This window comes from Triticum urartu, chromosome 3A (assembly GCF_056163025.1).
Source record: "Triticum urartu cultivar PI428250 chromosome 3A, HENAU_Tu73, whole genome shotgun sequence".
NCBI lineage: Eukaryota > Viridiplantae > Streptophyta > Magnoliopsida > Poales > Poaceae > Triticum > Triticum urartu.
The window spans coordinates 559,329,782-559,401,870 of NC_141875.1; the positions used below are offsets into that span (position 1 = coordinate 559,329,782).

The 72,089-nt window shown below is 45.7% G+C and overlaps 2 protein-coding genes across 3 annotated transcripts; one reads left to right on the forward strand and one right to left on the reverse strand.

Moving 5' to 3' along the window:
• Window positions 1-33,525: 33,525 nt before the first annotated feature.
• On the forward strand, window positions 33,526-33,873 carry LOC147980517 (ethylene-responsive transcription factor ERF038-like). The gene has a single exon (XM_087515644.1). The coding sequence runs from the start codon at window positions 33,526-33,528 to the stop codon at window positions 33,871-33,873; it is 348 nt and encodes a 115-aa protein (XP_087371770.1).
• A 6,256-nt stretch (window positions 33,874-40,129) lies between these two features.
• NRPB5 (Eukaryotic rpb5 RNA polymerase subunit family protein) lies at window positions 40,130-42,221 on the reverse strand. 2 transcript variants are annotated; one of them, XM_048708945.1, is made up of 4 exons: window positions 41,874-42,221; window positions 41,108-41,287; window positions 40,906-41,019; window positions 40,130-40,576 (listed from the first exon to the last, which is right to left on the reverse strand). In XM_048708945.1, exons 1-4 carry the CDS (start codon window positions 42,084-42,086, stop codon window positions 40,451-40,453), a joined length of 633 nt encoding a protein of 210 aa, XP_048564902.1. In that variant the 5' UTR covers window positions 42,087-42,221; the 3' UTR covers window positions 40,130-40,450. The 2 variants fall into 2 exon arrangements, with proteins under 2 accessions (XP_048564902.1, XP_087403845.1); XM_087547719.1 differs by having other exon boundaries at window positions 40,130-40,648.
• Window positions 42,222-72,089: the final 29,868 nt, after the last annotated feature.

The window sequence follows — 72,089 nt, forward strand, 5'->3', positions numbered from 1 at the left end:
ACACGTTCAGCTCGATGACGATCCCCGGACTCCGATCCAGCAAAGTGTCGGGGAAGAGTTCCGTCAGCACGACGGCGTGGTAACGATCTTGATGTTTAAGTGTCGCAGGGCTTCGCCTAAGCACCACTACAATATTATCGAGAACTATGGTTGAAGGGGGCACCGCACATGGTTAAGATTGAAGTTTGAAGGTGAAGATTGAAGTCCATAGATGGATTGCTGGTGCTTGCACATTTTGTTAACACCTTTAGGATTGACAAAACCTTCTGGTTGCATCATATACAATAAATCCATTAAGGAATGCAGTTTTGTTTATCCATTTGCCAGATTTCATAAAATGCGGCAATTGCTAACATGATTCGGACAGACTTAAGCATAGATACGAGTGAGAAACTCTCATCGTAGTCAACACCTTGAACTTGTCGAAAACCTTTTGCGACAATTCTAGCTTTGTAGATAGTAACACTACTATCAGCGTCCGTCTTCCTCTTGAAGATCCATTTAATCTCAATGGCTTGCCGAACATCGGGCAAGTCAACTAAAGTCCATACTTTGTTCTCATACATGGATCCTATCTCAGATTTCATGGCCTCAAGCCATTTTGCGGAATCTGGGCTCATCATCGCTTCCTCATAGTTCTTAGGTTCGTCATGGTCAAGTAGAATGATCTCCAGAACAATATTACCGTACCACTCTGGTGCGGATCTCACTCTGGTTAACCTACGAGATTCGGTAGTAACTTGATCTGAAGTTACATGATCATCATCATTAGCTTCCTCACTAATTGGTGTAGTAGTCACAGGAACAGATTTCTGTGATGAACTACTTTCCAATAAGGGAGAATGTACAATTACCTTATCAAGTTCTACTCTCCTCCCACTCACTTCTTTCAAGAGAAACTCCTTCTCTAGAAAGGATCTATTATTAGCAACGAATGTCTTGCCTTCAGATCTGTGATAGAAGGTGTACCCAACAGTCTCCTTTAGGTATCCTATGAAGACATATTTCTCCGATTTGGGTTTGAGCTTATCAGGATGAAACTTTTTCATATAAGCATCACAATCCCAAACTTTAAGAAACGACAACTTTGGTTTCTTGCCAAACCACAGTTCAGATTGTGTCGTCTCAACGGACTTAGATGGTGCCCCTTTTTAACGTGAATGCAGCTGTCTCTAATGCATGATCCCAAAACGATATTGGTAAATCGGTAAGAAACATCATAGATTGTTGTAAGGGCATATTTATCCCTACGGTGTTTTGGTGATTGATGACAATGCATTTGCGGACTAATCGGGTGCTTTGAGTTCTTTCAGATATTCATCTTTCGGCACGAAACGATTATTTCCCTTCGGCGCTCTACTCAAGACGGTGTAGCTTCTTTCGTGACTTTGTTGGTGGACTAAGTTTCGTAGTAGTCACCGTACTATCAAGAGGGGATCTGCTTCGGTATGGTTTGGGTGGAATCAACACGTACACGTTCTTCTCACACCCACCGTTTCTTTCCGTCTCTCTGGAGCTTCTCTTTTCTTCCCTTTTTGTGTCTTTTCCTGGACCCAGCGGTAGTACCGCGGGCCACAGCGGTAGTACCGCTGAGGCTCACTAAGCGGCAGTACCGCTCCTCGGAGCGGTAGTACCGCTTTATGGCCTCAGCTGTAGTACCGCTGCGGCTCCGTGCTCCTACCGCCTCGACTCGAGTGCGCATTTTTCTCGTGTCGGGTTTTACGGCACTAGCTGCAGTATAGCGGTAGTACGGCTGAAGCTCAGTAAGCGGTAGTACCGCTCCTCGGAGCGGTAGTACCGCTGGTTGGCCTCAGCCGCAGTACCGTTGTGGCTCCATGCTCCTACCGCCTCGACTCGAGTGCGCATTTTCTCGTGTCGGGTTTTACGGTACTAGCTGCGGTAGTAGTGGCGGTAGTGCTGCTTGTGAGCGGTAGTACCGCCCTGCCTCCGCGGTAGTACCGCTCTGGGTCCCAGCCCCAGCCCCTTCTCTTCCAGCGCGGCAGTACCGCTGAGGGGAGCGGTAGTACCGCTTATGAGCGGTAGTACCGCCCTGCCCCAGCGGTAGTACCGCTCTCTGCGGGGCTGAATGGGGGGTAACGGTTGGATTGTTCCCCCCCACTATAAAAGGGTGTCTTCTTCCCCCCTTTGACCTACCTCTTCCACCATTAAAGCTCCATTATTGCTCCAAGCTCCATTTTCGCCCGATCTCACTCCCTAGCCAACCAAACTTGTTGATTTGCTCAGGAGTGGTTGAGAAGGCCCCGATCTACACTTCCACCGAGAGATTTTTGATTCCCCCACTCATCCTTAGTGGATCTTGTTACTCTTGGGTGTTTGAGCACCCTAGACGGTTGAGGTCACCTCGGAGCCATATTCCATTGTGGTGAAGCTTCGTGGTCTTGTTGGGAGCCTCCGATTAAGTTGTGGAGTTTGCCCCAACCTTGTTTGTAAAGGTTCGGTCGCCGCCTTCAAGGGCACCAATAGTGGAATCACGGCATCTCGCATTGTGTGAGGGCGTGAGGAGAATACGGTGGCCCTAGTGGCTTCTTGGGGAGCATTGTGCCTCCACACCGCTCCAACAGAGACGTACTTCCCTTCAAAAGGAAGGAACTTCGGTAACACATCCTCGTCTTCACCGGATCCACTCTTGGTTATCTCTTACCTTCACTTGTGCAAGCTCTTTAGTGTTTGTTCCTTTGCTTGCTTGTGTGCTTGTTGTTGTTGCATCATATAGGTTGTTCACCTAGCTGCACATCTAGACAACCTACTTTGATGCAAAGTTTAATTTGGTAAAGAAAAGCTAAAAATTGGTAGTTGCCTATTCACCCCCCCCCTCTAGTCAACCATATTGATCCTTTCAATTGGTATCAGAGCCTCGTCTCTTTATTAAGGACTTTACCGTCCAAAGAGTATGGTTGATACCGTAGACGGAGCGGAGGAACACCCCGGTGTGAATTCTATCTTGTCTACGGGCGATGGGGGAACTTTGGTCTCCCGTGAGGAGTTCAATGTAGCCTTGGAGACATTGAAAACCTCCATGACGACCGAAGTTGAAAACATGTTTACTAAATTTCTTGAGGGGCTTAAACTATCCACCGCACCGTTGAAAGTGGGGGATCCCACCAACAAGGTGTCGGATGCTATCCCCGACAAGGGGGAAGCTAGTAGTGAAAATGCTCCTTCTTCTAGTGGCAAGAATGGCACCGGCATCTTTGCCCATGTGGAACCACCACTTGTGTATGGTGGACCGGTTCCTTCTACTCATTTGAATCATGCCGGTCCTCCTCCTAAGATTGTGAAAAATGAGGATTTTGATTCTTGGGTTTACCGCTTTAAACGTCATTTAAATCATGTGAACACTAACCTTTGGAGAATCATTGAAGAAGGTTTCTACCCACATGATCCAAGCAACTTCACTTCTCGAGAAGCCGCGGACAATCAATTCAATGAGAATGCTCTCTTCATCATTCAAGATGCAATTCCACCCGAAGACCTACCTCATCTTCGTCCCTTCGCCTTGGCCAAAGATGCATGGCATTGTGTCGTGTCTCTCTACCGGGGAAGCGCAAGCATTCAACGCTCCAACTATGAAGTGGTACAAGATGAGGCCGATGAGTTTGCAATGAAGGAAGATGAAGAACCTCGTGAGCTTTATCGGAGAGTCACCAAACTCGCGGTCTCACTACGAGATCACGGGAGCAAGGACACGGATGACAATTGGATCAAGCGCAAATTCCTCAAGGCAATGATGCCCTACCACAAGGCCATGTCCTCCGTCATCCGCCAAAGACCGGACTTCCACACTTTGACCTCAAGCGAGGTGTTGGATGAGTTTGTGGCCATGAACATTTTGGACAAGACCGCCGACAATGCGGTGCTCCATTCTCAACGGGGAAAGAAGCCTAACCTTGCTTTGAAGGCCAAGCTCACCGTGGAAGAAGACGAAGAGGAAGAGGAGGAGAGCAACCCCGAAGATACAAAGTATGCATATCATGAACACATGGCACTTACTTCAAGGCAAATTTGGAGCAAGGAAAACTCGAGGAACAACTTTAGCAAAAACACCTCGAGTGGCACGAGGGGCAAGCAACATGTAAGGACTTGCTACAATTGCGGCAACGTGAGTCATTTCGTTGCGGAATGCCCGTATGAGAAGAGGGAAGACAATGGTGGCAAACTCATTCGAAAGGACAAGGCCAAGTCGTTCCCCAACAAGAACAACTTCACCAAGAAGACTCCTCCCAAGGCCTTGGTTGTGCAAGAAGAGTACAATGAGGATGATGACGATGATGAAGATGATGAGTCGGTTGCCATGGCCTCCGTCGCCATTGCCACAACGTCACGAGTGTCCCTCTTCGACTCACCCAACGAGAGCATCAACGCCAAGTGCCTCATGGCGAAAGCCACCAACAAGGTAACCTCCAACATCAAAACTACCATCATTAATCATCCTTCCCCATCGGAGAGCATTAATGAAGTTGAGGGAGTTAATGTGGAGGCTAACGAGTTTGAGGCCTTTATGGGCAAACTCAGGGGAAAATCCAAGAAGCACTTTGTTGCTCTCTTGGAACAACTTGGCGAGGCCAATGACATGATCGAGGCTCACGAAGACACCATCTCAAAGATGGAAGGGCATAGTCATGACTATGCCGATGAGATTTCGGACCTTTCCAATGCTCTTGAGGAAGAGCGTGGTCTTCGTTTGGCTCTTGAGGAGTCATACAACGTTGATCATGCTAAGTTAGAGAAAGATTATGATCATGCCCTCGTTGTTTCTCGTGTGCTAAATTCCGAGAAGGCCAAACTCGGAGTTGATCTTGCTAGACTCAAAGAGGAGTTTGATATACTTGACAAGGCCCACAAGGCCTTGAAGGGTATTCACGCTAGTCTCAAGGAGTCTCATGATCAACTCCAAGTGAAGCTAACTAAGGAGAAAGCAACTTTTCCTCATATGGTTTTAATTGATAATGCAAATGCTACTAACCCGTGTTGTGAGCATATACATCTTGTTGAGGAAAATGCTAAGTTGAAGGAGCAATTTGAGAGAGGCCTTGCGACTTGCATACAAGGCAAGAAGAACCTCAATGATCTCTTGATCAACCAAAAGGGAGGTGTGGTGAAGGAAGGGGTTGGGTACGTCTCCGACCCCAAAAACAAGAAGAAGAATGACAAGACCAAACGACCTCCTCCCCTCATGCAAACCTTTGTGAGGGCGGGAGAAAGTGTCCCCGAGGAGAAGAAGAAGAACAAAGTCAAGAAGGGCAATGTCACCTCACCCAACAAAGCCGGCGATTTTAATCCTTCTTCTGTGTTGTGCCGTGCTAGTGATGGGCATGTTTATGCCAAATTTGTTGGTTCTCTTCATGAGCACGTTGAATGGTCTATTTGGGTTCCTAAGACCCTTGTTACTAACATCAAAGGACCCATTACAAAATGGGTACCTAAAACCAAGCATTGATCTCTTGCAGGTGTTTGCTTCCGGTGGTGGATCATGGTTGCTCGATAGCAGAGCTACAAATCATATGACCGGAAGCAAGGACTTGGTGGTGGACGTGCACAAGGTTCCATCTATGCCCACCAATGTCGAGTGGGGTGACGCCTCATCTTCTAAGGTATTGGGACTTGGCAAGGTGGTCATCATCTCACAATCGAGAAGGTCATGCTTGTTGAGTCCCTTGCATACAATTTACTTTCCGTTCGTCAGCTTGCAATCATGGGCTTTGCCACTTTCTTTGATATCGATACCGTGGCCCTCTTGTGGAGCAAGACTCTTAAAGTAGCCTTTGTTGGGCATGTCGAGAACGGTCTATATGTGATTAACTTTTCGGAGCGACCCACTAAGACCGCGACATGCCTAATGGCTAAAGTTGATGTGGGATGGCTTTGGCATCACCGTTTAGCCCATGTCAATATGAGATCTTTGCAAAGTCTCCTAAAGGGGGACCATGTCCGTGGACTAACGAATGTTAGTTTTGCTAAAGATCGTGCTTGCAGTGCCTGTATCGAAGGAAAGCTACATGAGAAGGCTCACCCTCCCACGACTATCATTTATTCAAAGAGGCCTTTGGAGCTCCTTCACATGGATCTCTTTGGGCCTCCATCCTTCGATAGTCTTGGAGGTAGAAAGTATTGCTTGGTGATTGTGGATGACTACTCAAGGTACACGTGGGTGTATTTCTTCAAGAGGAAGAGCGAGACCCAACAAACCGTCATTGACTTTGCCAATGAAGCACAACGTCAACACAATGCAAAGATCTTGACAATAAGAAGTGACAACGGCACCGAGTTCAAGAACTACACCTTGGATGAGTTTCTTAGTGATGAGGGAATCAAGCATCAATATTCCGCACCATACACCCCTCAACAAAACGGTGTTGCGGAGAGGAAGAACCGGACGTTGATGGATGCGGCAAGGACCATGATGGCGGAGTTCAAGTCTCCGTACAACTTTTGGGCCGAAGCCATCAACACCGCATGTCATGCATCAAATCGGCTCTACCTCCGCAAGGGTTTGAACAAGACTCCTTATGAGGTACTCACCGGTAACAAGCCCAACCTCAAGTACTTCCGGGTATTCGGGTGTAAGTGTTTCATTCTCAAGAAAGGTGTTCGGTTGTCTAAATTTGAGGCTAGAGCTTATGAGGGCATATTTGTTGGTTATGCTACAAACTCTCATGCTTACCGTGTCCTCAATAAATCCACGGGACTTATTGAGGAGACGTGTAACGTGGAGTTTGATGAGAATAACGGCTCCCAAGTGGAGCAAAGTGGCACTTGTGATGTAGGTGATGAAATTCCTCCTCAAGCCATAAGAAGAATGGGTGTTGGTTTCATCCTACCCATTGAGGAACCCCTTGTGGCCGAAGGAGAAGGACAATGCTCCACTCAAGTGGAGCCATCACCAACCCAAGGCCCACACACTTCCGAAGAACAAAGTGAAGGCCCTCAACCTCATGAACAAGACCTAGGGCAAGATCATACTCAAGACGGTGTTGACACACCAAGTGATGCCCAAGGTCAAGTTCTCTCCCTCGAGCAAGTTCAAGACCAAGAACAAGTTCATGACGACGCTCAAGATGATCAAGTAACCGCTCCTCAACTCACCAACGAGGAGGAATTAGAGCGTCGTGCCGCCAAAGTTGCTTCCAAGCTCTCCACCAAGGATCATCTCATGACGAACGTGCTTGGAAGCTTAAGAAAGGGGGTAAGCACTCGTAGACAATTAGCAAATTATTGTGAGCATCACGCGTTTGTCTCTTGTGTGGAACCTCACAAGGTCTATGAGGCGCTCGAAGATCCGGATTGGCTCAATGCCATGCATGAAGAACTCAACAACTTCGAGCGCAACAAAGTGTGGAGATTGGTGCCAAGGCCAACGGGGAACCACAATGTCATTGGAACCAAGTGGATATTCAAGAACAAGCAAGATGCCCATGGGATTATCATTCACAACAAGGCTCGTTTGGTAGCACAAGGCTACTCCCAAGTCAAGGGTATCGACTACGGTGAAACCTTTGCTCCCGTTGCTCGTCTTGAATCCATTCGCATGTTGATTGCATATGCTTCTCATCATAACTTTAAGTTACATCAAATGGATGTGAAGAGTGCTTTTCTTAATGGTCCCATTAATGAATTGGTGTACGTCAAGCAACCCCCCGGGTTCGAGGATCCCTACTTTCCCGATCATGTGTATCAACTCGATAAGGCACTCTATGGCCTTAAACAAGCCCCACGTGCGTGGTATGACCACCTTACCGAGTTGTTACAAGACCGTGGGTTTGAAGTTGGGATAATCGACCCCACTCTTTTTACTAAGAAGGTCAAAGGGGAGTTGTTTGTGTGCCAATTATATGTTGATGATATTATCTTTGGTTCTCCTAACAAAGCTTTCAATGAAGAATTTGCCGCTCTCATGACCTCAAAGTTCGAGATATCCTCCATGGGGGAGTTGAAGTTCTTTCTAGGGTTTGAAGTGAAGCAAAGAAGAGAAGGAACCTTCATCAATCAATCCAAATACACTCAAGACATGCTCAAGAGATTCAAGCTAAGTGACGTCAAGCCGGCTCCCACCCCAATGCCCACCAAGTGCCAACTTGATCTAGATCCCAATGGTAAAGTGGTGGATCAAAAGGTATACCGCTCCATGATTGGATCCTTGCTTTACCTTTGTGCATCTAGACCGGACATCATGTTGAGTGTAGGAATTTGTGCACGGTTTCAAGCCGCACCTAAGGAAAGTCACTATGTGGCCGTCAAACGAATCTTTCGATATTTGGCTCATACCCCAAACTTTGGCTTATGGTACCCAAGAGGATCAAACTTCAAGCTTGTAGGGTACTCGGATTCCGATTGGGCGGGAGACAAAGTGGATAGGAAGTCCACTTCCGGAGGATGTCAATTCCTTGGTTGCTCGTTGGTAAGTTGGTCTTCCAAAAAGCAAAGTTGTGTGTCTCTCTCGTCCACCGAAGCGGAGTATGTTGCGGCCGGTAGTTGTTGTGCACAACTCTTATGGATGAGGCAAACTTTAAAGGATTACGGTGTCACTTGTGACAAAGTGCCTCTTTGGTGTGACAATGAAAGTGCCATCAAGATTTCTCTCAACCCGGTGCAACACTTCAAGACGAAGCATATTGAGATTCGGTATCACTTCATCCGGGATCACATTAGGCGAGGAGAGATCGAGCTCAACTATGTCAACACTCATGACAATCTTGCATATATTTTCACGAAGCCCTTGGATGAAGCAAGATTTCGCGAGTTAAGGCATGAGCTAAATATCATTGATTCGAGCAATGTTGCTTGAACCCGTGCACACCCTACCACGCTCAATTTGTTGTCTAGTTTAGGTGTAGGCATGGACATAGGGGGAGTGTTGTTCTCTCGATGAACTCTCCCTCCCCCCATTATGCATAAATTGATCAAGTCTTTCACTTTAGCCATTGCTGATGGCACGTGTGCTCAAAAGACGAGTTTTGGTCATGGGCCCAAGGTTAAAATCTTCGCGGCGCCATACCTCTTGACTCAAACATAGGTGGCTTCGGCCACCGCCCTCTCTTGAAGAGAGGTTTCTTGGCCTCTTGCTGATGTGTTCTTTTGCTTTTTGTTGCGGGTTTTCTGTTTTTTAGAGCTAAGCCATGTAGTCTAGTTGCCGCGGTGTGCTGGGCGGTACTGCCGCTGCTGGTGAGCGGTACTACCGCTGATAAGCGGTACTACTGCTGGTGATGGACGGTACTACCGTGTAAGCGGTACTACCGCCACACCAGTGCGGAACTACCGCCTATGAGCGGTACTACCGCTCCCCAGCGCGGTACTACCGCTGCGGGGCGGGGCCAAGGGTTTTTTATCGGGGCAGGGGGAGGTTTATTCTCCCCCATACCCATTCGCTCGCCCCCTCGTGCCTCTCTCTCTCTCCAGCACCGTTCCGCCGCGGAAGGGCTCCGGTGGATCTCCTCCTCCGGGGCGTTCCTCTCCATTTCCTTCGGTGGAGTCAATCCCCACCTCGTCCTCTTGCAATGGATGCCGGTATTGCCCACGTTCCTTCTCTCTTTTGGTCTTGCTTTTAGATCCTGTGCTTAGGAGAAATGGTGGTTGCATCTCTAGATTTTTGGCTAAATCTAGGCTTGAGTTGGTTGGAGAAGGCAACTAGATCATCTAGATTGATGTTTGGTAGGAATATTTTTGAATTTGGTAGGCCGGTAGTGCCGGATCTGTCCACGGTAGTAGGAAACCACTGTTTCACCGCCTCGCGCTTTGAAACTGCTGTGTATCCGCCTCAAGCCGTACTACCGCTCCCTTTGGAGCGGTACTACCGCTTGACCTAGGGCGGTACTACCGCTCCCTTTGGGGCGGTACTACCATTTAGGGCGGTACTACCGCGGGCTGATCACGGTACTACCGCTGCATGCCAATTTCCATGATTTTCCTACCTTCCCTTGATCTTTTTGTTGTGTTTGTTGGCTTATGCTCGTTTCTTCTGGTTGTTTTGCCTCCTTTTGTGTTTGGCTCCAGGTGATGACATTTCCGGGCAACAAGGTCGCCGCATCAACCCCGGGCGTGCCACCTCCAAGCGCTACCGGACCTCGGAGCCTACCGGTGGTTCCTCGAGCACCCAACCGCCTCCAGCAAGTGCTTCTGCAACTGTTCCTCCACCTCCTCAGCAATCGAAGCGAGCCGCCAACAAGCCAAAAGGGAAGGTTGTGACTGAGATGACCAGCAAGGAGTTTTGGGAGAAGCGTCGCCGCAACCCCTATACGGTGGACCAAGAACCCACTTTGGTCAACCGTCCGTTCTGGAACCGTTTTCAGTTTGCCATCTACTTTGATGTGATCAAGGCCAAGAAGAATCTCTATGTTGATGTTCGCTCCATTGACACCGATGCTATGGAGAAGGATCCAGAGTACTTTGGAGAAGCCTTTCAGATGTGCACTCAGCTGAACATTCTCAGGATCATGCAGTTCAACAAGGATTTCGATGCGGATTTGTTGGCTCAATTCTTTGCCACCGTCCATCTTGGAACAGATAGCGACAGGACTCTGACTTGGATGACCAATGGCAAGCGGCTTTTCTGTCAAGTGGGGGGCGTTCATGGAGTTACTTGATGTGGTGGATAACGGGCTTGAGACTCCTGTCGGTTTCCGTCCTCACCGCCATGTTACTTCCACCCACAAGCAAGCTCTTTGGCCCTACTGCACTGTGAAGGTTCACCCTGTCACTGAGAAGAAGACCTACGAGCTGTGTCCGTATCTGGACATTCTTCATCGCATATTCCGTGAGGCTCTCTTCCCTCGCATTGGGAATCTGGATCAGGTTCACTCCTACCTCGTGGACATGCTCCTTTTTTGTCAGCATGAGAAGGAAGCAAACACTGGAGAAAGCCTGGATATCTCTCATGTCATGTGGTCTGAACTTGTATCTGCCGTGTCTGAGCGCAAGTGTCCTATCTATGGTCCCTTCATCATGAGGCTCATTGAGAGGGCCTGGGCACAGACTTATCCCAGAGTGCTGCTAGAAACTGGAGAGTTGGTGTCACATGAGATCAAGCGCCTGAGGAATAAGGACAACTGGTCAGCGCCTCACACAGGGGGTCCTTCTGCTACTGCTGCCACGGGGGGCCCGTCTGCTGCTGCTGCCATGGGAACTGAGGGTGAGGCTGCTCCTGATGCCCATGATGAGGACGTTAGCCACTCCAGTGCAGAACCATCTTGGGCCCAGAAGCTCAAGCGCAAGATGAAGAAGCTCTTCTGCATGGAGTCCCATGGTCAGTACATGACTCATGTGGCAGAGAAGAATGCCAGGACGCGCCACAAGGAGATCATGCGTCAGTTGGGAGCCACAGTTGTCAGTGGGTCTGAGGGACAGATCACTGAAGAGGAGGACTGGATTCATCAGAACTGTCACTGGACCGACTCCGATGCCGATCACTTTTCAACCCACGATGAAGATGCAGAGATGTGATGTTCAGGACCTTCCTCGCCCATCACCTGGAGTCGTAGTGTCCCTCTCTGCCCTTTTTGGTGTCTCGATGCCAAAGGGGGAGAGAGTTTAGGGATTTGTGTTTGCGAGTGTGTCTTTGTGTCGTTCGTTTGCTTTCTCGTTGTTGGTTTTGTTTGGTTTTGTGCTTGTGAGACCTAAGTTCCAGACATATGGTGTAAGACATATGCTACCTTTGTTATCTTATCTATGTGTTATGCACCTCGGTATCTTATAGCTTGCATGCTTATCCTATCATATATGTTGTTTTCATATATCTTGCTTAGGTTGTTGGTCTCTAAAATATAGGGGGAGCCGTGATCCTAGTATGTGTGCCGTGCAGTCCAAAGCACTTATCGAGTGTGCACAACATCTAGGGGGAGCCTGTCTATTTTTTAGAGGCATGGGTTCTCTTGCATTCTATGTCATTACTCTTTTCTATGCAAATCCCGTATTGTCATCAATCCACCAAAAAGGGGGAGATTGTAAGGGCATATTTATCCCTACAGTGTTTTGGTGATTGATGACAATGCATTTGCGGACTAATCGGGTGCTTTGAGTTCTTTCAGATATTCATCTTTCGGCACGAAATGATTATTTCCCTTCGGCGCTCTACTCAAGACGGTGTAGCTTCTTTCGTGACTTTGTTGGTGGACTAAGTTTCGTAGTAGTCACCGTACTATCAAGAGGGGATCTGCTTCGGTATGGTTTGGGTGGAATCAACATGTACACGTTCTTCTCACACCCACCGTTTCTTTCCGTCTCTCTGGAGCTTCTCTTTTCTTCCCTTTTTGTGTCTTTTCCTGGACCCAGCGGTAGTACCACGGGCCACAGCGGTAGTACCGCTGAGGCTCACTAAGCGGCAGTACTGCTCCTCGGAGCGATAGTACCGCTTTATGGCCTCAGCTGTAGTACCGCTGCGGCTCCGTGCTCCTACCGCCTCGACTCGAGTGCGCATTTTTCTCGTGTCGGGTTTTACGGCACTAGCTGCAGTATAGCGGTAGTACGGCTGAAGCTCAGTAAGCGGTAGTACCGCTCCTCAGAGCGGTAGTACCGCTGGTTGGCCTCAGTCGCAGTACCGTTGTGGCTCCATGCTCCTACCGCCTCGACTCGAGTGCGCATTTTCTCGTGTCGGGTTTTACGGTACTAGCTACGGTAGTAGTGGCGGTAGTGCTGCTTGTGAGCGTTAGTACCGCCCTGCCTCCGCGGTAGTACCGCTCTGGGTCCCAGCCCCAGCCCCTTCTCTTCCAGCGCGGCAGTACCGCTAAGGGGAGCGGTAGTACCGCTTATGAGCGGTAGTACCGCCCTGCCCCCGCGGTAGTACCGCTCTCTGCGGGGCTGAATGGGGGGTAACGGTTGGATTGTTCCCCCCCACTATAAAAGGGTGTCTTCTTCCCCCCTTTGACCTACCTCTTCCACCATTAAAGCTCCATTATTGCTCCAAGCTCCATTTTCGCCCGATCTCACTCCCTAGCCAACCAAACTTGTTGATTTGCTCAGCAGTGGTTGAGAAGGCCCCGATCTACACTTCCATCGAGAGATTTTTGATTCCCCCACTCATCCTTAGTGGATCTTGTTACTCTTGGGTGTTTGAGCACCCTAGACGGTTGAGGTCACCTTGGAGCCATATTCCATTGTGGTGAAGCTTCGTGGTCTTGTTGGGAGCCTCCGATTAAGTTGTGGAGTTTGCCCCAACCTTGTTTGTAAAGGTTCGGTCGCCGCCTTCAAGGGCACCAATAGTGGAATCACGGCATCTCGCATTGTGTGAGGGCGTGAGGAGAATACGGTGGCCCTAGTGGCTTCTGGGGGAGCATTGTGCCTCCACACCGCTCCAACGGAGACGTACTTCCCTTCAAAAGGAAGGAACTTCGGTAACACATCCTCGTCTTCACCGGATCCACTCTTGGTTATCTCTTACCTTCACTTGTGCAAGCTCTTTAGTGTTTGTTCCTTTGCTTGCTTGTGTGCTTGTTGTTGTTGCATCATATAGGTTGTTCACCTAGCTGCACATCTAGACAACCTACTTTGATGCAAAGTTTAATTTGGTAAAGAAAAGCTAAAAATTGGTAGTTGCCTATTCACCCCCCCCTCTAGTCAACCATATCGATCCTTTCAATTGTACTATATCCAATAAAGTACGGTTATGACGTTCGGACACACCATTATGTTGTGGTGTTCCAGGTGGCATGAGTTTGTGAAACTATTCCACATTGTTTTAATTGAAGACCAAACTCGTAACTCAAATATTCATCTCAGTGATCAGATCGTAGAAACTTTATTTTCTTGTCACGATGATTTTCCACTTCACTCTGAAATACTTTGACCTTTTCAGACTTATGTTTCATCAAGTAGATATACTCATATCTGCTTAAATCATCTGTGAAGGTCAGAAAATAATGATACTTGTCGCGAGCTTTAATATTCATCGGACCACATACATCAGTATGTATGATTTCCAACAAATCTGTTGCTCGCTCCATTGTTCCAGAGAACGGAGTCTTTGCCCATAAGGCATGGTTTGCAAGCACCAAGTGATTCATAATCAAATGATTCCAAAATCCCATCAGCATGGAGTTTCTTCATCCGCATTACACCAATATGACTTAAATGGCAGTGCCACAAATAAGTTGCACTATCATTATTAACTTTGCATCTTTTGGTTTCTATATTATGAATATGTGTATCACCATGATCGAGATCCAATGAACCATTTTCATTGGTCGTGTAACCATATAAGGTTTTATTCATGTAAACAGAACAACAATTTATTCTCTTACTTAAATGAATAACCGTATTACAATAAACATGATCAAATCATATTCATGCTCAACGCAAACACCAAATAACACTTATTTAGGTTCAACACTAATCCCGAAAGTATAGGGAGTGTGCGATGATGATCATATCAATCTTGGAACCACTTCCAACACACATCGTCACTTCACCCTTAACTAGTCTCTGTTTATTCTGCAACTCCCGTTTCGAGTTACTAATCTTAGCAACTGAACTAGTATCTAATACTGAGGGGTTGCTATAAACACTAGTAAAGTACACATCAATAACATGTATATCAAATATACTTATGTTCACTTTGCCATCCTTCTTATCCGCCAATCACTTGGGGTAGTTCCGCTTCCAGTGTCCAGTCCCTTTGCAGTAGAAGCACTTAGTCTCGGGCTTACGACCAGACTTGGGCTTCTTCACTTGAGCAGCAACTTGCTTGTTGTTTTTCTTGAAGTTCCCCTTTTTTTCCTTTGCCCTTTTCTTGAAACTAGTGATCTTGTCAACCATCAACACTTGATGCTCTTTCTTGATTTCTACCTTCATCGACTTCATCATCATGAAAAGCTCGGGAGTCATTTTCGTCATCCCTTGCATACTATAGTTCATCACGAAGTTCTACTAACTTGGTGATGGTGACTAGAGAATTCTGTCAATCACTATCTTATCTGGAAGATTAACTCCCACTTGATTCAAGCGATTGTAGTACCTAGACAATCTGAGCATATGCTCACTAGTTGAGCGATTGTCCTCCATCTTTTAGCTATAGAACTTGTTGGAGACTTCATATCTCTCAACTCGGGTATTTGCTTGAAATATTAACTTCAACTCCTGGAACATCTCATATGGTCCATGACGTTCAAAACATCTTTGAAGTCCCGATTCTAAGTCGTTATGCATGGTGCACTAAACTATCAAGCAGTCATCATATTTAGCTAACCAAACGTTCATAACGTCTGCATCTGCTCCTGCAATAGGTCTATCACCTAGCAGTGCATCAAGGACATAATTCTTCTGTGCAGCAATGAGGATAAACCTCAGATCATGGATCCAATCCGCATCATTGCTACTAACATCTTTCAACACAATTTTCTCTAGGAACATATCAAAATAAACACAGGGAAACAACAACACAAGCTATTGATCTACAACATGATTTGCAAAATACTACCAGGACTAAGTTCATGATAAATTGAAGTTCAATTAATCATATTACTTAAGAACTCCCACTTATACAGACATCTCTCTAGTCATCTAAGTGATCACGTGATCCAAATCAACTAAACCATGTCCGATCATCACGTGAGATGGAGTAGTTTTCAATGGTGAACATCACTATGTTGATCATATCTACTATATGATTCACGTTCGACCTTTCGGTCTCCGTGTTCCGAGGCCATATCTGTATATGCTAGGCTCGTCAAGTTTAACCTGAGTATTCCGCGTGTGCAACTGTTTTGCACCCGTTGTATTTGAACGTAGAGCCTATCACACCCGATCATCACGTGGTGTCTCAGCACGAAGACCTTTTGCAACGGTGCATACTCAGGGAGAACACTTCTTGATAATCAGTGAGAGATCATCTTAAAATGCTACCGTCAAACTAAGCAAAATAAGATGTATAAAAGATAAACATCATATGCAATCAAAATATGTGACATGATATGGCCCTCATCATCTTGCGCCTTTGATTTCCATCTCCAAAGTACTGTCATGATCTCTATTGTCACCGGCATGACACCATGATCTCCATCATCTTGATCTATATCAATGTGTCGTCACGTGGTCGTCTCGCCAACAATTTCTCTTGCAACTATTGCTATCGCATAGCGATAAAGTAAAGCAATTATTGGGCGCTTGCATCTTATGCAATAGAGAGACAACCATAAGGATTTTGTCAGTTGCCGATAACTTCAACAAAACATGATCATCTCATACAACAACTTATATCTCATCACGTCTTGACCATATCACATCACAACATGCCCTGCAAAAACAAGTTAGACGTCCTCTACTTTGTTGTTGCAAGTTTTACGTGGCTGCTACGGGCTTAGCAAGAACCGTTCTTACCTACGCATCAAAAACCACAACGATAGTTTGTCAAGTTGGTGCTGTTTTAACCTTCGCAAGGACCGGGCGTAGCCACACTCGGTTCAACTAAAGTTGGAGAAACTGACACCCGCCAGCCACCTGTGTGCAAAGCACGTCGGTAGAACCAGTCTCGCGTAAGCGTACGCGTAATGTCGGTCCGGGCCGCTTCATCCAACAATACCGCCGAACCAAAGTATGACATGCTGGTAAGCAGTATGACTTATATCGCCCACAACTCACTTGTGTTCTACTCGTGCATATAACATCAACACATAAAACCTAGGCTCGGATGCCACTGTTGGGGAACGTAGTAATTTCAACTGTTGGGGAACGTAGTAATTTCAAAAAAATTCCTACGCACACGCAAGATCATGGTGATGCACAGCAACGAGAGGGGAGAGTGTGATCTACGTACCCTTGTAGACCGACATCGGAAGCGTTATGACAACGCGGTTGATGTAGTCGTACGTCTTCACGGCCCGACCGATCAAGCACCGAAACTACGACACCTCCGAGTTCTAGCACACGTTCAGCTCGATGACGATCCCCGGACTCCAATCCAGCAAAGTGTCGGGGAAGAGTTCCGTCAGCACGATGGCGTGGTGACGATCTTGATGTTTAACTGTCGCAGGGCTTCGCCTAAGCACCACTACAATATTATCAAGGACTATGGTGGAAGGGGCACCGCACACGGTTAAGAGAACGATCTTAGAGATCAACTTGTGTGTCTAGGGGTGCCCCCTGCCCCCGTATATAAAGGAGCCAAGGGGGGGGGTGCGGCCGGCCCTAGGAGGAGGCGCGCAGGAGGAGTCCTACTCCTACCGGGAGTAGGACTCCCCTCCCTTTTCCCTAGTTGGATTAGGACTTGGGGGGGAAGGAGGAGAGGGAAGAAAGGAAAGGGGGGGCGCCGCCCCCGTCCTTGTCCAATTCGGACTTGGGGGGGGGAGGGGTGCGCGGCAGCCCCTAGGCCTCCTCTGCTCTTCCTCCACTAGGCCCATTAAGGCCCATTAGGTTACCGGGGGGTTTCGATAACCTCCCGGTACTCCGGTAAAATGCCGATTTCACCCGGAACACTTCCGACGTCCAAACATAGGCTTCCAATATATCAATCTTTATGTCTCGACCATTTCGAGACTTCTCGTCATGTCCGTGATATCATCCGGGACCCCGAACTAACTTTGGTACATCAAAACTCATAAACTCATAATATAACTGTCATCGAAACCTTAAGCGTGCGGACCCTACGGGTTCGAGAACAATGTAGACATGACCGAGACACGTCTCCGGTCAATAACCAATAGTGGAACCTGGATGCTCATATTGGCTCCCACATATTCTACGAAGATCTTTATCGGTCAGACCGCATAACAACATACGTCGTTCCCTTTGTCGGTATGTTACTTGCCTGAGATTCGATCGTCGGTATCTTAATACCTGTTCAATCTCATTACCGGCAAGTCTCTTTACTCATTTCGTAATACATCATCTCGCAACTAACTCATTAGTTGCAAGGCTTGCAAGGCTTATGTGATGTGCATTACCGAGAGGGCCCAGAGATACCTCTCCGACAATCGGAGTGACAAATCCTAATCTCGAAATACGCCAACCCAACATTTACCTTTGGAGACACCTGTAGAGCTCCTTTATAATCACCCAGTTACGTTGTGACGTTTGGTAGCACACAAAGTGTTCCTCCGGTAAACGGGAGTTGCATAATCTCATAGTCATAGGAACATGTATAAGTCATGAAGAAAGCAATAACAACATACTAAACGATCAAGTGTTGGGGAACGTAGTAATTTCAAAAAAATTCCTACGCACACGCAAGATCATGGTGATGTATAGCAACTAGAGGGGAGAGTGTGATCTACGTACCCTTGTAGACCGACAGCGGAAGCGTTAGCACAACGCGGTTGATGTAGTCGTACGTCTTCATGACTCGACCGATCAAGCACCGAAACTACGGCACCTCCGAGTTTTAGCACACGTTCAGCTCGATGACGATCCCCGGACTCCGATCCAGCAAAGTGTCGGGGAAGAGTTCCGTCAGCACGACGGTGTGGTGACGATCTTGATGTACCACCGTCGCAGGGCTTTGCCTAAGCACCGCTACAATATTATCGAGGATTATGGTGGAAGGGGGCACCGCACACGGCTAAGAATATGATCACGTGGATCAACTTGTGTGTCTATGGGGTGCCCCCTGCCCCCGTATATAAAGGAGTGGAGGAGGGGAGGGCCGGCCCTCTCTATGGCGCGCCCTAGGGGAGTCCTACTCCACCGGGAGTAGGATTCCCCCTTTCCTAGTCCAACTAGGAGTCCTTCCATGTAGTAGGAGTAGGAGACAAGGAAGGGGAAGAGGGAAGAGAAGGAAGGAGGGGGCGCAGCCCCTCCCCCTAGTCCAATTCGGACTAGGCCTTGGGGGGCGCGCGGTCTGCCTCTCCCTCTCCCCTAAAGCCCAATAAGGCCCATATACTTCTTCTCCCGTATTCCCGTAACTTCTCGGTACTCCGAAAAATACCCGAACCACTCGGAACCTTTCCGATGTCCGAATATAGTCGTCCAATATATCGATCTTTACGTCTCGACCATTTCGAGACTCGTCGTCATGTCCCCGATCTCATCCGGGACTCCGAACTCCTTCGGTACATCAAAACTCAAAAACTCATAATATAACTGTCATCGAAACCTTAAGCATGTGGACCCTACGGGTTTGAGAACAATGTAGACATGACCGAGACACGTCTCCAGTCAATAACCAATAGCGGAACCTGGATGCTCATATTGGCTCCTACATATTCTACGAAGATCTTTATCGGTCAGACCGCATAACAACATACGGTGTTCCCTTTGTCATCGGTATGTTACTTGCCCGAGATTCGATCGTCGGTATCTTAATACCTAGTTCAATCTCGTTACCGACAAGTCTCTTTACTCGTTCCGTAATATATCATCTCACAACGAACTCATTAGTTGCAATGCTTGCAAGGCTTATGTGATGTGCATTACCGAGAGGGCCCAGAGATACCTCTCCGACAATCGGAGTGACAAATCCTAATCTCGAAATACGCCAACCCAACATTCACCTTTGGAGACACCTGTAGAGCTCCTTTATAATCACCCAGTTACGTTGTGACGTTTGGTAGCACACAAAGTGTTCCTCCGGTAAACGGGAATTGCATAATCTCATAGTCATAGGAACATGTATAAGTCATGAAGAAAGCAATAGCAACATACTAAACGATCGGGTGCTAAGAAAATGGAATGGGTCATGTCAATCACATCATTATCCTAATAATGTGATCCCGTTAATCAAATAACAACTCTTTGTATATGGTTAGGAAACATAACCATCTTTGATTAACGAGCTAGTCAAGTAGAGGCATACTAGTGACACTCTGTTTGTCTATGTATTCACACATGTATTATGTTTCCGGTTAATACAATTCTAGCATGAATAATAAACATTTATCATGAAATAAGGAAATAAATAATAACTTTATTATTGCCTCTAGGGCATATTTCCTTCAGTCTCCCACTTGCACTAGAGTCAATAATCTCGTCCACATTGCCATGTGATTTAACACCAATAGTTCACATCATTATGTGACCGACACTTAAAGGGTTTACTAGAGTCAATAATCTAGTTCACGTCGCTATGTGATTAACACCCAAAGAGTACTAAGGTGTGATCATGTTTTGCCTGTGAGAGAAGTTTAGTCAACGGGTCTGCCATATTCAGATCCGTATGTATTTTGCAAATTTCTATGTCAACAATGCTCTGCACGGAGCTACTCTAGCTAATTGCTCCCACTTTAAATATGCATCCAGATTGAGACTAAGAGTCATCCGGATCAGTGCCAAAACTTGTATCGACATAACCCTTTTACGACGAACCTTTTGTCACCTCCATAATCGAGAAACATATCCTTATTCCACTAAGGATAATTTTGACCACTGTCCAGTGATCTACTCCTAGATCACTATTGTACTCCCTTGCTTAACACAGTGTAGGGTATACAATAGATCTGGTACACAGCATGTCATACTTTATAGAACCTATGGCTGAGGCATAGGTAATGACTTTCATTCTCTTTCTATCTTCTGCCGTGGTCGGGCTTTGAGTCTTACTCAATTTCACACCTTGTAACACAGCCAAGAACTCTTTTCTTTGACTGTTCCATTTTGAACTACTTCAAAATATTGTCAAGGTATGTACTCATTGAAAAAACTTATCAAGCGTCTTGATCTATCTCTATAGATCTTGATGCTTAATATGTAAGCAGCTTCGCCGAGGTCTTTCTTTGAAAAACTTCTTTCAAACACTCCTTTATGCTTTGCAGAATAATTCTACATTATTTCCAATCAATAATATGTCATTCACATATACTTGTCAGAAATGCTGTAGTGCTCCCACTCACTTTCTTATAAATACAGGCTTCACCACAAGTCTGTATAAAACTATATACTTTGATCATCTCATCAAAGCGCATATTCCAACTCCGAGATGCTTGCACCAGTCCACAGATGGATCGCTGGAGATTGCATATTTTGTTAACATTTTTAGGATTGACAAAACCTTCTGGTTGCATCATATACAACTCTTCTTTAAGAAATCCATTAAGGAACGCAGCTTTGTTTATCCATTTGCCAGATTTCATAAAATGCGGCAATTGCTAACATGATTCGGACAAACTTAAGCATAGATACGAGTGAGAAACTCTCATCGTAGTCAACATCTTGAACTTGTCGAAAACCTTTTTGCGACAATTCTAGCTTTGTAGATAGTAACACTACTACCAGCGTCCGTCTTCCTCTTGAAGATCCATTTATTTTCAATTGCTTGCCGATCATCCAGCAAGTCAACCAAAATCCATACTTTGTTTTCATACATGGATCCCATCTCAGTTTTCATGGCTTCAAGCCATTTTGCGGAATCTGGGCTCACCATCGCTTCTTCATAGTTCGTAGGTTCATCATGATCTAGTAGCATGATTTCCAGAACAGGATTACCGTACCACTCTGGTGCGGATCTTACTCTGGTTGATCTACGAGGTTCAGTAATAACTTGATCTGAAGTTTCATGATCATCATCATTAACTTCCTCACTAATTGGTGTAGGTGTCACAGAAACCGTTTTCTGTGATGAACTACTTTCCAATGAGGGAGCAAGTACAGTTACCTCATCAAGTTCTACTTTCCTCCCACTCACTTCTTTCGAGAGAAACTCCTTCTCTAGAAAGGATCCATTCTTAGCAACGAATTTCTTGCCTTCTGATCTGTGATAGAAGGTGTACCCAACTATCTTCCTTGGGTATCCTATGAAGACACATTTCTCTGATTTGGGTTTGAGCTTATCAGGATGAAACTTTTTCTTATAAGCATTACAGCCCCAAACTTTAAGAAACTACAACTTTGGTTTCTTGCTAAACCACAGTTCATACAGTGTCGTCTCAAAGGATTTAGATGGTGCCCCTTTTTTCGTGAATGCAGCTGTCTCTAATGCATGATCCCAAAACGATATTAGTAAATCGGTAAGAAACATCATAGATTGTACTATATCCAATAAAGTATGGTTATGACGTTCGGACACACCATTATGTTGCGGTGTTCCAGGTGGCATGAGTTTGTGAAACTATTCCACATTGTTTTAATTGAAGACCAAACTCGTAACTCAAATATTCGTCTGTGCGATCAGATCGTAGAAACTTTATTTTCTTGTCACGATGATTTTCCACTTCACTCTGAAATACTTTGAACTTTTCATACTTATGTTTCATCAAGTAGATATACTCATATCTGCTTAAATCATCTGTGAAGGTCAAAAAATAATGATACATGTTGCGAGCCTCAATATTCATCGGACCACATACATCAGTATGTATGATTTCCAACAAATCTGTTGCTCGCTCTATTGTTCCGAAAAACGGAGTCTTAGTCATCTTGCCCATGAGGCATGGTTCGCAAGCATCAACTGATTCATAATCAAGTGATTCCAAAAGCCCATCAGTGTGGAGTTTCTTCATGCGCTTTACACCGATATGACCTAAACGGCAGTGCCACAAATAAGTTGCACTATCATTATTAACTTTGCATTTTTTGGCTTCAATATTATGAATATGTGTAACACTACGATCAAGATCCAACGAACTATTTTCATTGGGTGTATGACCATCGAAGGTTTTATTCATGTAAACAGAACAACAATTATTCTCTGACTTTAATGAATAACCGTATTGCAATAAACATGATCAAATCATATTCATGCTCAACGCAAACACCAAATAACACTTATTTAGTTTCAACACTAATACCGAAAGTATAGGGAGTGTGCGATGATCATATCAATCTTGGAACTACTTCCAACACACATCGTCACCTCACCCTTTACTAGTTTCTGTTTATTCTGTAACTCCCGTTTTGAGTTACTACTCTTAGCAACTGAACCAGTATCAAATGCCGAGGGGTTGCTATAAACACTAGTAAAGTACATATCAATAACACGTATATCCACTATACCTTTGTTTACCTTGCCATCCTTCTTATCCGCCAAATACTTGGGACAGTTCCACTTCCAGTGACTAGTCCCTTTGCAGTAGAAGCACTTAGTCTCAGGCTTAGGATCAGACTTGGGCTTCTTTACTTGAGCAGCAACTTGCTTGCCGTTCTTCTTGAAGTTCCCCTTCTTCCCTTTGCCCTTTTCTTGAAACTAGTGGTCTTGTCAACCATCAACACTTGATGTTTTTCTTGATTTCTACCTTCGTTGATTTCAGCATCACGAAGAGCTTGGGAGTTGTTTCCGTTATCCTTTGCATATTATAGTTCATCACGAAGTTCTACTAACTTGGTGATGGTGACTAGAGAATTCTGTCAATCACTATCTTATCTGGAAGATTAACTCCCACTTGATTCAAGCGATTGTAGTACCCAGACAATCTGAGCACATGCTCACTAGTTGAGCGATTCTCCTCCATCTTTTAGCTATAGAACTTGTTGGATACTTCATATCTCTCAATTCGGGTATTTGCTTGAAATATTAACTTCAACTCCTGGAACATCTCATATGGTCCATGACGTGCAAAACGTCTTTGAAGTCCCGATTCTAAGCCATTAAGCATGGTGCACTAAACTATCAAGTAGTCATCATATTGAGCTAGCCAAACATTCATAATGTCTGCATCTGCTCCTGCAATAGGTCTGTCACCTAGCGGTGCATCAAGGACATAATTCTTCTGTGCAGCAATGAGGATAAACCTCAGATAACGGATCCAATCCGCATCATTGCTACTAATATCTTTCAAGACAATTTTCTCTAGGAACATATCAAAATAAACATTTGAAAGCAACAACGCGAGCTATTGATCTACAACATAATTTGCAAAATACTACCAGGACTAAGTTCATAATAAATTTAAGTTCAATTAATCATATTACTTAAGAACTCCCACTTAGATAGACATCCCTCTAATCCTCTAAGTGATCACGTGATCCAAATCAACTAAACCATGTCTGATCATCACGTGAGATGGAGCAGTTTCATTGGTGAACATCACTATGTTGATCATATCTACTATATGATTCACACTCGACCTTTCGGTCTCCGTGTTCCGAGGCCATATCTGTATATGCTTGGCTCGTCAAGTATAACCTGAGTATTCCGCGTGTGCAATTGTTTTGCACCCGTTGTATTTGAATGTAGAGCCTATCACACCCAATCATCACGTGGTGTCTCAGCACGAAGAACTTTCGCAACGGTGCATACTCAAGGAGAACACTTCTTGATAATTAGTGAGCGATCATCTTAAAATGCTACCATCAAACAAAGCAAGATAAGATGCATAAAAGATAAACATCACATGCAATCAATATAAATGATATGATATGGCCATCCTCATCTTGTGCTTGTGATCTCCATCTTCGAAGCATCGTCATGATCACCATCGTCACTGGCGCGACACCTTGATCACCATCGTAGCATCGTTGTTGTCTCGCCAATCTTATGCTTCCACGACTATCGCTACCGCTTAGTGATAAAGTAAAGCATTACAGCGCGATTGCATTGCATACAATAAAACGAGAACCATATGGCTCCTGCCAGTTGCCGATAACTTGGTTACAAAATATGATCATCTCATACAATAAAATTTAGCATCATGTCTTGACCATATCACATCACAACATGCCCTGCAAAAACAAGTTAGACGTCCTCTACTTTGTTGTTGAAAGTTTTACGTGGCTGCTACGGGCTTAAGTAAGAACCAATCTTACCTACGTCAAAATCACAACGATAGTTTGTGTGCTGTTTTAACCTTCGCAAGGACCGGGCGTAGCCACACTCGGTTCAACAAAAATTGGAGAAACTGACACCCGCTAGCCACCTTTGTGCAAAGCACGTCGGGAGAACCGTTCTCACGTAAGCGTACGCGTAATGTCGGTACGGGCCGCTTCGTCCAAGAATACCGCCGAACCAAAGTATGACATGCTGGTAAGCAGTATGACTTATATCGCCCACAACTCACTTGTGTTCTACTCGTGCATATAACATCAACACATAAAACCTAGGCTCTGATGCCACTGTTGGGGAACGTAGTAATTTCAAAAAAAATTCTACGCACACGCAAGATCATGGTGATGTATAGCAACTAGAGGGGAGAGTGTGATCTACGTACCCTTGTAGACCGACAGCGGAAGCGTTAGCACAACGCGGTTGATGTAGTCGTACGTCTTCACGGCCCGACCGATCAAGCACCGAAACTACGGCACCTCCGAGTTTTAGCACACGTTCAGCTCGATGACGATCCCCGGACTCCGATCCAGCAAAGTGTCGCGAAAGAATTCCGTCAGCACGACGTGTGGTGACGATCTTGATGTACCACCGTCGCAGGGCTTCGCCTAAGCACCGCTACAATATTATCGAGGATTATGGTGGAAGGGGGCACCGCACACGGCTAAGAATATGATCACGTGGATCAACTTGTGTGTCTATGGGGTGCCTCCTGCCCCCGTATATAAAGGAGTGGAGGAGGGGAGGGCCGACCCTCTCTATGGCGCGCCCTAGGGGAGTCCTACTCCCACCGGGAGTAGGATTCCCCCTTTCCTAGTCCAACTAGGAGTCCTTCCATGTAGTAGGAGTAGGAGACAAGGAAGGGGAAGAGGGAAGAGAAGGAAGGAGGGGGCGCAGCCCCTCCCCCTAGTCCAATTCGACTAGGCCTTGGGGGGGCGCGGCCTGCCTCTCCCTCTCCCCTAAAGCCCAATAAGGCCCATATACTTCTTCTCCCGTATTCCCGTAACTCCCCGGTACTCCGAAAAATACCCGAACCACTCGGAACCTTTCCGATGTCCGAATATAGTCGTCCAATATATCGATCTTTACGTCTCGACCATTTCGAGACTCCTCGTCATGTACCCGATCTCATCCGGGACTCCGAACTCCTTCGGTACATCAAAACTCATAAACTCATAATATAACTGTCATCGAAACCTTAAGCGTGCGGACCCTACGGGTTCTAGAACAATGTAGACATGACCGAGACACGTCTCCGGTCAATAACCAATAGAGGAACCTGGATGCTCATATTGGCTCCTACATATTCTACGAAGATCTTTATCGGTTAGACCGCATAACAACATACGGTGTTCCCTTTGTCATCGGTATGTTACTTGCCCGAGATTCGATCGTCGGTATCTTAATACCTAGTTCAATCTCGTTACCGGCAAGTCTCTTTACTCGTTCCGTAATACATCATCTCACAACTAACTCATTAGTTGTAATGCTTGCAAGGCTTATGTGATGTGCATTACCGAGAGGGCCTAGAGATACCTCTCCGACAATCGGAGTGACAAATCCTAATCTCGAAATACGCCAACCCAACATTCACCTTTGGAGACACCTGTAGAGCTCCTTTATAATCACCCAGTTACGTTGTGACGTTTGGTAGCACACAAAGTGTTCCTCCGGTAAACGGGAGTTGCATAATCTCATAGTCATAGGAACATGTATAAGTCATGAAGAAAGCAATAGCAACATACTAAACGATCGGGTGCTAAGCTAATGGAATGGGTCATGTCAATCACATCATTCTCCTAATAATGTGATCCCGGTAATCAAATAACAACTCTTTGTCTATGGTTAGGAAACATAACCATCTTTGATTAACGAGCTAGTCAAGTAGAGGCATACTAGTGACACTCTGTTTGTCTATGTATTCACACATGTATTATGTTTCTGGTTAATACAATTCTAGCATGAATAATAAACATTTATCATGAAATAAGGAAATAAATAATAACTTTATTATTGCCTCTAGGGCATATTTCCTTCATCAAGTGCTATGCTAACGGAATGGGTCAAGTCAATCACATCATTCTCCTAATGATGTGATCCCGTTAATCAAATAACAACTCTTTGTCTATGGTTAGGAAATATAACCATCTTTGATTAACGAGCTAGTCAAGTAGAGGCATACTAGTTACCCTGTGTTTGTCTATGTATTCACACATGTATTATGTTTCCGGTTAATACAATTCTAGCTTGAATAATAAACATTTATCATGAAATAAGGAAATAAATAATAGCTTTATTATTGCCTCTAGGGCATATTTCCTTCAAGGGTAAATTCAAGAATCTTCACACGCACTTAATAGACCATGTAATAGCATGTTGAAAACTACGCAGGAAAAGCATGGTTCCGAGATACTTAAGTCTTGAGGTCAGTCCAGTCTTACCACGAAAATGAAAAGACCATATGATGTCTGGTGCAGCTCCCTATTCATCAGTAGAGAATCCTTTGATTTATTTACATGAAGATTCTTATTGGGCATGGCTGCATCAATCCGAGTATATATATCTGGATGATTGATTCCACACATGTGGAGCAGATATTGGAGATTAGTAAGATTCTAGCTTATTCCAAACTTTATTTAGTTTTATCCCAGTTCTAGACTTCTAATGTTTGTGAAAGAAGAAAATCTTGACCGGAACACAAAATGGCAACAATAAGAAAAAGTTATCACCGGAGCAATGCAGTTAAGAGTTCCGGATACCTTTCAGAAAGAAGTGACATATATTAGCATATTTTATCAGAACAATTCAATCTGCAAATTAGCAAACATGGACATTCCAGTGCATAGTAGTACGAAAAAGGTGAAAAACAAGTGAACTGTGACACAATGTAACAACTGAATCAACAAGGACATGTTAGAATGCGAACATATTGGAGATGAGAATTCCATTGACCTCTTGTTGGATTCTTCAAATCAGATCACTGATGGCGCTTCCAGCAGCGAGGCTTCCCCACGACAAGGCATCTTTCTGGCTATTGTAGCTCTGGAGGATTATGCCATCAGTGGATAATCTACCAGGACCTAAGGCTTCTCCATCCGGCCACGGCTGCAGCCGCGTCCACATCGCCGTGGATGCTCCGCCATATCCGCCTGGACGAGCGCAGGCTCTTCATCACCAACCTCTTGTTTAGCCACGATGCCACGGTGGCCACCAGGCGGCTTGAAGCCACAAAAGACATGCTTGAGCACACATCGCAATGTTGGGGGCCACACCCGACAGCGACACCATGCAACGCGTCATGGCGGCGTTCATGGAGGCGTTGGCGTGATGCTAGCTCCCGGCATGGGCTGGCCTGTTCAGGGCACTGCTCCTACCCCATGCGGCGCCCACGCCACCATCGCACCCTATACCATGCAATCAAATTGGCAGATAGAGTGCAAAATAATGGAACAAAATTGATAGAAAGATGAACAGTGTGCAAGTAGCAACCTCAAAATACGAGGACTACTCGTTTTGAAGTTTCAAAAGAGTTGATCTCAGAAAAATTCAATTGAACGCAAGGCCGAGTAGCAATGTACCCGGATCAGCAGCCTGATTTTTAGATGGTGTAGCTGGCAAATCTTCAAATCTAGTCCCCAAGAAGGAAATCAAGAGCAGATCATGAAGTTAATATACAGAGCTTCCAGAAATCACACTTTCACCGACATCCAAAATGAAGCCTCCACCTACCAAATGTCCCAAAGGTAGTATGTAAGGCAGCGGAATGGATGATCAAATCATAAAACACAATCTAGTATTTACCAGCGATTCAGTATCCTGCACGTCGGACTGGATCTCAGAGAGCCTCTGCTTCATCTTGTCTGCTTAGATCTCACCATGTAAGACGAAACCAACAACAACGAATAGAAATAGGCACGAGAAGAGAGGGTGGCGATCTTGGCGAAGACCTCGCAGACGTAGAGTCGCAGTACTGGCGCTCGTAGCCCTGGAACACCTCGCTGCTTATGATTGCTCCTCTTGATCGCCTTTCATGGCATGTATTAAAGATAAATGGTAGCTAACCAGACCTGGCCACTGCCACCGCCGAGAGGAGGTTGAGTAGTCAGCCATTTGCGTAGGTGAAAGCTGCTATGTACGTCCTTGATCCATCACCGGCCATCCAGGATCGACCCATGCACATGAGACAATACTGGGCGCGCATCGAAGCAGACTTCATGGCTATGTCCCGGATCCACCGCCCTCTGTCCTGCTTGACCCATCCACAGGAATCAACACCGGACGCACCGGCTCGTCGTCGATGCCGACGAGCTGTTTCATTGCGAGGTCAAGGGGGACCTCGGAAGGGCCGCATTGGTGCCTGTGCTACGCGCTACTCGCTACTCGCTAGCGGCGTCAACTGGGAATGGGCGACTAGGGTTTGAACAGGGAGGAGGAGACACGACTTGTGTGGATTTTTCGTTGCTTGCGTGCGTGGGTATGACGGTTTTGCTGGTTCTTTCGCCGGATCGCATGGGGGTGGGACCACATAATTAAGAAGAACGAATCACATTTGGGGTGGAACATACACAGGGAAAACCAACAGCGCACGGGAGGGAGGCTCGACGAAGGGTTCGACGACATAAGACGGGAAATGGAACGCTGCGTTTCTTTTAGGTATTATTAATTAATAATAATAATAATAATAATAATAATAATTAGAGAATTAGAGATTAGAGATAGAGATTAGAGATTAGAGATTATTTGTTTCCTGAAAATCTATTATTTGTTTGCTAAAGAAAATTGCATTAATGAGAGAGATCCGTTGATTTGGCTAAGATAGGAAAGAATCTATTATTTGTTTGCTAAAAAAAATTGCATTAATGGGAGAGATCCGTTGATTTGGCTAAGGTAGGAAAGAATCTATTATTTGTTTCCTAAAGCAAATTGCATTAATGAGAGAGATTCGTTGATTTGCTAAGGTAGGAAAGAATCTATTATTTGTTTGCTAAAACAAATTGCATTAATGGGAGAGATCTGTTGATTTGGCTAAAGTAGGAAAAAAATCTATTATTTGTTTCCTAAAGCAAATTGCATTAATAAGAGAGATTCGTTGATTTGGCTAAGGTAGGAAAGTTAGATCCGTGATCTTTTGTCATTAGGAAAGTGTTGAAAATAAACCGTACCGGACTACCAACTCCTCCAATAGGTTTTTTCGCTGGTTAATTTTCGTAGGTTTTTTCGCTGGATTCTCTTGGGTGCGATCGAAGGTTAGGCCTTGGAATGCGTGAGGGCGGGTGGGGGCTTCGGTACGCGGTTTTTTCGGTTCGTGACGGCTCAGTGTGAGGTGGGACGAGGTACCAAAAATAACCATGGGAGATGGGACGAAAAAAAACCTGGAAACGAGACTACCAACTGCTCCATTAGGAGTAGATGTTTTTTAATGAGGTCCATTAGTGGTAGCTTGCATTGGGAAGAAAAAATAAATGTAGATGCCTCAAATTACTTTTTGTCATGGGGCATCTGTATCCATATGCCACCATTGTACATGCCTGATGAGTACTCCAGGACCAGAGCAGGGCGGGGGCAGGTGGTGTGATACCTGTACCCGTACAACACGCTATTGTACATACATATTCTCTCCTGTCATCCTGTGTGTACTCTACAACACGGCCTACTTGTAGAATACGTAACATACTTACTTGCGGGCCAGTGCATTAGTAAAGTCAACTCCAACACGACGGGCGACCTAAATGAATGGGTGCCTTTTTTTTCCGTCACTAACCCATTTCTGGGCCAAATTTGTGTCAAGTTTGTGCTGGCGCGGACGCCCTCCCTTGTCCTCCTCCTGGCCTGCTGCGGTGAATGGCGTGCTGGCGCCCAAAGAAGAAGCCAAAGTAAGGCGCTTCTTTGGCGCGCACGTCAGAGGAGACGACAAAGAGAGGTGGCCGGAGGAAGGTCTTGGCAGATAAAAAGAGGCCGCCGCCGCCCTAGCTGAAGGCACACAATGTCAGGCCTCCGATGCGAAGAACAATGCCGTCGTCGCCGAGGCCACGCAGCAGGCACTCCTCGAGACCGAGGAGAGTTACAAAAGCAAACGAATTGAAGTTTGCTCGAATCATGGAGGAAGTGAGGACCATGACGGTCGACTTGAGTAAGGTGTCACAAGGAAAAAGGCTTGGTTCGAAAAAGAAGCAAAAGGAGATGCTTGAGATGGATGAATGAACTATGGTCGAGATGCGATTGTTTTATGTTGGCGTGCGTGCTAGCATGAACTACGATCGAGATAGATGATTTCTTTATGTGATGACATGTATATCGGCCATTGGCATGCATGTCGACTTGAACTATGCCTAGAGATATGATTTCAGCACTGCTATACACCCGACGCTAATAGCCGATTTGTGGACGACGGTGAAGATCACACCATACCTTGCACGGCAGCAGCACCGGTGCACCATTGGATATGTCGTTCGGCTGTATGTCATTTGTGCAGTTTCGGATCCTTTTGTGTGTGTTGTCAAGTATGTCGGCTGCTGGCACGTGTATCAACGTGAAATTATGATGGCTGGTCATGAGTTCTAGATTTATTTGTAAAAAGTATATTTATTATAGAAATTCGGTTAGGCGAATTAAATTGATCAGCCAGTTGGGCGCATCACCCTGATTCGAACGGATGAGGCTGGACACCGTGTCTCTCGCCGATCCATGTGAACAAAAAGACGAATCGAATCGGTGTCTGTTTGCATCGACCAGTTGAAGTTGGACTAAGGCTGTGTTTGATTGAGCTGCAGATTCTGAAAAAGTTGTTGTGGAAAACTTGCTGTGAAAAAGCTGTTGTGGAAAAGCTCGAAGCTGAAAAGTTGGGATACCCCCAGCTTTAAAATTTACACTAGAGAAAAGCTACAGATTCTCAAAAGCTGCTTTGAACATTTACCCCTTTGGTTAGTTTTTGGCTTTACAAAGCACAAGTTAGTAAAAAAACTGAACCAAACGCAGCCTAAGCCCAACTTCACCATGCGACCCCATCCTGTCTGTGCCCGTCTGTTTGGAGTAAAATGGACGAATCAGACGGCCCAACGTGCGGGCACAAACGGACTTTTGTCCGTTTTGTGTCCGCTTTCGACCCATCCCCGGTCCAAGTTTGCGCCGATTTTGGGGTGAAACGGACAGCACACGGACGCGCGGGCCGTCTGCACGTGTCCTCCCCTAGCCCGCCCGTCGGTGGCACAGGGACGCCTTTTTTCTATCCGCCCCTCCCTCCGGCCGCACGCTCTTCATTCTTCTCCACTCTTCCCCACTCTTCTCTTGCCGCCGCCGCTGCCATTGTAGCTATGCAGCTCGGACGCGCGCTCGCGCAACCCCTTCCCCTCGGCGCCCCCGAGCTACCCAACCACGGCCACCTGTTTTGCGCACCCGCCGGTCGGATTTGGGGCGGATCTGGTCGGTCTTGAGCTCGCCTGGTCGTGGGAGGTCGCGCCACGCCATGGACTGGCCGGGCACCGGGCCGGAAGGCCATGGCAGGGCTGGAAGGCCACATGCAGGCAGTGGCTCCTTCTCTAGCCGCTCGGATCTACACCGTCGGTGGTCCGCCGGTAGAAACACGAATGGCGGTCGGCTGAGCTCGGTGCTAGCCCAAAATCTCGTCGACGCACCGTTGCCGCTCATTAAGTGCGACCACTGCCTAAAGATGGTCGTGCACCGCGTGTCTACAACGCCGGAGCATCCCGCATGGGTGTTCATCAAGTGCTTAAACGATGGGGTATGTGCTCTTTTTAGTTTCGGTTTGTGCTCTAGATTTGACTAGTTGTGCTTAACTTCATATTTTGTTGTGTAGAATGAATGCAAGTTTTGGTATTGGGAAGAAGAGTACATCGATATATTGATAGAGCGCAATTTAATAGATGTTCGTGCACTTTTAACTAGCATAGAGGTTATAGATGAGACAAGTGCACTTGTTGCTAGATTAGAGACTAGATGCGAGGAAGCAACCTCTACTTCTTTAGACTCGAAGAAGAAAGAAACACGCAAGATGGAGGCGGCTCCTCCGCAAATCAACAATGAATGCATCGAGAAGGTACTAATCCAACTTACAGGAGCAATTATGAAAGTTGGATATCTTCTAAAATGTATTCTTGTGGTTTTTGTTTTCTTTGGTCTTACTTTTCTAGTCAAAATTTGGTGATGTATTCTTATGTACCAAGAATGAATGATGAAAAAAAAGTTTAAGGGCTTGCATAGAAAAAGTACACGGACAGGATGTGGCCGGGATGCGTCCGCGCGTTGGGCGCACGGCCACCGCATCTCAGGACACGCCCGGACACGACCCCATCTTCCTACCCAAACGAACAAAATTCGGTCAAAATGGACGCCCGTTTAAGGTCGTGCGGTGGAGTTGGCCTAATGCAGGCCCGACGGCGATGCGGATTGGAGTTCCTCTCCCTTTTGACGACGTCCGCGTTGCATGGCCGGTGGCCAGTGCATGCCGGTGAGCCGTTTCTGAACCCTATTTCTTTTCTTCCGAATCGTTAGCTTAGAGCAACTCCAACAGGCCGACCCAAATGGATGGTGTTTTTGTCCGCTTTTTATCCGTTTGGGTCGGCCGGCCGCCCGCCATACGTCCTTTTTTAGATTTGGGTTGACAGTGCGCCCAAGATGCCGATCCATTTCATGACCGCATGCGCTTTTAGACCATGCCAGTGGTCATGCCGTCGCCCTGGTTTTAGCGCTCCAGCGCACGAGAAAGGTTCGCGCGCGCGGGGGAAAGCGGCCTAGCGCGCGCTGATTTTGGCGCTCCAGCGCGCGGGAATGGTTCGCGCGCGCGCCGTGGCCGGCGCTCGTTATAAGAAGGCGCTCCCTCCACACTTTGTCCGCCGCCCACTCGTCTCGCCCCCTCTCACTAGCCACGCCGCCTCTGCGCCACCATGTCGATGCACCGCCTGGGCGCTTCGAATTTTCGCGAAGTCCGCGAGCGCCGCTCCGGCGTCTTCTCCTCCGAAATCTGGTTTGGCGAGAAACGCCTCATCCTCGGCACCTTCGGCACCGCAGAGGAGGCGGTCCGCGCGCATGACGCGACGGCGTGGCGCCTCCTGAGGCCTTGTCGGGATATGAATTTTCCCGACCTGTCAAGCCAACGAGCGCAGGATCTCGCGCCTCTCCCGCGGTTGTTCACCAACGAGGATCGTCGTGTCCACCGGAGGCGGCAGCGTCGCCTTGCCATCGCCGAGATGGACGTGGAAGCCATGATGGTGTGGCGCGAACGCTTCCTGTAGGACATCATCGACTAACGCCAGTTCTACAAGCAAAGGAGGACGGAGCGAGCTGCCTACCGGGAGGACAAGCGTTCGCGGAAGCAGGCCGCTCAATTGAAACTAAAGCTACGAGAAACGTCGGGTTGGGACGTCGAAGACGAGCAGCATGCTGACACCTACATTCAGACGTCGGAGGACGACATTACCGAGTCGAAGTCGAAAAGCGACGAGTAGTTGGTCTCTTTTTTTATCTGTGTACGCTAGAACTATCTATGTATCCATTTTTATGAGAAAAAATGGCTGCCGGCGTCGGCGACGAAGCAGGCGGGCATGGGTGTGCTGTTTGATGTGGGGAAGTCAATGTGCCACCGACCAGCGGGCTCGATGAGAAAACAGGGCGAGCGCGCTCGTCCGTCTTGTGTCTGCGCCGACGCAAATCCGACTCAAAAATGGGCCGAGAATAGATTGGCAGACGGACGAAAGCGGACGCGCGTCCGCTTGGGTCGGCGCGTTGGGTCGATTTTTCTATCCGCGCCGACCCAAACAAATGACGCGGACCAAATGAGTCGCCCCATTAGAGTTGCTCTTATAGCAGCAGCTGGTAATTGTTTACGTGTAATGTAGTAATATGCGCGCGTGTGACGGTGTGATTACACGAACCTGCCCTTTCTCTGCTCCCGCGGCGTTATCTGCAAGAGTGACCCAAGGAAAAAGATACGGCGGAATCGATCCGTGACGGAGATCGCTGGCTTCATGATGGCCTGTCGAATTTCATCATGACGTCCGTCTGGACCAGGAGAAATAAATGAATGCAGGCCGCCTAAGCCTGCTACTGCCAACGAACGATGAACCTAGGAGTACTGGTAGCTTGGAATGAGAAGCAAACAAGAGGATTGAACGGCATAAACGCCTCACCTAACTCGTCCATTATCTACGCGGGGGACGCGCTGTCACGACAGTGACGGACGGATTAGAGAGCAAATTGCGCTCAAATGCTGAATCCAAGATTGAACAAGGTGGCTTTGGTCTGGTAGCCCTCAGCAACCCGTAAAATTTTCTCATGCATCAGTTCACGGATAGGGGGGTCAGTCCACGGATATGAATACAGGATGACACCATCCAATGCTAGCCGCATATATCTGGCCAACAATTCAAACCAATATCATGAAATTCTATCAATCCAGACGGATTTTATTCAAATTCGGATATAATTTACATAAAAAGGTTGATATTTCGTCCGGTTAACTAAAAAGCTAGAAAAAAAAATGTAAAGCCTATACCGGACGACCACCTCGTATGCATGGCTGCCCTGCCATGCCGCACCGCCGCCTCCTTCGATGCTGCAGCCGTCGTCATCATCGTCGTCGAAGGGCCGCGACAGCCTTGTCTGGCGGCTGCCTGCCGCTCGCGGAGAAGCCACTCTACCTCCTGCTGCGCCGTGCGGAGTGCTGCCGCGGCCACTGTCGACATGGCCTTCGGAGCCCTGGCGGCGGCCTTGCCGCGGCCGGCGTTGGCGGAGCCGTCGCTAACCGACCACTCCTCCCCGATCTTGGCGAGCTCGTCGTCAAGGAGGCGGCGAAGCCTGGCGGCCGTCTCCGCAGGGATCACGGAGGGGTCGAGCGCCCATGCGTCGGCAAGGTCTGGGTCGTTGTGGACCCAATCAGACGCTATGTTACTCTTGGCGAATGTGGAGCGGCGACTGGCATTGCGCCGGTCGTACCGCTCCTATCGCCGAGCCGCGTGCTTCGCCTCAGATACAACGGCCCTCGAGCCCGAGGGATCGCCGAAGTAGTGGAGGAGGCGGCCCCGCGCCTTCTTGATCGTGGGCGACAGCTCCTCCTCGACGGCGAGGAGGTGGCGACGCGACGACGACAACGACGCGTTGATGCGGCCGTACCGGCTGCGTGGGGGGGACGCGGGCTCCTCGAATGTCGTGGTGGTGCGGGGGCGAGGCCGACTCTTCCTTCACGCGGCGTCCGATCTGGACGACACAGTTGTGCCGGGGCGAGGACAGCTCCTCCTTCACCGGTAGGAGTGTGGATGCCGGCTCGATCTTGACGCGGTGGACCGGCGGGAAGCCCGACTCCTTCATGTGCACCGGCGATGGCGGCGACGGCCCCATGTCACGGAGCTGACCACCGTGGACGCTGATGGGCCCAGAGAGTGTCTGCGGTGGCACCAAGAACCGCCGGACGATGAGCTTCTGCCTACCAGCGCGGAGCACCATGACTTCGGCATCATCAGAGCTTGGGTAAAAGAGGGGGAGGTAAGGGCTCGGACACGAAGATGGGGGAGGGAAGGGGCCGGTGCTCGGGGAGGGGAGTGGTGCATCTCTGTGCAACTTCGGCTCATGGGTTAAATAGCCGCGGCCAGGCCCAAGCGAAGGGCCGGTTAGCAGATTCAATGCGATGCAGTGGCCGGAGTTGGTTCCTCGGGAACCTGCGTCCGCATTGAAGCAGCGGCTATCGAAAGGTCGCATCGGTCAGCGCCGCCCTCCCTCCCTCCATCCGATCACGTCATGACATCAATGCTGGCCTCCGCGTGCTCTGGGCCGGCATGAATGCGGCGCGGTAAATGGCCTGTGCATCAGAAGGAAAGCGCGGGAGGGGCGGGTGCCGAGTTTTTGGTGGGCCAGGGCAGTTAGAAGAAGGCTTGGGATCGGCCTGGACTCCCGCAAACCTCCCCCACATTGGTCTCCGGTTTGCGGGAGAAATCGCATTCGGACCGCCCGCGGACCGATACAGATCGGCATTGGATGGCTTCCGTAGTCCGGACACCGCGGCCCAAACGGTTACATGAGGTTTATGGGTCCGCCTTAGAGATGCCCTAAGGTCTAAAGCTCTGGAGGAAAACTCTAGGCCATAGGTTCAACGGTCGTACCTCATAATAGTACTGTTTCTACATCATTCTCCTTATCGAGTCCTCTTAACCCCTCTTTTCACATGAGAGGTAAGAGTATATAATAGATCTGAGCCGTTGATCTCATTAATTAGTGGTAGATTAGCTCTTACGTTATTACCTCACATGAAAAATGAGGGGGTAAGAGGGAGCATGTTAAAATTTGCCTTGTTTGAGGGCAATGTTTGGAGATTGCTCGTAATTTCACTTTTATGGTGAAATCCATAATCTAGCTTATGTGGATGGATCCGAGGACAGGCATCACTAGCACGTCCTTCCTTTACTGGAGACGTCTTCGTCTTCGCTGGAGAACCTTTCTTATAGTATGGATACCGCCATTGTTGGTGATGGATGTTGATGGTTGTTCTTGTGTGCTACTGATTTGATTGTATACTTTTTTACATTGGATTGTTGTATTGACCGGGTATTAATATTAACTTGATATTAATAGCCATTTATAAAAAAACACAAAGAATATAAAAGGATATAGCATTTGCAAATAGAGATTACATAGAAGCACTTATGCATCACTCTCCTACCGATAAACCGTCACCCCAAACCGGCTGAACAAAACCCGTACAGCCATTTCCAAGTGGTTGCATCCAAAAGGTCTGAACTTCAACACACCAAGGTAAGGTGATCCAGTGAGTAACCATGTGGATAACATGCAAAACATTATACTCTAACATCAAATATCATTCTGGTAGTTCCATATTGTCCAATGAAAGATTGACACGTGGATTTGAGTATTGAGTTTCCCATTCGCCCCAAACATACTAAAAGTACTAGTCGACGTGGAAAGTTTAAAAAGCTTTTTTTCCGGATAAAGGGCGCTTTTATTAACTCAAAATATAGCATCAAGCGGATACAAAACATGATGAGCAACACCGGCCTCTGCACAACTAAGATGCGCACAACCAAAGGCTAACAGTCTGACCAAAGAAAAATAGAAAACGACATACCGACAGCAGTAAAGTCATATAGGACCGACACTATGCCTATGTCTAAGGAGGCGGTGGACCGATCCAGAGGTTATGCTGCCTCCCATGTTAGGTAAAAACCTCCATGGCCACCAGCTCCAACCGCATACACACCGCCTTAAACAATGTTGGTACTCCGTTCGATGTAGAATAGCTAAATGGACCATTCTCTACAACAAGCATTCAGAAGGACATTGTTTGTATTTTGTTGACAACCAACACCTTTCTCTACCATTTTCAATCGGGCACTAGATACATGCTTACACCAAATGTCTTTTACTAGAGGAAGAAAATCATCATGCTTCAATCAAGCCACATCAAACATAAAGCCTCTAGGTCTTTTATCCTTAGGTTGCACCACACCACATTTCAACGCCGGAGGATTATGACCAGATAACTCCTTAACCAGCTTAACCACACTGACCAAAGGAAAAAGATCCTCCCATGAAAGGGACATAAGAATTCTATCAAGCTTTTCCAAAGTAAGGTGTTGTTGTTTATTGGACCATATGCACATACCTCCAACCATATAAATTTCTATCAAATTATAAGAATGAACAATAGAATTAAACATATAAGAAGCATGGGACATGCTAGTATGTTTATTCTTCTCATCATAAGTTATCAAAATGTTAAAATCTCCCCCAACAACATAATGACAATTGACCTTACTACAGACGGAAGCTAATTCAGTAAGAAAAATCCATCTTCGGCTCCTCATGAGCTGGGCCATACACAACCACAAGGGATAGATTGCAATCTAACAACTTATGCAACACATTGACCTGAATAAAACTTTTGTCATACCCAACAGAAATAATATCCAAAGTAGAAAAATCTAGTGCCACATAAAATACCCCTACATTTGCCCGCAGAAGGAATCCAATCCAATTGAAGAAGATTCCCATGATCCAACTTCCTGAAGAAAGCGTGAGAATATTTCCTCTTCATGGTTTTCTGGATCCCCACAAAGTCTAAATCATGGTTATGGAAAATATCTGACAAACAGGATGCAATACCTTTCTTCCCCACCGCTCTACAATTCCAAAATAAACCAATCGTATTAATTTATTTGGTTTTTGTCTCAACCTACCAATTCCGTCGGGGGCAAAATACACGAGGATATAGCATTTGCAAATAGAGATTACATGGAGGCACTTATGCATCACCCTCCTATTGATAAACCATCACCACAAGCCGGTTGAACAAAACCCGCATGACCGTTTTCAAGTGGTTGCCCTCAGGGCCCAAAAGTTTTGAACTTCAGCACACCAAGGTAAAAATCACGTGGTGATCTAGTAAGTAACCATGTGGATAACTTGCAAAACATTGGAAACTCCAACATCAAATATCATTCTGGTAGTTCCAAATTGTCCAACAGAAGATTGACACGCGGATTTGAGTCAATTTCCCATCCACCCCGAAAACATATTAAAAGCACTAGTCGGCGAAAAAAGTTTAAAAGCTACATGGACCATTCCCTACAAACAAGCGTGCCAAAGGACATTGTTTTTATCTTTGTCAACAAACAACACCTTTCTCTGCCATTTCAATTGGGCTTTCGCCAAATTATTTTAGTCAGAACCACTTCTCTACGTCTCCGCCCATCCCTCAGTCCACATCACCACCGAACAACACAACAGCATATTGTCTTCTCCCTTTTTGTTCATTTTCGTTGGTGGGCTTGGCGGCCGATCGATGACGCCTACTGCTACTATGACCTGGTACAGCGTCGCGTCACAATTAAAGATTCGTAGTACAGGCCATGCTGTTAGCTTAATCCGTGGGCTTAAGGGCAAATAATAACAGCAAGAAGAGGGGTGCATAAAAACGCAGCGATGACCTGGTCCCAGTGCGAGCGTACGTGTGGTCGCTGTTTGCATTCACTTGTTTGTCCAGCTCCGACGAACTGTAGATGCGGCCGGACAGCTCCATAGTACAGTCCGGCCGATCATGTTAGGTTAGCTTTGCAATTCCTGTCATAACTCCGCATCTCCGCTGCTATGCCTATCCATGCCTACACAAAGATGGAAGCTAGTGATCAGCGTAGCGTTCCGGAAACAAACAGTGCCGGCAAGATATCCAGCACTACCCTTTCTTTCATGAAAAGAGTAAACCCTAGAACAACCATCGATCGGTAGCACTTGCAGTAGCATTTCAGTCTAAACTGTGGTATGCTGCTAGTTGCTACAGTGCATCCTACTCCCTCCATTCGGAATTAACTGTCGATGGAATGAGCCTCGAGAGTTAATTCCAAACGGAGGTAATACTAAACAGAGAAATTTTCCCATTACCTTGTGTAAATGCTTACAATGCCACTCCAGGATCCACCATGTATTGTAAAGAAGAAGTTCATCACGCATACCACCACCACACACACACACACTCACACAACGTCAGGACCAGAATCATGGAGTTTCAAGAATGGTTCGTTCAAACGATGTAGCAGCCAGAACTGCAGAGCCTTTCATTGCTCTCAGCACACTAGTTTCTGTTCTGTATGTTCTATAAAGTTCTTGAAACAATGGTACAACATGAGGATTTTGCTTATGCTCCATACACTCAACTTATTAAGAGTCCTTTTACGTAACAGGCATGCGATCCTTAAGAATGGCTGCTTGAAGCAATACCAGTTTTCTCCAAGCAAGCGAATGGGTATGTGTGTCCTGTGTGTAACTGCAAAAATCACCATGTTCTTGGTTCCTTCAGTTTGTGTACTGTCATACAACATAGCGATATGTGACGTATCTGCCGGCTGTCTCGCTGGGCCTGATGATCTTCACAACTTGCCCTCGTTTGAGGCCGTAGTACCTCGCAATGGGATCCGTAATTTGTATTCTTGGTAGCTGTTTTGTTCATTGCATTCAGAAGAGAAATGGTTACATGCCTGTGAGCGGGTGCATATTTGTAGCGAAGTACTGAAAAATGGAGAGGGTGTCATGCAACAACAAGTGATAGAAGCATGGTTGTGTTGGCAAACAAGCAAGATTCAGTAGCTATTGTAATACATCTCCCATAGACAAACAACATCGATTTTCTTAGAGCAAATTGTGGAAACATGTTCCTCTAATGTTGGCCTTATTGCTATATCAGGGAACTAGATACAAGGTTGGCTGGCTCTATTGATGCCCAAAATTAGCGCAACTTTCAAGTGCTAATCAAGATTTAGTAATACCTGAGTTTCCTTTAAAGTGTACCGCGCCAATAACGTCTTCTTTTCCTCATTAGCAAGCACTTGATGCTCCGGAACAAGAACATGTTCCTTGATATTTATAAGCATTTCGGCGTCCTGTGGTTCGTTGCTTCAGTTATGAGAAAGCCAGAGTAACATAACAGATCACAGAAATGTGTCGGTTGAATCAGAGTGCATAACCAACCTGGAAAACCTCCAAGTGGATCTTTGGCTCCAGTTCTTGGAGAAACGATTTTGCAAATGGGGTGAGGTTCTGTTGCACAACCAATATAGCCCTGGAGACTTTCTCGGCGTTCATCATTTCAACATACTTCTTGATGTGCTTCATCCCCACCTTCTCGTCGTTAGGGAAGAACACGTATATCTGATTCGAAAGAGAGAAACAAGTAATAAGTGTTAGGAGACTGCCATTTCAAGGCAGAACTTCACCAACATAATAGCTGAATTTGGCACAGAATGCAGCATTGAGTTGCTCTGAACGAAAATGAGGTTCCTGGCAGCCATCATTCATCGTCAGGCAGCATGGTCGAGCTACTTGGTCGGCTAAATTCTTCCAACAGTACGTAGTCGTATGTCTGTAGAATTGTAGAGGCTGGTCAGGCAGTAGCAGACGGCAAGCAGCGCAGTCGCACAGAGCAACTCGCCTGGCGCAACGTGCACAGCGGAGCAGAGTGTCCCCCAAGCTAAGGAGCCGACGCCATGAGCACCACGAACTAAGCTTGCATCGACCACTCGATGGCAAAACAAACACCGGTCGATCCAACAGAACAGATCGAGCAAGAGCAAGACGATGGAGCTAGGGCTTCAAATCTAACGAAGTTGTCGACCGAGAGACGGATCGCGGATGACCATCGGCGAAAAGGAGAAACAGAGAGCTGGATCCGTGGACGACAACCTAGCTACTTTAGAGGAAAGCAAAAGCAGGGGAGATTGAGCTGAGCCGAGCAGACCTGGTCGTTGGGGTCGTTCTTCTTGCACTTGTTGATGAGCATGTCCTCGCGGTGGAAGGACTCGCCGTACTTGCGCTGGAAGTCGCGGCGGGTCATGGACAGCTCGTGCTCCACCACCAGGTAGCCCCGGTCGCGCAGCATGTGCATCACCGTGCGCCGGATCCGGACCAGCCGCCCCACCGTCACGTCCTCCGTCACCAGGCCCGACGCCATCTCCCTCCTCCTCCTCCTCCTCCTCCGCTGCCGGCGGCGGCTTCGGTTTGGAGGCGGAGCTGCAGCTGCTGAGCTTGACCTGCGGAGGGCGACGACGTCGGCCCACTCTGCTTTTTTCCAATCCAGCAAGTGGGTTGGCTGCGCGGATACAATATCGTCACGCGCGCCTGCAAGCTGCGTCCGCGGATGACTGGTGGGGCCCCGGCAACAGCAGTGAGCAGTGCCCAATACGGGCCGACTTTACAGCGTGTGTTCTGACTGGTCGGCTCTGTAACGTTGCTAAAAATGGAGCATCGCGCATGAAACGCTCCCTTTTTCTACCGCGATGTCGCTCCCACCGTCTCCGTCCCCATCCGGGCTTGGCTCGCAAGCAGGAATGTTCTACTAGCTGCAATACCACCCATTTTTTCGTTGCACGAGAGCTGTGTACCTCCATGCCCAAAGTTACGGGTGGCTGTTTGGTTGCCTGCATAAGGTTCAGCCTCACCCGCGCAGGAAGAAAGTGACCCGTTTGATTGCCTGCGTTTATTGTGCGGTCCGCATTACACGAACATTAAAGCACCTCTAGATCAGACACAGGGAAAACGTCCGAATCAGCAGTAGCTCGCGAGCCTGGCTCGAGCGACGCAGGGGAGGGCGACACGCTTCTCTCCTCATGCGACGAGATGACGCGAGCTCGCCCGCGTCGCCGAAAAATCGGCGGGAGGATTTCGACTCACCTCCCGTCGAGTCCGCCCCTATTTAGCCCCCTCCCTCACCGTCCCAACTCCCGCCACCATTCTCCCTCCTTTCGAGCTTTTCCGCCGATGCACATCGGCACCGACGAGCAGGTAAGCGGCGCATTGATGACCCACAAGTATAGGAATCTATCGTAGTCCTTTCGATAAGTAAGAGTGTCGAACCCAACGAGGAATAGAAGGAAATGATAAGCGGTTTTCAGCAAGGTATTCTCTGCAAGTACAGAAATAAGTGGTAACAGATAGTTTTGTGATAGGATAAATTGTAACGAGCAACAAGTAACAAAAGTAAATAAAGTGCAGCAAGATGGCCCAATCCTTTTTGTAGCAAAGGACAAGCCGGAACAAACTCTTATAATAGGAAAAAGCGCTCCCGAGGACACATGAGAATATCGTCAAGCTAGTTTTCATCACGCTCATATGATTCGCGTTCGATACTTTGATAATTTGATATGTGGGTGGACCGGTGCTTGGGTGCTGTTCTTACTTGAACAAGCATCCCACTTATGATTAACCTCTATTGCAAGCATCCGCAACTACAACAAAAGTATTAAGGTAAACCTAACCATAGCATGAAACATATGGATCCAAATCAGCCCCTTACGAAGCAACGCGTAAACTAGGGTTTAAGCTTCTGTCACTCTAGCAACCCATCATCTACTTATTAATTCCCAATGCCTTCCTCTAGGCCCAAATAATGGTGAAGTGTTATGTAGTCGACGTTCACATAACACCATTAGAGGCTAGACAACATACATCTTATCAAAATATCAAATGAATACCAAATTCACATGACTACTAATAGCAAGACTTCTCCCCTGTCCTCAGGAACAAACGTAATTACTCACAAAGCATATTCATGTTCATAATCAGAGGGGTAATAATATGCATATAGGATCTGAACATATGATCTTCCACCAAATAAACCAACTAGCATCAACTACAAGGAGTAATCAACACTACTAGCAACCTACTAGCATCAATCCCGAACTTTGAGACAAGAATTGGATACAAGAGATGAACTAGGGTTTGGAGATGAGATGGTGCTGGTGAAGATGTTGATGGAGATTGCCCTCTCCCGATGAGAGGAGCGTTGGTGATGACGATGGTGATGATTTCCCCCTCCCGGAGGGAAGTATCCCCGGCAGAACAGCTCTGCCGGAGCTCTAGATTGGTTCCGCCTCGTGGCGGCGGAGTCTCGTCCCGAAAGGTTCCTTGTAATTTTTTTCTCATCGAAAGACTTCATATAGGAGAAGACGGACGTCGGAGAGCCACCAGGGGGCCCACAAGGTAGGGGGCGCGCCCTAGGGGGGGGCACCCTCGTGAGCAGGGTGTGGGCCCCCTGGCCTTCATCTTTGGCGAGGATTTTTCTTTATTTATTCTAAGATGTTCCGTGGAGTTTCAGGATTTTTGGAGTTGCGCAGAATAGGTATCTAATATTTGCTCCTTTTCCAGCCCAGAATTCCAGCTGCCGGTATTCTCCCTCCTTATGTAAACCTTATAAAATAAGAGAGAATAGCCATAAGTATTGTGACATAAAGTGAAATAACAGTCCATAATGCAATAAATATCGATATAAAAGCATGATGCAAAATGGACGTATCAACTCCCCCAAGTTTAGACCTCGCTTGTCCTCAAGCGAAAAGCCGATAACAATAAATATGTCCTCATGTTTAGAGGTAGAGGCGTCAATAAAAAATAAAATACGGACATGAAGGCATCATGATTATTCTCATAACAGCAACATATATAGATTCTATCATATGATTACTTATGTTCAAGTGATGATCTATTCACAATGCAAAAGTATAAATCATAAACCTTATTGGGCTCCGACAAACTATAATCCCAGTCATTGAAGCAATTGCAATTTATCATAACATCGAAAAGAGTCTATGTCAGAGCTAAAAAGCAAGTCCACATACTCAACTATCATTTAGTCCTCCATAATTGCTAACACTCACGCAATACTTATGGTTACAGAGTTTTAATCGGACACAGAGAATGATAGGGGCTTATAGTTTTGCCCCACAACTTTTTACCTCAAGGGTAATGTCAACAATAATGGTTCATGCTCCCCTATATCCAATTAGATACATATATATATATATATCATGTTCTTTCCAACATGCTGAGCTTGCCAAAGGATAAAATGAAAAAGAAAAGGTGAAGATCACCATGACTCTTGCATAAGGTAGAAGATAATAATAAAGGACAAGCCCTTCGCAGAGGGAAGCAGAGGTTGCCATGCGCTTTTATGGTTGGATGCATAAAATCTCAATGTGAAAGAACGCCACTTTATATTGCCCCATGTGATATGAACCTTTATTATGCAGTCCGTCGCTTTTATTACTTCCACACCACAAGATCATATAAAGCTTATTTCTCCCACACCAATCAATCATACATATTTAGAGCAATTTTTATTGCTTTGCACCGATGACAACTTACTTGAAGGATCTTACTCAATCCATAGGTAGATATGGTGGACTCTCATGGCAAAATTGGTTTAAGGATATTTGGAAGCACAAGTAGTATTTCTACTTGGTGCTGAGAATTTGGCTAGCATGAGGGGGAAAGGCAAGCTCAACAAGTTAGAGGATCCATGACAACATACTTTATCTCAGATATAAGAAAGACATAACTCATTACATTGTCTTCCTTGTCCAACATCAACTCTTTAGCATGTCATATTTTAATGAGTGCTCCCAATCATAAAAGATGTCAATGATAATATATCTATATGTGAAAACCTCTCTTTCCTTATTACTTCCTATTAATTGCAACAATGACCAAAGCTATGTCTGCCAACTCCCAACAACTTTTAATCATCATACTCTTTCTATGTGAAGTCATTACTCTCAATAAGATTAGTATGAACTTTTTGTTTCTTTTTATTCTTTTTCTCTTTTCTTTTGTTCGCCCAAGATCATGGCAAAATAATCAAGCCCTTGACTCAATACTAATCTTTATTATATATAGCTCACGGACTCGATTACAAAGAGAGATCATAAAGCAAAACTCAAAACTAGATCATGCCATAAACTTTATTCTACTAGATCAAGATACTTCTAATAAGATAGAACTAAGAAAAATGGTAAAGATAGGAGTTGTGATTGTGATACGATACCGGGGCACCTCCCCCAAGCTTGGCAGTTGCCAAGGGGAGTGCCCATACCCATGTGATTATGTCTCCTTCTTTGTTGTTGGTGTAATATTCTTGGCGATGATTCCCCTCAGGATGCGGTTCTCCTCTTCGAGCTTATTGACTTGCTGTTTGAGGTCCATTATTTCCTTACGAAGCTTTCCCGTGACAGCTAAAGCTCCTTGCACCCAAGGGTGTTGCATAGCTGTGGGAGAACAAGTGGCACTCCTCTTCATATTTTCATAAGAAAGAAATCTAACATTAGAAGGGATAACCGAGTTTGGAATAGTTGAGCTCTGTAGTTCCCCCATCATGAACCCAGCTCGGAGGCGAGAGGTGACTTCTTGATCCTCCATGGCATCTACTCTCATCAAGTCAGCCTCCATCTCTTCCTCCGTTGCTGGCCCAAAGTGGTCAGCGTCGCTGTTTGCCCTTGGTTCCGGTGCCGAATTAGATACCCGGCTCTCCCCGATTGACTCTTGAGAAGACATCTTGCTCTAATCTGCAGCAGCAATAGCTCAAAAACAAAAACAGAGGTTTGCGTAATACGGGAGTCAAAACCTTCGGGAGATTATATAATGAATTTTTACTGACCAAAGTACATAACGTGCAAGAAAACGGAGTCCGGAAGGCACACGAGGTGCTCACGAGGTAGGGGGCGCGCCCACCACCCTCATGGGGCCCTCGTGTCCTTCCCAGACTGCTACTTATTTTTCTATTTTTTTAAATATTCCAAAACGGAGAAATATTGCCTTAAAAATTGTTTTGGAGTCGGTTTGCTTACCGTACCACATACCTATTCCTTTTCGGAGTCTGAAACGTTCTGGAAAGTGTCCCTTATGTATTCCTCCGGGGTTACGGTTTCAATAATATTGGTTTCAACATTTATGGGATTACCCAAGATATAATGTTTGATTCTTTGACCGTTTACCACCTTCAGATTTTGTGCCTTCAAAGTTGTTGATCTTTATGGCACCGGAACGATAGACCTCTTTGATAACATAGGGCCTTCCCATTTAGAGAGAAGTTTTCTTGCAAAAAATCTTATGTGCAGTTCTATCTCCAGCGTGGTGTCCTCCATAAGCCTCGGAATGACACTTGCGTAGGATCTGTTCCTGTTCATGCTTAGGTACACAACGTCTAATAACACCATCTACTCCTTCTTTATAAAGATGTGGGTCATCCCAAAAGTAATGTCTTAAATCATAGAATTTTTTTTTTCTTTTGCTGGTATGTGAAGCTAGGTGGTATAAACTTAGCAACAATGTAATTAGTATAATCAGCATACCATGGAGTACTGCTAGAAGTACTTATAACATTTAATTGTTCATCAGGAAAGCTATCATTAATAGGTAGTGGGTCATCAAGAATATTTTCTAACCTAGACAAGTTGTCTGCAACGGGGTTCTCAGCTCCCTTTCTATCAACAATATGCAAATCAAATTCTTGTAGCAAGAGAACCCATCTAATAAGTCTAGGTTTAGCATCTTTCTTTTCCATAAGATATTTAATAGCAGCATGATCAGTTTGAATAGTTACTTTAGAATCAACAATATAAGATCTAAACTTATCACAAGCACTGCTAAGAGCTCTTTTTCAGTAGTAGCATAATTTCTTTGAGCATTGTCTAGAGTCTTACTAGCATAATTAATAACATTTAATTTCTTATCAACTCTTTGCCCTAGGACAACACCTACAGCATAATCACTAGCATCACAAATAATTTCAAAGGGTAAATTCCAATCAGGTGGCTGAACAACAGGTGCAGAGACTAATGCTTTCTTAAGTATTTCAAATGCTTCTACACAATCATCATCAAAGACAAATGGTGTATCTTTTTGCAGTAAATTAGTCAGAGGCCGAGAAATTTTTGAGAAGTCCTTAATGAACCTCCTGTAAAATCCGGCGTGACCAAGGAAACTTCTTGTACCTTTGATGTCCTTGGGACATGGCATCTTTTCAATAGCATCAACCTTGGCTTTATCAACTTCAATACCTCTTTCAGAAACTTTATGCCCCAAGACAATACCTTCATTAACCATAAAGTGGCACTTTTCCCAATTCAAGACAAGATTAGTTTCTTCACATCTCTGCAAAACTCAATCAAGATTGCTCAAGAAATCATCAAAATAGGATCCATAGACGGAAAAATCGTCCATGAAAACCTCACAAATCTTTTCACAAAAGTCAGAGAATATAGCCATCATGCATCTTTGAAAGGTAGCAGGTGAATTACATAAACCAAAAGGCATACGTCTATAAGCAAAAGTACCAAAAGGGCATGTAAAAGTAGTTTTTGATTGATCTCTAGCCGACACAGGTATTTGAGAGAAACCAGAATAACCATCTAGAAAGCAATAGTGTGTATGTTTGCATAATCTTTCTAGCATTTGATCAATAAAAGGTAAGGGGCAATGATCTTTCTTAGTAGCTTTATTTAATTTGCGGAAATCAATTACCATCCTATAGCCTGTGATAATTCTTTGTGAAATCAATTCATCTTTATCATTAGGAACAACAGTAATACCTCCCTTCTTAGGGACACAATGGACAGGACTTACCCACTCACTATCAGCAACGGGATAGATTATACCTGCCTCCAGAAGCTTTAATATTTCTTTTCTTACCACTTCTTTCATTTTAGGATTCAGACATCGTTGAGGATCACGAACTGGTTTGGCATCTGCTTCCAAATTTATTTTATGTTGACATAGAGTGGGACTAATGCCCTTAAGATCATCAAGAGTATATCCAATAGCAGCACAATGCTTCTTCAGAGTTTTCAATAATCTTTCTTCTTCATGCTCTGAAAGGTTAGAACTAATAATAACAGGATATATCTTCTTTTCATCAAGATAAGCATATTTAAGATTATCAGGCAACGGTTTAAGCTCAAGCACGGGATCACCCTTGGGTGGAGGAGGATCCCCTAAAATTTCAACAGGCAAATTATGTTGTAGAATAGGTTCGTGTTTAAAGAATACTTCATCTATTTCCCTTCTTTCATTCATGAACATATCATTTTCATGGTTTAGCAAATAGTGTTCTAAAGGATCAGTAGGAGGTACGGCAATAGAAGCAAGACCAATAATTTCATCCTTACTAGGTAATTCTTCCTCACGATGTTGTTTACTAGATTTAGAGAAATTAAACTCATGAACCATATCATCCAAGCCAATAGTAACAACATTCTTTTCGCAATCTATCCTAGCATTCACAGTGTTCAAGAAGGGTCTACCAAATATAATGGGACAAAAGCTATCTTGCGGAGAAGTAAGAATAAGAAAATCAGCAGGATATTTAGTTTTTCCACACAAGACTTCAACATCTCTAACAATTCCAATTGGTGAAATAGTATCTCTATTGCGGCAAGTTTAATTGTGACATCAATACCTTCTAACTCAGCAGGTGCAATTTCATTCTTAATTTCTTCGTATAAAGTATGCGGTATAACACTAGAACTAGCACCCATATCACATAAGCCATGATAACAGTGATCTCCTATTTAACAGAAATAATAGGCACGCCTACCACAGGTCTATGTTTATCTTTATCACAAGGTTTAGCAATTCTAGCAGTTTCACCTTCGAACTGGATAACATGCCCATCAATATTATCAGACAAGAGATCTTTAACAATAGAAATATTAGGTTCTACTTTAACTTGCTCAGGAGGTGTATAAGTTCTAATATTGCTTTTACGAACAACAGTTGAAGCTTTAGCATGATCCTTTATTCTAACAGGGAAAGGTGGTTTCTCAACATAAGAAGTAGGAACAATAGGATCATTATAAGTGACAGTCTTTTCTTCAACTTTAATAGGTGCAGCTACTTTTACTTCTATGGGAGGATGATATTTAAACCACTTCTCCTTAGGGAGATCAACATAAGTAGCAAAAGATTCACAGAAAGAAGCTACTATTTCAGAATCAAGTCCATATTTAGTACTAAACTTACGGAAAATATCAGTATCCATAAAAGATTTAACAAAATCAAACTTAGGTGTCATACCTGACTCTTTACCTTCGTCGAGGTCCCAATCTTCAGAGTTGCGTTTAATTCTATCCAATAAATTCCATCTGAATTTAGTAGTCTTCATCATAAAAGAGCTAGCACAAGAAGTATCGAGCATGGTGCGATTGTTATCAGAAAGCCGAGCATATAAATTTTGAATAATCATTTCTCTTGAGAGCTCATGATTGGGGCATGAATATAACATTGATTTAAGCCTCCCCCAAGCTTGAGCGATGCTTTCTCCTTCGCGAGGCCAGAAATTATATATATAATTGCGATCACGATGAACAAGATGCATAGGTAATACTTTCGATGAAATTCCAGCTTCAATCTTTTATAGTCCCATGATCTCATATCATCACATAGCCTATACCATATCAATGCGTCTCCCTTCAAAGATAAAGGGAAGACCTTCTTCTTAGCAACATCATCGGGTATACCTGCAAGCTTAAATAATCCACAAACTTCATCCACATATATTAAGTGCTCATCAGAATGCTTTGTTCCATCTCCTGTAAAAGGGTTAGCTAGCAGTTTTTCCATCATACCCGAAGGAAATTCAAAAGGAGTTTCATTTTCAATAGGTTCAGTAGGTTGAGGAGCAACTCTTTGCTCTACTGGACGGGGTGAAGATACCCCGAACAAGCCCCTCAGAGAATTACTTTCCATACTAACAAGTGACAGTAAATTTTAGCACACTATATAAATTTTTCCTTACCAAATTCCACCTACCAAAGGCGCTACACTCCCCGGCAACGGCGCCAGAAAAGAGTCTTGATGACCCACAAGTATAGGGGATCTATCATAGTCCTTTCGATAAGTAAGAGTGTCGAACCCAACGAGGAGCAGAAGGAAATGATAAGCGGTTTTCAGCAAGGTATTCTCTGCAAGTACAGAAATAAGTGGTAACAGATAGTTTTGTGATAGGATAAATTGTAACGAGCAACAAGTAACAAAAGTAAATAAAGTGCAGCAAGATGGCCCAATCCTTTTTGTAGCAAAGGACAAGCCGGAACAAACTCTTATAATAGGAAAAAGCGCTCCCGAGGACACATGCGAATATCGTCAAGCTAGTTTTCATCACGCTCATATGATTCGCGTTCGATACTTTGATAATTTGATATGTGGGTGGACCGGTGCTTGGGTGCTGTTCTTACTTGAACAAGCATCCCACTTATGATTAACCTCTATTGCAAGCATCCGGAACTACAACAAAAGTATTAAGGTAAACCTAACCATAGCATGAAACATATGGATCCAAATCAGCCCCTTACGAAGCAACGCATAAACTAGGGTTTAAGCTTCTGTCACTCTAGCAACCCATCATCTACTTATTAATTCCCAATGCCTTCCTCTAGGCCCAAATAATGGTGAAGTGTTATGTAGTCGACGTTCACATAACACCATTAGAGGCTAGACAACATACATCTTATCAAAATATCAAATGAATACCAAATTCACATGACTACTAATAGCAAGACTTCTCCCCTGTCCTCAGGAACAAACGTAATTACTCACAAAGCATATTCATGTTCATAATCAGAGGGGTAATAATATGCATATAGGATCTGAACATATGATCTTCCACCAAATAAACCAACTAGCATCAACTACAAGGAGTAATCAACACTACTAGCAACCTACTAGCATCAATCCCGAACTTTGAGACAAGAATTGGATACAAGAGATGAACTAGGGTTTGGAGATGAGATGGTGCTGGTGAAGATGTTGATGGAGATTGCCCTCTCCCGATGAGAGGAGCGTTGGTGATGACGATGGTGATGATTTCCCCCTCCCGGAGGGAAGTATCCCCGGCAGAACAGCTCTGCCGGAGCTCTAGATTGGTTCCGCCAAGGTTCTGCCTCGTGGCGGCGGAGTCTCTTCCCGAAAGGTTCCTTTGATTTTTTTCTCATCGAAAGACTTCATATAGGAGAAGATGGACGTCGGAGAGCCACCAGGGGGCCCACGAGGTAGGGGGGCGCGCCCTAGGGGGGGCACCCTCGTGAGCAGGGTGTGGGCCCCCTGGCCTTCATCTTTGGCGAGGATTTTTCTTTATTTATTCTAAGATGTTCCGTGGAGTTTCAGGACTTTTGGAGTTGCGCAGAATAGGTCTCTAATATTTGCTCCTTTTCCAGCCCAGAATTCCAACTGCCGGCATTCTCCCTCCTTATGTAAACCTTGTAAAATAAGAGAGAATAGCCATAAGTATTGTGACATAAAGTGAAATAACAGTCCATAATGCAATAAATATCGATATAAAAGCATGATGCAAAATGGACGTATCACACATCTTCATCGATCGGTGTTGGGGATATTACTACTGGACGTAAACCGGCCCGGAGTAACCGGATTAACTCTATGAAGATAGAAGCCCATAAAGACGTGAGGATGGTGGCGCTTTACGAAGGCCCAAGGCCCAAAGGCAGGTTAAGGCCTATAGATGTAAACCGACTTTCTCATGTAACTTGCATTGTAAGATAGGAAGGATAGAGACCGAGCCGGACACGTTTATGATCCGGCCTCGGGACTCTGTAAACCGGCGGGCGTCAACCTGTCTATATAAAGGGACGACCCGACAGCGGTTTAAGGACAACAGACAATAACTCGAGAGCCAGGCAAAGCGGATTCGCTCCCTGGTCATCGAAACCTTAGCAATACCAACACAACTAGACGTAGGCTTTTACCTTCATCGAAGGGGCCGAACTAGTATAAAAACCCTCGTGCCCCTTGTATGGTTTAACCCCTTTAAACTAACCCGTCGAGATGGCTCCACGACTACATCCTTTCACGAGGACATCTGCCGTGACAAACCCACGATAGTTGGCGCCCACCGTGGGGCTATCGCACGATGGTTTCGAGTTCTTGAAGGGCAGCTTCGAAGGACTCAAGGGATATGCTGTGGGCCAGATGACTAAGAGTCGTCGCGGCAAGCTCTACATCGACGACATAGGATGGGGTCCCGAGGACGGTTCAATTGAATACGGGTACCGGGTCCCCTTTGGCGGGATTCACGTCTTCATCGGCAAGATCGGTGAACCGGGCCCTGAGCCGGACACCTGCATCGACATCATGGAGACGGCTCAGCGTGCAAGCCCTGCCCAGGTTCAGCCCGCAGCAAGGCATGTTTTCGTAGGTGTCATCCATGGAGCGGAATATGAAGATGGACCGGCATCTGATGGGAAAACCGTTATCCGTTTCGATGACGAGTCTTCAACCGGAGAGACCGAGTCCCTGTACCAACTGCAAGATGGCCGGTTTAGCGGAGGTTCCGATGGCAACGGTATTCCGGACCCCCTTGATCTGCCAAGCCGGGTCACGGTCTTCATGGTCGGTACACAACCAGTGCAACATTCTTCTACCGCCGTGGCAATGACCTCCAGTTCAGCAGCAGCAATGCCAGCAGGAGCAGGAGGCTCAGCACCGCCTCCGGCTCAGGTTTTGTCCGATCTGTTCGACACTCTAGCGACGTTACTGGCAGCAGAGGTGGATGCAGCAAACCGGGATCAGCATAACACAGAGATTGCAAAGGTGAAGGATCAGATAGCTTAGGCCAAGGCGGACCTGGCAGCAGAGAATGCCAGGATGGCTACAGAACGGGCCGAGTTAGAAGCTCATGCCTACCGGCTTAGGCTGGATCAGAGTGCCTCAGATGATGTCATGAGGAGGAGATACTGGTCGCACCTCCCGCCGGGTTATGAGCCAAGGAACCTCTTCAACACCCCAGGAGCGGGAATCAGTAACCAGCCAGTGATAAACCGGATGGAGGCACTGGGAACAGGAGCGCCGGTTCAGCCGCGCACGATGAACCCGCCTCGTCAGAACAACATTGTACCATAGTACGTTCCGACGCCCCCGAGGCATTACTCCAACCCGTTGGATAACATTGTGGCCGCCGCTTCACGATTGGCAGCCCTCCCAATCGACGGCAAGTTACCGGTGGCGATTGAGACACGACGGGCCAGAGAGATCCTTCAAACAGCTTTAAACCAACAGCAGGCTTATTCGCATAGTCGTGAGAGGATTCATTCCACCCCCTGTCCAAGTCGGAGCTACAACAGGCATATTGAGGATGAACCGGCCGTGTCAAGCAGTGCACGTCACCGCAACTCGCCGCGAGGGCATAACCTGACAGGTGGTGGTGCTAATGCGCAGGATGTGGTGGATCATGGCCGAGCACGTCGAGAGGCCGAGTTAGCCGCTCAGTGTTGGGGAACGTAGTAATTTCAAAAAATTTCCTACGCACACGCAAGATCATGGTGATGCATAGCAACGAGAGGGGAGAGTGTTGTCTACGTACCCACGCAGACTGACTGCGGAAGCGTTGACGCAACGTAGAGGAAGTAGTCGTACGTCTTCCCGATCCGACCGATCCAAGCACCATTACTCCGGCACCTCCGAGTTCTTAGCACACGTACAGCTCAATGACGATCCCCGGGCTCCGATCCAGCAAAGCGTCGGGGAGGAGTTCCGTCAGCACGATGGCGTGGTGACGATCTTGATGTTCTACCGTCGCAGGGCTTCGCCTAAGCATCGCTACAATCTAATCGAGGTGGAATATGGTGGCAGGGGGCACCGCACACGGCTAAGGAACGATCTCAAGGATCAACTTGTGTGTCTAGAGGTGCCCCCTGCCTCCGTATATAAAGGAGCCAAGGGGGAGGGGGCTGCCGGCCATGAGGAGGGCGCAGGAGGAGTTCTACTCCTACCGGGAGTAGGACTCCCCCCCAATCCTAGTTGGACTAGGATTCCCCGAGGGGGAAAGAGAGAGAGGGGGGCCGGCCACCTCTCCTAGTCCTAATAGGACTAGGGGAGGGGGGAGGCGCGCGACCACCTTGGGCTGTCCTTTTCTCCTTTCCACTAAAGCCCATGAAGGCCCATATGGCTCCCGGGGGGTTCCGGTAACCTCCCGGTACTCCGGTAAAATCCCGATTTCACCCGAAACACTTCCGATGTCTAAATATAGGCTTCCAATATATCAATCTTTATGTCTCGACCATTTTGAGACTCCTCGTCATGTCCGTGATCACATCCGGGACTCCGAACTAACTTCGCTACATCAAAATGCATAAACTCATAATAACTGTCATCGTAACGTTAAGCGTGCGGACCCTACGGTTCGAGAACAATGTAGACATGACCGAGACACGTCTCCAGTCAATAACCAATAGTGGGACCTGGATGCCCATATTGGCTCCCACATATTCTACGAAGATCTTTATCGGTCAGACCGCATAACAACATACGTTGTTCCCTTTGTCATCGGTGTGTTACTTGCCCGAGATTCGATCGTCGGTATCCAATACCTAGTTCAATCTCGTTACTGGCAAGTCTCTTTACTCGTTCCGTAATACATCATCCCGCAACTAACTCATTAGTTGCAATGCTTGCAAGGCTTATGTGATGTGCATTACGGAGAGGGCCCAGAGATACCTCTCCGACAATTGGAGTGACAAATCCTAATCTCGAAATACGCCAACCCAACATCTACCTTTGGAGACACCTGTAATGCTCCTTTATAATCACCCAGTTACGTTGTGACGTTTGGTAGCACCCAAAGTGTTCCTCCGGCAAACGGGAGTTGCATAATCTCATAGTCATAGGAACATGTATAAGTCATGAAGAAAGCAATAGCAACATACTAAACGATCGGGTGCTAAGCTAATGGAATGGGTCGTGTCAATCAGATCATTCAACTAATGATGTGACCTCATTAATCAAATAAAAACTCTTTGTTCATGGTTAGGAAACAAAACCATCTTTGATTAACGAGCTAGTCAAGTAGAGGCATACTAGTGACACTCTGTTTGTCTATGTATTCACACATGTATTATGTTTCCGTTAATACAATTCTAGCATGAATAATAAACATTTATCATGATATAAGGAAATAAATAATAACTTTATTATTGCCTCTAGGGCATATTTCCTTCAGTCTCCCACTTGCACTAGAGTCAATAATCTAGATCACATCACCATGTGATTAACATCGATAGTTCACATCATCATGTGATTAACACCCAAAAGGTTTACTAGATTCGGTAATCTAGTTCACATCGCTATGTGCTTAACACCCAAAGAGTACTAAGGTGTGATCATGTTTTGCTTGTGAGAGAATCTTAGTCAACGGTCTTTCACATTCAGATCCGTTATGTATTTTGCAATTTTCTATGTCTACAATGCTTTGCACGGAGCTACTCTAGATAATTGCTCCCACTTTCAATATGTATCTAGATCGAGACTTAGAGTCATCCAGATCCGTGTCAAAACTTGCATCGACGTAACCTTTTTACGACGAACCTTTTGTCACCTCCATAATCGAGAAATATTTCCTTATTCCACTAAGGATAATTTTGACCGCTGTCCAGTGATCTACTCTTAGATCACTATTGTACTCCCTTGCTTAACACAGTGTAGGGTATACAATAGATCTGGTACACAGCATGGCATACTTTATAGAACCTATGGCTGAGGCATAGGGAATGACTTTCATTCTATTTCTATCTTCTGCCGTGGTCGGGCTTTGAGTCTTACTCAATTTCACACCTTGCAACACAGGCAAGAACTCTTTCTTTGACTGTTCCATTTTGAACTACTTCAAAATCTTGTCAAGGTATGTACTCATTGAAAAACTTATCAAGCGTCTTGATCTATCTCTATAGATCTTGATGCTCAATATGTAAGCAGCTTCACCGAGGTCTTTCTTTGAAAAACTTCTTTAAAAACACTCCTTTATGCTTTGCAGAATAATTCTACATTATTTCCGATCAACAATATGTCATACACATATACTTATCAGAAATGCTGTAGTGCTCCCACTCACTTTCTTGTAAATACAAGCTTCACCGCAAGTCTGTATAAAACTATATGCTTTGATCAACTTATCAAAGCGTATATTCCAACTCCGAGATGCTTACACCAGTCCATAGATGGATCGCTGGAGTTTGCAAATTTTGTTAGCACCTTTAAGATTGATAAAACCTTCTGGTTGTATCATATACAACTCTTCTTTAATAAATCCATTAAGGAATGCAGTTTTGTTTATCCATTTGCCGGATTTCATAAAATGCGGCAATTGCTAACATGATTCGGACAGACTTAAGCATAGATACTAGTGAGATACTCTCATCGTAGTCAACACCTTGAACTTGTCGAAAACCTTTTTGCGACAATTCTAGCTTTGTAGATAGTAACACTACTATCAGCATCCGTCTTCCTCTTGAAGATCCATTTATTTTCTATGGCTCGCCGATCATCGGGCAAGTCAACCAAAGTCCATACTTTGTTCTCATACATGGATCCCATCTCAGATTTCATGGCCTCAAGCCATTTTGCGGAATCTGGGCTCATCATCGCTTCCTCATAGTTCGTAGGTTCGTCATGGTCTAGTAACATAACTTCCAGAACAAGATTACCGTACCACTCTGGTATGGATCTCACTCTGGTTTACCTACGAGATTCGGTAGTAACTTGATCTGAAGTTACATGATCATCATCATTAGCTTCCTCACTAATTGGTGTAGGTGTCGCAGAAACAGTTTTATGTGATGTACTACTTTCCAATAAGGGAGCAGGTACAATTACCTTATCAAGTTCTACTTTCCTCCCACTCACATCTTTCGAGAGAAACTCCTTCTCTAGAAAAACTCCGAATTTAGCAACAAAAGTCTTGCCTTCGGATTTGTGATAGAAGGTGTACCCAACTGTCTCCTTTGGGTATCCTATGAAGACATATTTCTCCGATTTGAGTTTGAGCTTATCGAGATGAAACTTTTTCACATCGCAACTCCAAACTTTAAGAAACGACAGCTTAGGTTTCTTGCCAAACCATAGTTCACACAGTGTCGTCTAAACGGATTTAGTTGGTGCCCTTTTTAACGTGAATGCAGCTGTCTCTAATGCATAACACCAAAACGATAGTGGTAGATCGTTAAGAGACATCATAGATCGCACTATATCTAATAAAGTACGGTTATGACGTTCGGACACACCATTACACTATGGTGTTCCAGGTGGCGTGAGTAGTGAAACTATTTCACATTATTTTAATTGAAGACCAAACTCGTAACTCAAATATTTTACTTCTGCGATCATATCGTAGAAACTTTCATTTTTGTTACGATGATTCTCCACTTCACTCTGAAATTCTTTGAACTTTTCAAATGTTTCAGACCTTTGTTTCATCAAGTAGATATACTCATATCTGCTCAAATCATCTGTGAAGATCAGAAAATAATGATATCTATCGCGAGCCTCAATATTCATCGGACCACATACATCAGTATGTATGATTTCCAACAAATCTGTTGCTTGCTTCATTGTTCCGGAGAACAGAGTCTTAGTCATCTTGCCCATGAGGCATGGTTCGCAAGCATCAACTGATTCATAATCAAGTGATTCCAAAAGCCCATCAGCATGGATTTTCTTCATGCGCTTTACACCAATATGACCTAAACGGCAGTGCTACAAATAAGTTGCACTATCATTATTAACTTTGCATCTTTTGGTTTCAATATTATGATTATGTGTATCACTACGATCGAGATCCAACGAACTATTTTCATTGGGTGTGTAACCATATAAGGTTTTATTCATGTAAACAGAACAACAATTTATTCTCTTACTTAAATGAATAACCGTATTACAATAAACATGATCAAATCATATTCATGCTCAATGCAAACACCAAATAACACTTATTCAGGTTCAACACTAATCCCGAAAGTATAGGGAGTATGCGATGATGATCATATCAATGTTGGAACCACTTCCAACACACATCGTCACTTCACCCTTAACTAGTCTCTGTTTATTCTGCAACTCCCGTTTCGAGTTACTAATCTTAGCAACTGAACTAGTATCAAATACTGAGGGGTTGCTATAAACACTAGTAAAGTACACATCAATAACATGTATATCAAATATACTTATGTTCACTTTGCCATCCTTCTTATCTGCCAATCACTTGGGGTAGTTCCGCTTCCAGTGACCAGTCCCTTTGCGGTAGAAACACTTAGTCTCAGGCTTAGGACCAGACTTGGGCTTCTTCACTTGAGCAGCAACTTGCTTGCTGTTCTTCTTGAAGTTCCCCTTCTTCCCTCTGCCCTTTTCTTGAAACTAGTGGTCTTGTCTATCATCAACACTTGATGTTTTTCTCGATTTCTACCTTCGTCAATTTCCGCATTACGAAGAGCTTGGGAATCGTTTCCGTTATCCCTTGCATATCATAGTTCATCACGAAGTTCTACTAACTTGGTGATGGTGACTAGAGAATTCTGTCAATCACTATCTTATCTGGAAGATTAACTCCCACTTGATTCAAGCGATTGTAGTACTCAGACAATCTGGGCACATGCTCACTAGTTGAGCGATTCTCCTCCATCTTTTAGCTATAGAACTTGTTGGAGACTTCATATCTCTCAACTCGGGTATTTGCTTGAAATATTAACTTCAACTCCTGGAACATCTCTTATGCTCCATGACGTTCAAAACGTCTTTGAAGTCCCGATTCTAAGCCATTAAGCATGGTGCACTAAACTATCAAGTAGTCATCATATTGAGCTAGCCAAACGTTCATAACGTCTGCATCTGCTCCTGCAATAGGTATGTCACCTAGAGGTGCATCAAGGACATAATTATTCTGTGCAGCAATGAGGATAAACCTCAGATCACGGATCCAATCCGCATCTTTGCTACTAACATCTTTCAACACAATTTTCTCTAGGAACATATCAAAATAAACACATGAAAGCAACAATGCGAGCTATTGATCCACAACATAGATATGCTAATACTACCAGGACTAAGTTCATGATAAATTAAAGTTCAATTAATCATATTACTTAAGAACTCCCACTTAGATAGACATCCCTCTAATCTTCTAAGTGATCACGTGATCCAAATCAACTAAACCATAACCGATCATCACGTGAAATGGATTAGTCTTCAATGGTGAACATCATTATGTTGATCATATCTACTATATGATTCACGCTCGATCTTTCGGTCTCCGTGTTCCGAGGCCATATCTGCATATGCTAGGCTCGTCAAGTATAACCCGAGTATTCTGCGTGTGCAAAACTGGCTTGCACCCGTTGTAGATGGACGTAGAGCTTATCACACCCGATCATCACGTGGTGTCTGAGCACGACGAACTTTGGCAACGGTGCATACTCAGGGAGAACACTTCTTGATAATTAGTGAGAGATCATCTTATAATGCTACCGTCAAACAAAGCAAGATAAGATGCATAAAAAAGATAAACATCACATGCAATCAAAATATGTGACATGATATGGCCATCATCATCTTGAGCCTTTGATCTCCATCTCCAAAGCATCGTCATGATTTCCATCGTCACCGGCATGACACCATGATCTCCATCATCTTGATCTATATCAATATGTCGTCACATGGTCGTCTCGCCAACTATTGCTCTTGCAACTATTGCTATCGCATAGCGATAAAGTAAAGCAATTATTTGGCGCTTGCATCTTATGCAATAAAGAGACAACCATAAGGCTTTTGCCAGTTGCTGATAACTTCAACAAAACATGATCATCTCATACAACAAAATTTATATCACATCACGTTTTGACCATATCACATCACAACATGCCCTGCAAAAACAAGTTAGACGTCCTCTATTTTGTTGTTGCAAGTTTTACGTGGCTGCTACGGGCTTAAGCAAGAACCAATCTCACCTACGCATCAAAACCATAACGATAGTTTGTCAAATAGACTCCGTTTTAACCTTCGCAAGGACCGGGCGTAGCCATACTCGGTTCAACTAAAGTTGGAGAGACAGACGCCCGCAAGCCACCTATGTGCAAAGCACGTCGGGGGAACCGGTCTCGCGTAAGCGTACGCGTAATGTTGGTCTGGTCGTCTCGTCCAACAATACCGCTGAACCAAAGTATGACATGCTAGTAGGCAGTATGACTTATATTGCCCACAACTCACTTGTGTTCTACTCGTGCATATAACATCAAACCATAAAACCTAGGCTCGGATGCCACTGTTGGGGAATGTAGTAATTTCAAAAATTTTCCTACGCACACGCAAGATCATGGTGATGCATAGCAACGAGAGGGGAGAGTGTTGTCTACGTACCCACGCAGACCGACTGCGGAAGCGTTGACGCAACATAGAGGAAGTAGTCGTACGTCTTCCCGATCCGACCGATCCAAGCACCGTTACTCCGGCACCTCCGAGTTCTTAGCACACGTACAGCTCAATGACGATCCCCGGGCTCCGATCCAGCAAAGCGTCGGGGAGGAGTTCCGTCAGCACGACGGCGTGGTGACGATCTTGATGTTCTACCGTCGCAGGGCTTCGCCTAAGCACCGCTACAATATAATCGAGGTGGAATATGGTGGCAGGGGGCACCGCACACGGCTAAGGAACGATCTCAAGGATCAACTTGTGTGTCTAGAGGTGCCCCTGCCTCCGTATATAAAGAAGCCAAGGGGGAGGGGGCCGCCGACCATGAGGAGGGCGCATGAGGAGTTCTACTCCTATCGGGAGTAGGACTCCCCCCCAATCCTAGTTGGACTAGGATTCCCCGAGGGGGAAAGAGAGAGAGGGGGGCCGGCCACCTCTCCTAGTCCTAATAGGACTAGGGGAGGGGGGAGGCGCGCGGCCACCTTGGGCTGTCCTTTTCTCCTTTCCACTAAAGCCCATTAAGGCCCATATGGCTCCCGGGGGGTTCCGGTAACCTCCCGGTACTCCGGTAAAATCCCGATTTCACCCGGAACACTTCCGATGTCTAAATATAGGCTTCCAATATATCAATCTTTATGTCTCGACCATTTCAAGACTCCTCGTCATGTCCGTGATCACATCCGGGACTCCGAACTAACTTCGGTACATCAAAATGCATAAACTCATAATAACTGTCATCGTAACGTTAAGCGTGCGGACCCTACGGTTCGAGAACAATGTAGACATGACCGAGACACGTCTCCGGTAAATAACCAATAGCGGGACCTGGATGCCCATATTGGCTCCCACATATTCTACGAAGATCTTTATCGGTCAGACCGCATAACAACATACGTTGTTCCCTTTGTCATCGGTGTGTTACTTGCCCGAGATTCGATCGTCGGTATCCAATACCTAGTTCAATCTCGTTACTGGCAAGTCTCTTTACTCGTTCCGTAATACATCATCCCGCAACTAACTCATTAGTTGCAATGCTTGCAAGGCTTATGTGATGTGCATTACTGAGAGTGCCCAGAGATACCTCTCCGACAATCGGAGTGACAAATCCTAATCTCGAAATATGCCAACCCAACATCTACCTTTGGAGACACCTATAATGCTCCTTTATAATCACCCAGTTACGTTGTGACGTTTGATAGCACCCAAAGTGTTCCTCCAGCAAACGAGAGTTGCATAATCTCATAGTCATAGGAACATGTATAAGTCATGAAGAAAGCAATAGCAACATACTAAACGATCGGGTGCTAAGCTAATGGAATGGGTCATGTCAATCAGATCATTCAACTAATGATGTGACCTCGTTAATCAAATAACAACTCTTTGTTCATGGTTAGGAAACAAAACCATCTTTGATTAACGAGCTAGTCAAGTAGAGGCATACTAGTGACACTCTGTTTGTCTATGTATTCACACATGTATTATGTTTCCGGTTAATACAATTCTAGCATGACTAATAAACATTTATCATGATATAAGGAAATAAATAATAACTTTATTATTGCCTCTAGGGCATATTTCCTTCACTCAGCACACAGCTCGTCAACCTACTCCGGTTCGTCCAACCGCCTCGGTGGAGCCGGGTGTGGTCTTCAGTTCTTTGGGGGTGCCCTGCCTCGCCCCAGCCTTACGCAATGTACTACTGCCCAAGGATTTCAAAGGCCCTCGCAAGGTACCCAATTACACCGCTGATTTGCAACAAGAGTCATGGGTTGAGAGTTATGTAACGCCCCGAGACCGATGTGCCAGGTGTCCTCCAGTTATTCGCTGTTGTTGCCTTGTCATTGCTTGCGTGTCATGCATCTCATATCATGTCATCATGTGCATTTCATTTGCATACATGTTCGTCTCATGCATCCGAGTATTTTCCCCGTTGTCCGTTTTGCAATCCGGCGCTCCTATGTCATCCGGTGTTCCTTTCTACCTCTTTTTCGTGTGCAGGTGTTAAACATTTTCGGATTGGACCAAGACTTGTCATGCGGCCTTGGTTTACTACTGGTAGACCACCTGTCAAGTTTCGTGCCATTTGGACTTCGTTTGATACTCCAATGGTTAACCGAGGGACTGAAAAGGCCTCGTGTGTGTTGCAGCCCAACACCCCTCCAAAGTGGCCCAAAACCCACCTAAACCTCCTCCATCATCTCGGTCGTTCGATCACGATCGCGTGGCCAAAAACCACACCTCATTTGGAGTCTCCTAGCTCCCTCTACATATATGTATATGTGCCCCTCCTGGATTTTCGCGCAGTCTAACCCTAGCCCTGCTCCCTCTCCGCTGCCGGACATGTCCGGACGGCGTCGGACGCGTCCGCGCCGCCGCCCGCAGCCACTCACAGCGTACCACGCGCCCTGCATCCTTCTCCTCCACCGCCGGCCCGCGCGGCCCACAGGGAGCCCGCCCCGGGCCGTCCAGGGCCCGATCCCGCACGCCCGAGCGCGCCTGCTTCGCCTCCCGATCCAGCCCGTCGCCGGTCGTCTTCTCCGCCGCCGCTCGCCGGAGCTTCGGCGGATCTCGCCGAAGACCTCCAGTAGGCCGGCCCCGTGCCTCTCCCTTCCCTTTCTCTCCTCTGCTCTCGCTCCCCCTCACGAGCTCTCTCTCCCTCACGAGCTCTCTCTCCATGAACCTCGCAGGAACACCCTGGCCGCCCCGTGCCCAATCTACCCATTCACGGCCTTCCCGACGCTCGCCGGAGTTCCACGCCTCCACGCCATCGCCGTTGACTTCCGCCGGCGCCGTTCTATAGCAGAGAACGAGCTACCCCCGACCTGGATCCAGTTTCGCGCTGGTAGTTTTCCACTAAGTCCCAGAATTTTCATCTTATGTGCACTGGTTTGACCTCGCGTAACTTCCTGCTCGTAACTCCATTTTGCATGCATTTTATGTCTAAATGTTCATCTCGACGAGTACATCATTTCATCTCATTGCATCATTTTCTTTTGAGCTCATCTTGATGACCGAAATGCTGTTGGAAGAGGGCTATGTGATGATAGTTTCAGATCTGTTTCAGCAAATGCACTTTTGTCATTTTTGCCATGATTAATGCGCGCATGCTATGATCCTGAGCTCTAGATGTGTTTTCATGTATGCCATGCCATCTTTACAGGGGTGTATGCCATGTATTTTTGTGATCTATGTGGTGACTAGCACAAGCATGCAAAGTAGCCTACTCGATGATGCTGATTTCACGGACTTAGAATTTCACTAAGTCCCTGTCCTGTTATTGTTTTTATGCCATATGTTCATGTTGTTTCGTAGTGATCCGTGCCTCTTTTGTGGATGATCAGTAAGGATGTTTTGTAGATATTGTGGTGCTCTATCCATCCATGTCTTTGTTTGCAATTATGGAGCACCCTAGCTTGAGTCAATCGAGCTCTACTTTTGCTATAAAATGTTCCTGGCAGATTGTTAACATGTTTAGCAATTTTGCCGAGGTTTTTGCTATTGATCCGTGCATGCTATGTTATTGTTCTTGCCATGTATAGCTTCTATGCCATGTCTATTTTATGGGTGTATGTTTAGTTTGTCATGCAATGCCTCGTAGTGAGTGCATCGAGCTCGTAAACATGCCTACTTGTGAACTGTTTTGCATGCTCCAGTTTTCACAAAGTCTGAATTTGTTTATGTTTTTGCTATGTTCACATGCTTACAATTGTATTTTCTGATCCCTTTTGGCTCATGGTCAGTAAGGGACTTTTGTTATATGCTTTGAGTAGCTTCATGGCATGCCTTGCTTTGCCATGATATGTTCCTGTAGCATGTAGTTTTCATGCTCTAAAGTTTGCTTCCTGATGATAAATTCTTGACTTGTTATTTCAGTAAGTCTGTAACCAGTAATCTTTTGCACTTTTGCCATGCTTGTTTGAACCTGTTAATGGATGAATTGGCCGTATCTCAGTGTTCATCTTTTGTCAAGCATCTTGAGTGGATCCCTGCCACATATTTTTTGCTATGTTTGAGTGCTGTAGCATATTTATCTTGATGCATTTAGATGGTCACTTGCTGTTAATCGCAGACCGGTGCCATATTTGTTTTGCTTGCCATTTCCAAACCGTGCATCCGATTCCGGTGATCTTTATATTGATTTCATCTGAAATCAACTCCTCTTTCCAGTGGCACTTTTGGATTTCCAAGTTGAAGCCAAATCCAATCATTCCTTTCCAAATCATGCATATGTATCGCATACCGCATCCCGCATATCATGCCATGTTCATGTATTGGTTGTTTACTATGTTGTGTGCTTCTTTCCGGTGTTGCATCTTCGGGTTTGTTCCGATAACGTCACATTTGTGAGGACCCGTTCGACTACGTTCGTTTGTCTTCTTCATGGACTCGTTCTTCTTCCTTGTGGGATTTCAGGCAAGATGACCATACCCTCGAAATCACTTCTATCTTTGCTTGCTAGATGCTCGCTCTTTTGCTATGCCTATGCTGCGATACCTACCACTTGCTTATCATGCCTCCCATATTGTTAAGCCAAGCCTCTAACCCACCTTGTCCTAGCAAACCGTTGTTTGGCTATGTTACCGCTTTGCTCAGCCCCTCTTATAGCGTTGTTAGTTGCAGGTGAAGATTGGAGTTTGTTCCTTGTTGGAACATGGATATTTTGTTGGGATATCACAATATCTATTATTTAGTTAATGCATCTATATACTTGGTAAAGGGTGGAAGGATCGGCCTTATGCCTGGTGTTTTGTTCCACTCTTGCCGCCCTAGTTTCCGTCATATCGGTGTTATGTTCCCGGATTTTGCGTTCCTTACACGGTTGGGTTATAATGGGAACCCCTTGACAGTTCGCCTTGAATAAAACTCCTCCAGCAATGCCCAACATTGATTTTACCATTCGCCACCTTGTCTCTTTTCCCTTGGGAGTCGCGCTCCCGAGGGTCATCATTATTTTAACCCCCCGGGCCAGTGCTCCTCTAAGTGTTGGTCCAAACTAGAGCCCTGTGCAGCGCCCCCTCGGGGAAACTCGAGGTTTGGTTTTAGTTTTACGGAGCGCTCATCTGAGTGTGCCCTGAGAACGAGATATGTGCAGCTCCTATCGGGATTTGTCGGCACATTCGGGCGGTGTTGCTGGACTTGTTTTACCATTGTCGAGGATGTCTTGTAACCGGGATGCCGAGTCTGATCGGATTGTCTTGGGAGAAGGAATATCCTTCGTTGACCGTGAGAGCTTGTGATGGGCTAAGTTGGGACACCCCTGCAGGGATTTAAACTTTCAAAAGCCGTGCCCGCGGTTATGGGCAGATGGGAATTTGTTAATGTCCGGTTGTAGAAAACCTAAAGTTTGTCTTAATTAAAATGCATCAACGGCGTGTGTAACCGTGATGGTCTCTTCTCGGCGGAGTCCGGGAAGTGAACACGGTGTTGGAGTAATGCTTGACGTAGGTTGTTCTAGGATCACTTCTTGATCATAGTTGTTTGACCGTGCTTTTGCCTTCTCTTCTCACTCTCTTTTGCGTATGTTAGCCACCATATATGGTAGTCGCTTGCTGCAGCTCCACCTCATACTTTTTATCCTACCTATAAGCTTAAATAGTCTTGATCACGAGGGTGTTAGATTGCTGAGTCCCCGTGCCTCACAGATACTTCCAAAACCAGTTTGCAGGTGCCGTTGAACCGTGCAGGTGACGCAACCAAGCTCAAGGAGGAGCTCGATGGAGTTCGTGTTCGTTTTCTTGTTCCGTTCCCAGTTGATCAGTAGTGGAGCCCAGTTGGGACGATCAGGGATCTGTGTAGCATTTGGGGTAGTCTTCTTTTATTATGGTTCCGTAGTCGGACCTTGTGTGTATCTGGATGATGTAATGCTTTATTCATTGTATTGTGTGAAGTGGCGAGTGTAAGCCAGCTATGTATTCTTTCCCCTTGATTTATTTACATGGGATGTTGTGAAGATTACCTCACTTGCGACATTGCTTTCAATGCGGTTATGCCTCTAAGTCGTGCTTCGACACGTAGGAGATATAGCCGCATCAAGGGCGTTACAAGTTGGTAATTAGAGCCTTCCCCGACCTTAGGAGCCCCCTGCTTGATCAAATCATTGGCGTTATTGAGTCTAGAAAAAATGTTTTGAGTCCTTTAGGAATTATATATATCGGAGAGTAGGACTTCTTTTTACTCCTCAGTCCCTTCGTCGCTCTAGTGAGGCATCCCGACGTAGAGTTTTGACTCTTCTCTTCTCAAGTTTCACTAAATTTTTTTTAGGATCACGCGGGTATCTTGGAATCGTTCCGATGGTTTTGTGATGAGAACATTGTTCTTGGTGCCTCCTGACATTTAGGGGTTGTGGTAGTGTCCTGGGGAGTTGAGCTCCGAGGTGTTGTCGTCACAATTTTATCGTTGCAGTTCTGGAATACCTGAGTTTCGACGACATCGAAAATCTCTTTTATGCGGTTGTTGGTGAGATAATCTCGATGCCACCCAGTACTGGGGCGGGAGTTCAGGAGTATCGCCATAACTCATATAACGGATGCTTTTCGAAGGTTGAGGTAAATAATTTCCGAAGATTTCTTGGTTATGTGTTGAAGGATGGATACAGCTAGATGTAGGATTTTCTAGTTTTGGGTGAGATATTATGCTTCCCCTGTATCCCCAACACCTGATTGCATAACCGGAAAGTTTCGGGAGTTTATAAGTAGGAATTCAAGTAGCTCTTAGGATATCTTTCCGACAGATGTATGATATGAAATTGGGGTTCGATGTCTAGTGGTCCGCCTATCCACGGTTGGTTTTACAGTGGTCTCGTTGTGTCTTAAAGAGTCCTTGGCTATGCTGACTCAGGGACGCTTCGTATGTCATGTGCACTGCCTTGTACATGATGGTGTTGTACGATCGAGCCCGTGTAGGCCCCACCATGAAAACTTCGGACGAAATCTCTATCATATGTTTGTTCCGGCTTATTCCGCAAGCCAATCCTTTGTTTTGTTTTTTTAGTTGTGGTATTCGAGTTGCTTCGAAGTCAAGAGTTGATTCCATACCTTTCCTTAGCGGTGTTCTCATACTCCCATGTGAATACCAATCCTTCATGATAATCAAGATTGTCATTTCAATTCCTTTTTCAACCGGTGTGCTTCTCTTCTAGTGGATCCAATCTTATTCAACATCCGCAAGATCAACTCAAGTCTTTTAACGGTGTTGTTTCATCCGTCCCAAATTGCCTTTGTTTTCCCACTCTCCCACCCTTTTTCTTCGAGGACTCGGATTTCTTTATCAAGTATCCATCTTATTGATGTGAAGTCTCTCCATTCTTTTTCGTCAATATTCTTATCCGGTGATTCTCATGAAGATGCTCTACAAGTTCATCATTATTCGTTCTTTTTTCTCTGGTGGATTCAATTCAAGTTTCGTTGATCATATTCTTTCCTCGTTTTAAATGTTTTCATGTCGGTGCACCTCTTTATCATTCACTTCTCACTATTCATTTGTTCCGGAGTGTTGAAGATATCTCAGAAGATTCTAGTTCCATCCTAAATTCGTTCTAGCTTTTGCGAGGATGTTACCTTATTCAAGCCATTGATTTCAACCGGCGCAATCTATTTTTTAAATCATCAACGGTGTTTCTTTTGAGTGGGCCCTAACCCACAGGTCTTTCCCAGGATCTTACCTGACTCTTCTCATTTTACCGGCGCTTCTCAAATTCTTTTCCAAGTTTGACGTAAGAATGAATTATCATCAGTCAAATGTCTTTCTCCAAGATCCTTCAAATTCTTTTCATCGTTGGCTCAATCTTTTCGCTTTTGATTCTTCCGGAGCGTCTAAATAATTCTAGGTGGTGTTTCTCGTCGTCATTCTTAACACTTGAGGCCGAAGAAGAATTTTTCCTCCATATCTTACTCCATTTTCTTCAAGATTCGTGGGTCTAGCTTAATGCCATCCTCTCATAATTGTTTTTCGATTGTCAGAATTCTTTTCACCCATCCGAAGCAATTCAAGAGTCTTATCAATTTGATTATCCGGACTCCATCAATTCAGGTTTATTCATTCTCAGCTTTCAGTTGTCATTCTCAATTCTTACCGGTGCATGTTTCAAGTGTGTTCTAATCAGCTCGTGATCTCTTCGTTCACTTGTATCTAAATTCTCTTAAACATCTTCGTTCATTTGCTAATTCTTCCCGGTGCTTCGATATATTTCCTTTGATCGTTTACAATTCTTACGGTGGTTTGCTCAAGTTTCTCTTCCATGGTGATCATATCAATTCATTCGTTGTTCCAATCCTACCGGTGGTTCGTTGAAGACCGTCTCAAGTTTGTGCTATATCTATCTTAATCTTTTCTACGAGAATAAGTAGTATGCAAAATCCATTGCTTGTCATCAAATTTAAATTGATGAAGGATAAGCATAACATAATTTCTATTCTTGTTTCATCCAAGCGATTAATTCCTTATTCCGGAGGCTCATCAAATTCTCGGTTTCACTTGATTCATCTTTCTTTTCTGGAGTTTAAAGCTCTCTAAATTATTTTATCACGGAGATCCATCTAAATCATTACAAGGTTTCACCTTGTGTTTTCAACTTCTCTTTCCTTTGTTTGATCATCCTTTTATTACCGGAGTTCCTCATGGTAGTTCGTCAAGGATTCTTTTCATTCTTCAATTATTTTTTTCAAGATATCTCTCGGAGCTATGATCCGCCAAGATATACTTCAAGTTTTCTTCTTTTGCAATCCGGAGTGCAATTCTTTCTACCGTATCATTGGAGGTGGTATTATTTCATTCTTGATAATCTGAGTCCATGTTTCATGATTCACATGTTGTTAAGAATGAGGTATTTCAAAATCCACCAATCTCTTCATTGGAGTTATTTTGGATTATATTTCACCTAAAGACTTTCCTAAGGATTGTGGCTATCTATGGTGTTTATAGGTGACCCAATTTCTTCATTTATCCTACCGGTGAAATAAGTTTCTCGTCTCCTTCTTGATATCAAGCCAATCTATTGTTTCGTTAGTGGCAGAATTTCACCTCATAATTTTGAGATGTCTTCCATAAGCCCACATCAAGCTTATTCTTTTCGTTGTTGATTTTCCAACAACTCCGTTCGACCCTTCTCCTAAGGATGCCTTTTTTCAAGCTCTTTTGTGGCAGAAGTTGGCACTTTCTTCTCCATTCTTTTATTTCAATTGTCTATCTTCTATTTCTTTCTTCCGGAGGCATTGTGATGTTCCCCTCTTCAACCCTTCTTCTTGTTCTTGTCAAGACCTTATTCTTTTCATGCCAATCCATTTAACTAGAGTGTTGTGCCCTTTTGCTCAAGTTCTTTTCGCCTTATCAAGCCTTGCATCTCTTTTCAACCGGAGTGCTGTCTGAGATCTTTCTTACCCCTTGTTCCATTCATTCAATAGTTCCGTAGGCTGTATGTTGTGATTTCATCAAGTGTCTTCTCATCTTATCAAGTTCTTATTCAATTCCTTTTCTTTTCAATCGGAGTGCTGCCCGAAGTTGTTCTTCCTTGTTCCTCTTTTCTAACAGAGTGTTTTCAACATCGTTCATCTCCGTTGTATTCTTTTCTCAAATGGCTTAACCTTTTCAAGGTTCTTTGGTCTCACCCATTTGTCAAAGAAGCAACTTAGTTTTACCTCTTCTCGTACTATTCCGTTTTCACTCTGGTGCCATTCTAGATCTCGGGACGAGATCCTCTCGTAGTGGTGGAGTGTTGTAACACCCCGAGACCGATGTGCCAGGTGTCCTCCAGTTATTCGCTGTTGTTGCCTTGTCATTGCTTGCGTGTCATGCATCTCATATCATGTCATCATGTGCATTTCATTTGCATACATGTTCGTCTCATGCATCCGAGTATTTTCCCCGTTGTCCGTTTTGCAATCCGGCGCTCCTATGTCATCCGGTGTTCCTTTCTACCTCTTTTTCGTGTGCGGGTGTTAAACGTTTTCGGATTGGACCGAGACTTATCATGCGGCCTTGGTTTACTACCGGTAGACCGCCTGTCAAGTTTCGTGCCATTTGGACTTCGTTTGATACTCCAACGGTTAACGAGGGACCGAAAAGGCCTCGTGTGTGTTGCAGCACAACACCCCTCCAAAGTGGCCCAAAATCCACCTAAACCTCCTGCATCATCTCGGTCATTCGATCACGATCGCGTGGCCGAAAACCACCCCTCATTTGGAGTCTCCTAGCTCCCTCTACATATATATATGTGCCCCTCCCGGATTTTCGTGCAGTTTAACCCTAGCCCCCTCCCTCTCCGCCGCCGGACACGTCCGGACAGCGTCGGACGCGTCCGCGCCGCCGCCCGCAGCCACTCACAGCGTGCCACGCGCCCTGCAGCCCTCATCTCCGCCGGCGGCCCACGGGGAGCCCGCCCCGGCCGTCCAGGGCCCGATCCCGCGCGCCCGAGCGCGCCTGCTTCGCCTCCCGATCCAGCCCGTCGCCGGTCGTCTTCTCCGCCGCCGCTCGCCGGAGCTCCGCCGGGATCTTGCCGGAGACCTCCAGCAGGCCGGCCCCGTGCCTCTCCCTTCCCTTTCTCTCCTCTGCTCTTGCTCCCCCTCACGAGCTCTCTCTTCCTCACGAGCTCTCTCTCCATGAACCTCGCAGGAACACCATGGCCGCCCCGATCTACGCGCTCGCGCCACCCCAAGCCGGCCCTTCGCCGGGAATGGGTTGCGCTGCACCCGATCTACCCATTCACGGCCTTCCCGACGCTCGCCGGAGTTCCACGCCTCCACGCCATCGCCGTTGACTTCCGCCGGCGCCATTCTGTAGCAGAGAACGAGCTACCCCCGACCTGGATCCAGTTTCGCACTGGTAATTTTCCACCAAGTCCTAGAATTTTCATCTTATGTGCACTGGTTTGACCTCGCGTAACTTCCTGCTCGTAACTCCATTTTGCATGCATTTTATGTCTAAATGTTCGTCTCGACGAGTACATCATTTCATC

Coding starts and splice junctions, on each gene's coding strand:
- LOC147980517 (XM_087515644.1), top strand. CDS start 33,526: ATGTCGATGCACCGCCTGGGCGCTTCGAATTTTCGCGAAGTCCGCGAG.
- NRPB5 (XM_048708945.1), bottom strand. CDS start 42,086: ATGGCGTCGGGCCTGGTGACGGAGGACGTGACGGTGGGGCGGCTGGTC. Junction 41,288..41,873: donor AGAACGACCCCAACGACCAG/GTCTGCTCGGCT, acceptor CTTTCGAATCAG/ATATACGTGTTCTTCCCTAA. Junction 41,020..41,107: donor TCCACTTGGAGGTTTTCCAG/GTTGGTTATGCA, acceptor AACGAACCACAG/GACGCCGAAATGCTTATAAA.